The following is a 59,605-nucleotide window of genomic DNA, read 5'->3' on the forward strand; positions in this document are numbered from 1 at the left end:
CACTTTCAGCAAATGGATGATAAAAGTTGTGTTTATTTTTGTTTTTCTGAAATCTTTTGTTCTTCCTCAGAAGACTCAGGTGTGGTGTCCTGCTATCATGACTGTGGTGCGTTTGCACCCTCCTATATATTTTCCATCTTAAAATATAACTCCAGTTGAGAGACTCCGTAGGTCTCCTCTAACCTCCAGAGGACATCCTTTCCATTGACAATGAACATTTGTAAAGACATGAGACCAGGGGAAGACATGACCCAGAAGTAGGGGAAGTTTTTGAATGTATATAATGCTGCCCAAATGTTTGATTTTACAGCAACATCCAACTTGGCTCCTCAGGCCAAAGCAACCTGGCAGGGTCACCTGGTGCAGGACCTCAATGCAGCCTTCTGGGATGCAAGTGGAGGTTACCAAGAAGAGGTCAGCACCTTGGAGGATTTCAAGACCCATCTGGACAAAGTCACATGCAACATGGTCTGAACTCAGCCTTGACCCTTTGAGCAAGAGGTAGGACTGGAGACCTCTTGAGATCCCTTCCTGCCCAAGGGATTCCATGAGTCCACGCTGATTTTCAGTACACAGAAGCCACAGATGGGAGTTCAAATCCATGAGCAGCTCACTGGCTAACATCCTTCCTACATAATAAATTGCCAAGTGTTAGCCACTCAGAAGCCCTGCAATTGAGAGCTGGAAATGAATGAAGGTAAATAACCCAACACTGGAATTACAAAAAGCAAGATGAGACTGCTGTGGCTACTTCAAAGCAGGTACTTTGAAAACTTAATCAGGCTGAAGAGCTATGTAAAATAAGCTGGCCTCTGCCTCTGCTTATACAAAATATGCCTTCAGAGCCTCCCACTGAGATTCTGGCAGGAATTGTTCCTGGACATCATCTATTGAAAAAATGATTGATTTCTCTTTGACAGAACATCAGAGCATCTCTAGAATTTAAGTTTCCTTGTGCTTGGCAAGCACTTAAAATTATTAAGAAATAGAAATATCAGAATGCAAGTGTTTAGTACTCAGTTTTATGACTACATTGCCCAAATGACAGATATGTGCAAGATTAGAGACCTGTTAATACTAGCTATTTTTAAGCCTGGAAAAGCAATTTCTTTTTCTTGCTGCACTACTGTTCTCTGCCAAATTACCGTACAGAATGTTTCTAGATTCCAGGACTTCTCCAAAAAGATATTTTAATTCATAGTATTGCAGGCAGGAAAGTTACAAAAAATGTTAAACGTTACAGAGAAATGAGGAAAAGCCAGCATTGCCATTGTGGACCTCACGTGCTATATGGTCATTTCTGAACGTCAGAATTTAATCATTTTGACATGGTGACAAAATTGAACACTCAGGAATCATTCCTTCATTGCATTCCGTCTTGCAAACACCGTCTTGCAAACAGAAAGCTAAACCTAATAGGCTGCATGTATAATGGACCTTGCTTAAGTACACAGCATGTCACTACAACATGGTGCATTTATAAGACTCTGCCACTTTGTTCCAAAAATCTTAAGCAAATGCCTCTTCAAAGCAGAGTGGTTGATCACTTGTTCTATATTGTTTCATACATTCACCTGGGTAAACTCATGAGGTAAAACATTTAATGAGACTAGACTATTTCTCTTAAACAGTATATAAATAAAAAAATAAAAACAATCCAGGAAATGTGTTTCATTCCCAAATTAAGCATCACACCACTGCAGGTCTTTAATGACTCCAGTAAAGGTTGTAGAGAGTTATATTATGGAGTTTTTAAGCCTCACATATTTGTATGAACACATAAAGATTACACATCCATTTCTGACTGCGATAAGCTACCTCAATTGGTATATGTAAGGGGCTATTTAAATATTCGGTTTTTGTTTGGTTGGTTGGTTAGTTGGTTGGTTTTTGGTTTTTGGTTTTTGTTTTTGGTATGTGTGTGTTTGTGTGTTTTGTGTGTGGTGGTTTGTTTCCTTGTTTGTTCTGAGGGAAATTAAATTTCTGTTCTCTTTCAGACTTCATTTGCCAGGTCTCAGTTCCTGCTTTTCCTGTTCCTAAAACCATTTGCATCCAGCAGTCATCATTCAGGTAAACAGCTTTCTTGTGCCACTGCTGTTTTCTGCTCAACTGCTTGAAATTGCCTTGCTAGAGCCTCATGCCTCACACAGGGCATGGGGAGTCTCTTGTGAGGAGGATCTGGGAGTGCACGGTTACAAGGACTGAAGGACATTTTCTGTTTTGAGATATTGAAAAAAAAACACAAACAAAAACCAAACCAAACCAACCAAACAAACAAACAAAAATATTGGCAGCCATTTCCTGGGTATCAGTTTAGGCAAGCCTCCCAAAGTACCCCAGGGCTGTAAAGAGGCCGTAACCAGGCCAGACTCAGCCTTCAGACATCAGCTGCTGTGCATCAAGATTGGTGGAGAAAGGACTGGCCATGAAACAGCAGGCCAAGGGTACAAAAGGTAATATTGAAGGTTTTCTGCAAACCTTGCTGAGGCCTTTGACCACCTTGGAAAGGTGTCATTCAAAAAAAAGCAATGGTTTCAGCGTGTTTTCCTTCACAAGCCCTCATCAGCCCTGTCAGTCTATTGTAAATTAGGCTTCCTCAACTATTGGAAAAAAAAAAGCTATTCCTCCTCCACTGAAAACCTGCCAGAAGTCTGTTTCTCTATTTCACTTACTTAGTCCCAACACTATATTGCCCCAATCTTGATTTCTCCAAAGATTTAAACCCCATCAGCCCCTGCTGGGTTTTACCCCAGGCTTTGTCCAGCCTAACTCACAGGCCCTCCTCCTGGGCCAGTGCTTGGAGACCCTTCAAAATGTCTTGTATTCCTGATTTTTTTCCCACAAACCATACACTTGCTTCATCAGATGCTAGAGGGCAAAAAGCTGTCTTCCAGTAAACTTCTGATGTCTCAGCCTTACACAGTCACCATCACTGCTCACAGCAAAAGAAAATACGAATCTCCTCAAGCATGGAGGGTATGTCCTGGGAGGATTCAGCTTTGACACAGCTGTGTGTGTAGATTAGTTGGTTTCTCTGATGAGTACACGTTGTGGCAATTGAACAAACTTCTGGAGTTAACAGCGAGTTATGTGGAGTTATCTGCGTTTCTGGAGGTTTATTTAAGAAAGCACTTGTTGACCCTGCTGCTGTTATCTCTATTGCCACATGGCCACTGCCATCATGTAACTGTCCTTTCATTACAACCAGGATTGTATTTTGAAAACACTGCTTTTCATTCTTTGTGCACTGATTACACACACAAAAGAACTCATCTCTGATAACCATTTCTTTAGCTATAAAAAGCACATCTACATAGTTTTAAAATGGAATGGGAGATGGAGCACATTTTCCCAGTATGGAAAATCCCATTAGGGTTTATTTAAATATTTCAAGCAATTTCAGAAGTTTATATAGAGTTGTACTTATAAGATAGAAAATTCATCCACAGCTTGGCAAGACACATAGTCCAAGAAGGTGTTTGTTTAAAGGCAGATGATCATGTTGCTGTAAATTTGTTGTTGGCAGCTGCAACACAAGAAGAAATTTCATCATAAATAACATCAAGGCTTCATGCTGTAGCAGAAATACTGCCACTATTTCAAGTAAAACCAGACAACATAAAAATCATACCTTATCATTTACTCATCAAGTCTGATTTATAGGGACTGCTGTACTTGGTGCCAGTCATTTTGATTGCATCCTGGTATTTCTTTATAGGATGCTAGCACTCTCCCAGTTTGGGGCAACAAAAGCTTGGGGTGTAATATTTTTATTAGGCTTTCCCTCATTTATTAGGTAAAACATGGTATCAATTATTCGCTTCAAGCCACATTCTGTCATGAAGGGCTCCTTAACAGAAATATGTTTAAATAAATTAGCTATTAACTCTAACAGTACAGTGCACTACCTTTCCTTTCTATTTATCCACTTATTAGTTAGATGAGAAATATACAAAATAGAAATAGAATGAGTAACATTTTGTGATCTTACTTCTTTTCTTGGGTGAAAACTTCCAGGGATAATACAGTGTCTTGGAGGGTTGATACTGCCTCAATAGGAGATTTTAGGGACTGTAGTGGTTAGCAGAAAATAAATACTGCCAGACTGCAATCAATGTGTGGAGATCCTATTTTTCGCACCTCTTCTTTCAAGAAGGTGGAGTGCCCCTCTCTCTGTAAGCAAGGAGGATTTCAGCTCAGCTGGGTTTTCAGTAGTCTGAAACTTGTTCTTTCCATGTGCTTCTGAAGAAGAAATTATCGTGTATTTAGTTTGGTAAGGCTGAGACTATTAAACACAGAGCCTGCAGGAGATGGCATGTTTTGGAATTTCTAGAAAAGGACCATGGTTTGATTTGAATAGTTTTGCTGCTGATTGGTGGCACAAAATTTGGATAGCATCTGTTTTATTGCATCACCGTTACTGGACATCACGTGATATGATAAGACTGACCCACCCTGAAATGACTAATCGAGTGGGATGCTTGAAGAGGTTTTTTCTTTTTTCAACCCTCAATTAGGGAAACCACATTTTCCAGGGAAAAAACAGTAACTTTTAAGCATGTGTGAGTGCGTGTGCATGTTGTGGTGGTTTTTGTGTTTTTGTTTTGTTTCGTTTTCTTTTTGTTTTTAACAAAGAAGGCTCTCCTGCCCACGAAAGAATTTGGTCAGAGAGGCTCTTTTTTCAAAAAACCTGTACTGAATCAACATGAATCATCTAATTTTAACCAGCATCTTTATTGTTTGATGCAAAAAGTAAGACTTACTCTCTAGGCGAGGCAAAAATGAACTTCCTGGCTCATGTAGCTTATCGCCCCATTTGTCGTGAGCTATACAGCCACGTTACTTCCCTCCTTTTCAGCTATGCCTACTGAAATTGCAGCTACACCATTTCCCAAGAATATGCTTGGTGCGTCAGCTAACATTTAAATATTAAAAATGGAGAGTGGCTTTGCAAACTTATGCCAAAATGGAAAGGTGTAAGGAAACCGCAGTCTGGAACACGAGAACTTGACGTTCCTCATGCTGAGGCCCCTCTGCATCTTTCAGCACTGAGGCCATGGGTGGTTTCTAGAAATAATATTGTGTTTGTAGCTGTGCACTGCTAGAAAATGGTTTTCAGACCTACCTGTTTATGATAAATTCCTGAGCAGTAAGCAACTGACTTTTTCTCTTTTCCTGCTGAAACTGGCATGCTCAGTACCTCAGTAAAGGCAATTTCATGTTTTGTCCCTCTGTCTCTTTGCAGGATATATGTCTATTGACCTTGGTAGGACAACTATAATGTGCAGCAGATTGAGTGTGGGACACCCATACACCCATAATTCATCTGAGATATTCAGATGTGTTTAGATCCCTTCCGCCATTTTTAAAGAGTTTTAGGGTAAAAGGCACCATATACTACAGTTTAAGTGGGGGTCATCCTTCCCCTGTCTGCTTTCCTCTTAAAGAAAAATGAAAAGAGTCCTTCTTGTCACCAGAGTGCAATAATGACTATCCTTCCAGTCTGGTCATGTAGGCTAAGTAGAGCCTTTGGCAGAACAGGCAAATGGTTGCTGACCCAGGTCTTGAACTGCCGAGTCTGGGGGAGATGACTGTGTACCAGACTACAGAAAACTCTCAGTCTTCCACAGAAATTGAGAGGTCAGATATCAGATGTGACAAGATCCATGGTGCCTGGCCATATCCACAAATAAGTGCTTGGCTTTAAAAATCACCTTCATATGAAGTGTGTGTGGAGTGGTTTTTCTTCTTTGTGGTCTCCAGCAAGGTTTGAATCTATCAAAAACTTATGAGGGGTCCTTCATTTGCAGCTTGTGTCTGCTGTCACTGTAAGAATGTTTCTCCATAACAGTTTTCTACCTCTCCTAGTACCTTCAAGACTTCTATTTCATAATCTGTGAAAAGGAGGCATATTTTAGTAGTAATGTGATGACATGCTCTGCACTAACAGCCTGCTCAGCCTTGCTCTGAGTGAACCTCTTGGGATGACAGTGCAGTTTGCTGGGATCCAGTATTTTTCACTGAACAAAGGAAAGAAATGCTCCGTATCCAGCTCAAATTTATCTATAAATGCCATCTAGCTGTGTTTTTCAGGAAGTGCCTCACAGATATGACAACAGTCATCTCTTGGACAACTCCAGGGAGAAACATCCTTTCTACAATTTCCTAACCTGGTTTGTGTAACCTTACTTGACACTAGCAGGGTGGGACAATGTATTTTCTGCAGACCACTTATGATGTCCAAGTTTCTTGAAAAGAGTAGGAAAGACATCCCATCCTTCTCAACACCTGTTCCTCCAAGTGCCCCTACAGAAGGTGGCTGTGGCTAGAGCTGCTGCCACCACCTCTAGGGGTGCCAAAATCCACACAAGCTCCCTCAGGCAAATCCTCTGTAAAAATTAAAACAACTTGAAATTCAAGAGAGCAGCTAGGAAAGCACAGCTAAGGCCTCCAGAGCTTATATTCCCGTCAGGTACATGCTCCAAAATAGTGGAGAGGCGTTGTGGTTTGTAGCTTGTAGTCAACTGGTGGATTTAAAGTGCCTTCAGGGCCCCCGCAGGCTGTCAAAAGAAAACAAATGGTTGCTGTGTGGCTGCAGCCTGGGGAATCCCTTGGGCCGCTGGTCACGGTCCTCACGCCCTGAGCTTCAAACCCCTAGTAACAAAACAAAACACTGTGACGAACTTCATCAGACGTCAACGTCCAGCCCAGAGAGCTAAAGGGGGACGTGTCCTATAAAACTGTCCTAATACTTTACAGGAAGGATCCCAGCCTGCTGTAAAGGTAACAGTCCATCCGCAAAAAACACTCGTATTTAAGGGAGTTTTCCTGCTTACTACAACAGCTCCTTTTGGATCCACACAGTCTGGGCTGACTGGGAGCAGAGCAAGTATTGGTCTCCTGTCACTGCCTCCCACTTCAGCTGCACCTTCTTTTCAAGGTCTTCAGAAGCAACTGGTTTTGCATCAAGTTGGGGATTTCGAGAAAGCAGCCACAAATAAGCCCCAAGCCTTAACTGATTTAATAAAAAGGACTGACCTCTAAGAAAATGGTGAAAGACCATACCCACAACCTGTAGAAAAAGCCCAGGGCATTTGGCGATATCTTTGCCCTCCCATCTTCTCTTTTCTCCCTAGAAACCATGATGTAGCTGTGAACGTAGCTGGAAGGTGATAAAGAATATAAGGAGTGCTATGTAACTCCTCTTCTTGCTGCCTAAACCTCAGAAATGGTCTGGAGAAACTCTGGAGGATGAGTCAAGGTTTAAGGACAGCTCAGAGACCTTGCCATGCCTTAGCACCCCACCTCGATGGGCTGAGCAGGCAAACACCTGCTTCCAGGGCTACCCAGAGGACATGTGGCTGCTGTCCTCTCCCTGTGCTCCTGCTGACACTGGCACTCTTCAGGTCTCAGGGGGCTCACAGGGAGTCATCTAGTCTGCGCCCTCAGGGACTCTTTGGTCCTTGCTCAGACAGAAGTTACCCATCCCTTCTTGGGGCAGGACAATAAGGGTTGCACCTTAGCAGCTGCTCACGAATTCATCATCTATCTCTTTTGGCCTTCCTATACTTTAGGGCACCAAAGTAGATTTAAAAAAAAAAAGGAAAAAAAGGTTTGAAAAACTACTTCTTTATGCTCTTGTCAAAATCTGACACCCATTTGGATATACTAATAGTGTTTTTATGCTGGCTTTTCAGTTTGAGCTTTACCACAAATTTCCTATGGCTGTAAAGGCAAATACTACCATGTAATTACCATGGTTTTCATTGTTCAGTGACATTAACTAGCTGGTTATGGTGGTTTTTATACCCTGGTTCATAGCCACATGCTAACGTTCACTCTTAAATTTGGTCCCTGAGTCAGATCCACAGTTATGTTTTATCGTGGTAGACTGATGTTTCCTCTTGCTGTTCTATACCTTACCAGCTCTGTGCTTGCTGGCAGTTACTGTATGCATACAAAAAAAAAAAAACACAAAACAAAGCAAAAGAAAAGAAAACCAAAACCATAGAGCAAAACTTAGGATAAGCACAGAGGAAACTCAGCATGAATATTGGTGAATGACTGATTTAACAGAGGTATGTGACTTGATCATGTATGTTATTACATGAGCTTTTAAGGTGTTGGACAGAGTACAACAGATGACTATTTGGCAGTGAGAACCATGGGAGTCCAGTGGGACAGTTTGTTAAATATCCACACATTTATTTCCTAGCAGAGTTGGTCTGGCCATGAAGCTGGAAGTGGAGCTCCATAACTGTCTCCTCAGAGGAGGGAACAGCTGGTGGTGATGGACAAAGGGGAAGGCAAAACCTTCCTTGTGTCCCTGAGCATCTATGCATCAGTCTGTGCGTTACTGTATTCAGAGGAGATAGAGATTGGATTAATTTTTCTATCATTCATTGGATATAACTGACATTTGCATTTAAGGAATAGGAAATTAATACATTCTTGAGAGGAAACTTACAGAAGTATTGATCAATATAATATCCCATGCTAATGAAAATTTTTAATTCATTCACAAACCAATGGACAAATTAAATGCACATAGCAAATAAAAACAGTGGAATATGATTTAAAATGCCCCTTGGAAAGACATGGCTACAGCTTTCTCAGTTTTTAGTGAAAAACCTGAAAGAAGTTTGACATCAGAGCAAGCAAATTTCACATGGTTGTACTGGCCATAACAACACCCTTGATGCATATTCATTTGGAGCATGATGGATGTCCATAAGCAGCAGCAAATACAAATCTTGAACTGAGAGGCAGAGACTTTCTGAAGAGTCTCAGACAGTAACAAATCCTTTTCTAGAAGGGGAGTTTTACTGTGAGCTGGAGGGAAAAGAGGGTGCAGCAACAGAAAGGAGAAGGCTGCAGACTCATATTCATAAACAGTCCCTGCTCAGAAACACTTTAGATCCAGTTTGTCCATTATATCGAGACAGTACTGCTGATGGGAAATGCTTTGCAATATAGCATTAGCTATGCTTCTCTTTGAAAGGTTTTTGGGAAGTATTTTTTTTTTTTCATAGAGAGCACTGATATTAGAGACGGTCATACTAGTGAGCCACGTAACACAAGTGGCTCTGCCACAATGCCCTGTTTGCCTCCTGAACTGAAACCTGCTCCTTCAACAAGGCTGGAAGCCAGAATTTCACAGACTGAAATATTAAAGTGCTATCAGGATTTGTCAAGGGTCTTCAAAACACCCCTTCATATATTCTGGGCTAAGACAGATCCTGTCTCATCCTCCCAACTTTGACGTAGCGTCATATGATGATTCATACTAACTAGAATAAAAATGCCAGGTAATATATGACTACAGAATGAGTGAACTCTCCTCTTTCCTCCTCATCCCTGATCTTTCTTCTCTCCTGGGTCCAAGAGGTTAGCTGATTAGAGATCTGTAGCATCAAGAATGGCAACTTCTACTCCAAAAAGTTAAAAAATTTACAGAGGACAATGTAAGTCAGCAACTCTTGTTCTATTTCTGACTCATCATTTGCAATGAACAGTAACTCAGCGTCAGGGTCATGCAGCTCCTTTTATCCCTAAATCTATTTAAACTCAAACATTGGAAGTCTTGCCCTCCACCTAAATGTTTTTATATGGAGATACCACCTAAATGTGAAGGTGGCACCTATGAGGTCCAGTGTGAGGAGTACTGAAATATTAATAAATAATAATAATAATAAATATAAACACAAGAGGGTATTGCAAGCATCAAAGGCACCTGTGATCAACCTCTGATGTTTTTAAGCTTTGTTTACTGCCAAAGCATTATGTAGCACTAGAAAGCTGTGTAGTCTAACTTTGACTTGGATCCAACAGGTGGAAGAGTTATTAAAAGAAAGGCTGCAGGGCCAGGAGGTTTCATTTTCTTGTACAAACATCAGGGTACATTGGAGCATGTGGTGTTGATGATACTGTGGGGACACAGCACAAACTACTTGGGCCATTAAAAACCCACATCCTAGACTATGCCACATGGCAGCACAGAAGAAAAACCAAGCATTTCTTGCTAACACAAATCAATTAAATTATTTTTATCTTCTACGAAAACAAAAAAAAAAAACACAGCTAAAAGGCAGCCACAGTGGTCACTAAGACAATAAGCATTTCTAAGATTAGACTTGAAATTCTCTAAACACATGCATCCTCTCCCCTCCTCCCAAAAGGAAAATCATAGTAACCATTAGGGTGTCTGTGTTTATGACTAAAGCCCATAAAACAAAGATTTGTATTAAAGGCTAAGGATTTTACTTTTCATTCTGCTGTGTGAATATAGCTTTTTTTGCTCTTCTTTGCTCACAGTAACATGATCTATGTGGCCATTTTCTATAACGCCATATTTAGCAGTGAGTTAATAGATCCTCTGATTTCCCTTTACCCATGTTGTTTTCACCAAGCAAAGCAGGTTGGGGTGTGAAGTTTCCTACAGCCTTTTCACCTGTTGTTGGCTTCATGGGAGCAATTCCTGTAGCTCAGACAGTTGCCCAAGGTGTGCATTGCTCTTCCCTTTCCTCTGCTTTTACCATGAAGTGGGTTTTTCTTCAGACTTTTATTTAAGAATATTGTGCAAGAAAAGAAAGGTGGAATAATAAAGCCATGTATATCCCAGGTATGCTTTATTTTCTTGGGAAGCAAGTCAATATGTGTGTCTGCATATAGATGTGCAAACATATATAAATGTCTGTATATGTGTGTCTCAGGATCTTGCATATGGACAACAGGACCGAAATGTTATAACAGGAGACTGGGAAAATATTCTTTCATAACCTTTGAGGATGCTTGAAAGCAACCCTGAGGTTTTGGGGAGGAGGGCGGGGGAATTGTAAAGCACTGTGCAGGCTGCCTCAGTGAAAATATCCACTAAAGGCACCATCATAATAGTTATTAATGAAAAAAAACTTCTTGAAAATGTAATGCATGGTTATCATTTGAATCCCAGGAACAACGTAAGGAAAACAGCACTTCAGATAGTGTATCAATGTGCTTTGGAAGTTCTTCCTAATATAATAAACAGTGAATTTTCTTGCCCTCTTCTTAATTAACATGAAATGATATGAGCTGTTATTTTTATTTTCTGAAATTGTGTGACAACTTTTCCAAAAATATGTAATTGTTGTTGTAAATTATGCAAAAGTAAATATATCTGTATACATTCTTAAGCTGTTTGCATCTAGCACCACCAGGTAATTTTTGGAACTGCTGGCTTAAGCAGCCTTGCAGTGGCTTGGCTGATGACCTGGGGCAAGAGAGCCCAGGATGGCTGGCAGCTACCTCCACGCCAGCCCTGCCTGGCTCGTGCAGAAGCCTTCAGAGATCTGATGCACCAGGACTGGCAGATGGCCCTACACACATCTAATTCATGTCCCTTGTTACCACCTTTTGGGGTATTTCAGTTAAAAACCACTGAGTTCCTAAAGGTGGGGAAACTTGGACATTTATAACCCTGTGGGGAAGACCATGGGCAACTCCACCATGCATGACATGCCCAAAATGAATGACCATCCATCCTAATTTGAGGCTATAGCCTTAGAGTAGCAAAATGTTGGAGAAAGGGTTTCTTTTTTTTTTTTCTTTTTTAAGAAAGGAAAAGATTCCTCTTAGAAAATCTTCATTTTTTATGTGGCAAGGACTCTGTGTGGATCCTGCATGTCACTGCACCCTCTGTAAAGAAATCCCTACCTACAATTAAAAAGGAGTATTTTACAAACATATGTCCTCCAGAATTGGGTGTGATGACAGGGCAGGACGTAGCCTGCTGGAGGACAGCTGCTGGCCAGGTCAGGCATCCCCAAGAGCTTTTTGGTGGAGAGTGCATGCTACGAGGCATTATTGTTGGGACATTTCTTGGTGCTGCTCAGGTGGCTTTGGAATTGCTTGTGTTTTGCTTCCCATTCTCCTTTCTTTGTTTCCATGTTGCTTGCCATTAATGCAGCCCTGCACTGTCACACTGGAGCCTTGTTCACCAGCCGAGATAAGAGCTGGAGGAGCTGGGAAAAGAGAGCACCTTCAGTGACCTCCCTCCATGTAGGTTGGGTATGCATCTCAACAAGAAGAGGAATATTTTTTCTCCATTTTCTGTCAGTTCCCATAACCACCAGAAAGAAACCCAAGCTTAAGTCCACCTCCATCCATGCATTATGCTGTTTGGTCTTTTCGCTTCTGGTGGTTACGGGCTACAAATCCTCCTAATTTTTCTATTCTTCCTCTTTGGTTGTCCATTCCTTTAGTTACTAGTGGTGGTATGCTTCGAATCTGAGTCTCATACTTGGCATCACTAATGCTTTGCAATGACCACACTTATTTTTCCAAATAACGGGGTTTTAGTTGTTATGAGAACACTTTGAATAAAGGAAGTGCCTTCTGGCAGCAAAGAAAAGATGGCAAATTCACCTCATGACATAAACACTATACACTATGCCACTGATTAGAAGACTACACAAGCAAGCTCTTGAACGCACTATTAAAACTCCCTGTCAGCAAGCCTGCTTTGTTAAACTGTTGGCTTTGATATTTAATTTCATGGAATCTGACCAATAAATTCCTTAGCAAATGATGGTCAAAAATCACAAAGCCCAATAGCCAGTCCTCTAAGCATGCAATATGAAGTTACATAATACAGATTTTTTTTCTTAAGTTAATAATAATTAATCAGTTACTTTAATGTCTTTATTTTTTCAGGCTTTTTATTTTTGCTTTGCTTTTCTACTGAATTTTACTTCATTCTGTTTCAAGCCCTTTCTATTTATGCCAAGATACAGTATAAAATCCTGGCATGACTATTCATATTGCTGACTTAAGGGGAAGTGGAGCTGCCTATTTTAATTAAAACAAGTTATCCTGTGGTCTGGGGTAACAATTATTTCTGAAGACTAGCAATTTCACAGCTTTTATCTACCACTTGCTTAAAATTTAATGATGACTCTGCCGTCTGTCTTCCCACCCATCTTTCAACATCCTCCTCTCCCAGTGAGTCATTTCAGAAAATCCCCCTGCAATTTTCTGGTGAACTGATATATGTCTACCTGAGGGAGCAGCTCCATGGGCTACTGCTGTCTGTCAGGCAAACATAGTGCATATTTTAGGGGTCAATTGCACAAGTTTGAAGCTATAAACCCATTAAAGAACTTTATTATTTCTACTTTTCATTATATAAAAAGCTCTTTTGTACAGGTTTTAACGTAATATTAGAATGATTCCACTGTGATCTTGTAACGCTAAACAATCCTTTTTTCACAAATCCCATTGTATTGTATTAAAAAAAATCATTACATACCACTTAACAAGAAAATGGCTAAGTAATTCTTAGTAACATCTAATGTCTTTAATTTTATATAACTAAGAAATATTAATGCATTTAATGCTTGAGTATTTTTAATATGCTGAGGAATGAATTATAGTGGACACTCCATTGTATATACAGGCCATACCAACCATTTGAATATATAGCCTTCCCTTGTGACCAAACATCCTCTCAGAAATATTTTTCAGCCACAAGTAATATAGTTTCAAACCCCACTTTGACCACTAGAAGACAAATGCATTTATTTTATGCATAATCATTGTAACAGGACATTTTGTCCACGCTGTGACATTTTGTTCTGGTTCCTCCACAGCAAATGATGGGGCAAAGCACAGTTAATGTAGAAAGGGTTAAATCTTATGAGGGGCTGGATAATTAGACTTCATGGAAGTTACAAACATATGGTCCAGATATGTAACCCCAAGCCCCTTATTTAGAAACCTAAAGGAAAAACACTGATCTCACTGCAACATTTCCCATGTTTATAGTCACTGACTTTATCACAGGTTTACATAGATTTGTGCATTACATTCTCCTGAATTAAACAATTTGAGGTTCTTGAATATATGCTTTAAAAAAAAAAAATGTATTTAAAATATACAAAACTGATGAAGTCCTTTTCAGCCAGGACAAAATCTCAAAAGAGTACCAACAGGTTTTAGGTATGACAGTAGCCCTTGCCCTGTGGGTTTCTTCAACAGAGAAAACTCAGTTTCCTTACAAAAAACACTAAGATATAAGACATTCACAAAAGCGTGCAAATTGTGGAAACAGCAGACACCTTCAGCACTCTTAGTTTGGAAGGCTGCAGAAAGCAAAATGTGGAGAACTGGCTTAAAAACTTTAAAACAGTGAAAGGCAGAATTTAGAAGCAAAAGTGAAACTCCACATCAGAATTCATATCTAGCATATATGAGTCCTGCCAACATTTATTTAGGCATCAGAAGCACAGAAGACCCTGAAAAAAAAAAAAAAAAAGATACGATTTGATCAACTCCTGCCAAATGGATGGATGCCAGGAGAACTTCTTAAAGACAACCATGCTGAACTGAGTTGTTCCTAAAGACTAGTCAGACGTGGCTGCTAGAAATAAGTAATTCAGATTCTTCAGTCCCAGAGAAGATGTAAAAAGAAGAATATGACTTGGAAGAACTGAAGTCCTTCTTATTCATCCCCAACCCGCAGAGTCAAAATAAACTTCATGGTCATGGGCTTGCTCCATTTAGTCGATGATGGTCCATTCAAACCAAATGCACCAAACCTTTACCAGACTCATTGAGCTGTAGGTGTAATTTCCATCCTGGAGATCAGTGCATCACTCAAAGGTTTGCAAACAAGCAATAGCAAATAATCTGACAAGCATCATTTCAATAAATATTATCCTTCAGAGCAGATAAACATCATTTTATTTTCAGTTACTTAAATAAGTATCTGAAATAGTCTTGGGTCTTAAAGAACAGCCAAATTTCCTGTAAATAAGTAATGTTCAATTTCCCAACAGGTTCTTTCTGAACACAAATACATTAACATACCCTGCTAAATGTATTTGCCTATTGATCAAAAAATAAAAATAAAGCAAGTGCTGCATTCAGTAACAATCACTTGGTGTACATCTGATGTAAAATATGCACTGCTCATGGGTTTGCGCTTTTTCTTCTGGCATGGTTCAGCTGTGCCTGCAAGTAGGTCTTCCAGGATGGAAACAAACAAAAACAACAAACAAAAACAAACAAAACCCATTGCTTTTAGAGTGTTATTGCAATGATGATTTTATTCTTTGCTTCAGGCTCTTACAAGACTTTTGTGATTATGGTGGTTGTTGTAGAGGAAACCAAGCTGCTACAAGTCTGAACAGTCCAGCTGGCTTCCCTGAATGTCGCTTCTTTCTGGTGGCCACAGCTGTTGCTGCACCAGTCGTACTTCATTTACTTTCAGGGCAGGGCACAATAATGCTGCAGTATGCAAGTGTCTGTGGACAGCCATCAGGTGCTGTTTTGGTCATTTGACTTTGTGTGCATCAAAACTGGTTAGCATTTCTTTTCCTACTAAGCAGGCTCACAGAAGGTATCATACACAATATTTCCTTGTAGTCTTCCAGGCTATTTCCCTTCTGAGGCTCATCTGAACAAATCAAACAGCAAAATGCTGGCAAAGGTGCGGGCTGGAAGAGCCTCAGAACTAAGCCTTTTGGTGCAATGGGAGGGATCAGCAACATGGGGAACAATAACTCTTTCAAATCACTATCAAAACCATTTTTGCTGTTGCAATGAGCATTGAGTTACCTTTGCATCCTTCTACTAACACCTCTAAAAGCCACTATTTGGTGTCTGTCAAACCCTACATGTGACTGTGGGCCCATCAACTGTCCTCTTAGCCTGTCACTGAGCTCTGCATGGTCACTATCCCATTGCTACCCACAGCCACTTGGTCACCACCTTTCTCACATGTAGGTTCATGTTCTCTGCTTGTCCCCCACCCATCCAGGCTTGTGCTATAGCACATCTCCAGCTTGGGCAACAGGCAACATTAAGGACTGTCAATACAACAGCTTTGTATGTGGAGGGGAGGTTTGGTTTCCAGCCTTCTTTTCCAGACAGTTCCATCTTTGCAATCATAGTCACATTTTTAAAAAATTTTTTTGTCAAACCCTTTGCTACCCAGAGATTTCACCATGTTCCTAAATTCTACCCACTACCCTGACAGATGTTCCAGAAGGACAAGTAAATAAGGATTAGTTAACCAATAAGGCTAACTAGCATAAACATAGTGAATTCATTCTACCTCTTTTTCAAGTAGGCCTTTTATCTTGGCTTTACCATGACCTGGACAAACCACTAGCAAGTTCCCAGGCTGGCATAAAAAGAAGAAAGACCTTCTACATTCTTCAGGAAAAGCAGTTTTATCACTATCAGTTTTGGCTATGAGCAGCTCCAACGAAGAACACTTTATTAAAAATACGCTGTGTGTTTCATTTCTTCAGAGAGACCGGTAGCAGCATCTGTAGTCCTCATCTGTCCCACAGGGCTTCTCTCACAATCAGAGATGTCTGCATTTCTTCTCAGCCCACACAGGAGCAAAGTAAGCTCTCCTTTTCTTTCACTTCCCTCCCAGCCTGATATTTACTCACAGATCAATGGGGTGGAGTGAACCCAGCAGCCCAAGAGCCATTTGCTGGGCCTCGCATGCTCTGTGGGCATGACACATCGCCCTCCAACCTACGTGATGCTGCACTTAATGCTGTGATTAATGTGACTGGCCAAAGACAAGAGTTGCTGACATTTCTTTGGTAATTAATGTAATGGTAACATTTTGCCCTAGAGTGGTGACAGTGTAACTACCTGTAGTTGTGCTTAACTTTACTTTCCAATGTTTTTTTAGTTTTCCTGTGGGTGATGATGCTTGTGTAAGCATAACATAAATGCAGCTGGAAGCCCATCTGCCCTTTGAACTCCCCACTTCCCAGAAGGTCTGTCTTATTATTTCTGCTCAAGGATACACAAAGTTGGCTGTACGCCTAGATTTGCATCTGGTGTCTAAAAAGAAAAATAGCAATTTGCTTCAACACTATATTTGGAGATGACAGAGGACAAGAAGAAGTTGATGCTGAGAAACAACCATTGTCATGGAATTGAACAGCTAAACACATCCCACCCATAGCCTGAAGATGTCAGTCCTGGGCCTAAGAGCAGAGGCCAGGGAACACAATTTTTCCTTGTATGTACATTCTTGCAAAAGCAAACTTTGTTAAACTAGAATGGGATTTTTTTCAAGATCCAGCCAACTTCCACTTATATTTTACATTTACCTTGTTAGTAGAAGTCCTTCAGACAGGTGAAACAATATTCATCCTCTGTAGCCTAAGAAGGATTTGTGCCAACCTGCCACTCCTACTCTGAAAATTTCTTGAGAGTGTGGAGATACTCTCCTGGCACCACAGCTCTGCAGGAGCTTCAGCATCCATGGGAACAATCAGGTTCTTTAAAGTTCTTCAAGGCATTAGGCATACCCAGAATGAAAAAAATTGTCTCTCTCTTCAGAAGTGCTCACATGCCCTTCCACTTCCCCTCTTCTGTGACGGAAACTTAGCAATTGCTTCTTGATAGCACACAAACAAACACAAAATATTATAATTTTTCCAGAGCTGTCAGCTGTGCATCTCCACTTTTGACTCCTTCACCACTCAGTCACACGATTGGTTTCCTGTTGTTGAGGCTATAGCACTTAAGAGACTGTATTAACCCTCAGCCTGCTCTACAGTTTTTGTCAGACTGTGTGTCTCAGATGAGATGTCTCAGACTCCTACTGCCTAACCCATGACTTGGAGCCCTAGCCCTCCTTCCAGACACCAGCCCAGCATCTGTACTAACAGGAGCACCCCTGTGGCACACTGCTCAAGGCTGTCCTGACACAGGCTGATGAAGGAGTCATCTTCTTGTCTAGACCTCCTTTGCGGGCACCCACAGAAAGCTTTCTGAAAGCACCAGCCCTCTAATTGTGAGCCCCCACCAAGGTGGTATGGTACATTCTGATTTCTTCACTTTTTCCACATCACTGCCTAAATTGTTTTAATGAATTCGGGGGTTCTGGATCACCAATGATGCCCACCAAGCTTTATCTCTAGATGAGATATTTTCATTTGGGAATGTGGTCCTTTAATAGACATGTGCTGCATCTATATTATTTGCAACACCAACTTGCCCTTTTTACTGAAAACATTTTATTAACGTATTTTTAAGCCTTTCTAATCAAACTCAATCTAGTTGTCATTCATATGCTAGAAATTATTCCCAAGGCTGTCTTGACTAGGGATAGTTCAGCTATAGCAACTATGGAGAAAATTGTGGTTTTATTTAACTGGAGACTAAAGCTCTGTCAAATTTCAGAGGTAGATTGCCATCATGAGACTTCACTGACCATTGTGGGGTAACACGCGTTTGAGAAGTTGCCATAACTTAAAAAAAAATAATAATAAAAAAATAAAAAACTATCTGATAAATGCAGTCATTGCCTTGGAAAGGTGTCCTTAGTCTTCAGCCAAAATATGCAAATATTTGCATGACTGTCACTTACACTTTAGTATTATAAGCACTTCTATCCAGAAAAGAGCAGCTGAAGGAAAGGTCTGGTGTGCCTTATCTCTCATACAACCAAGTCAGCATGAGGAGAGCATGTCCTTAACTGGGCCACAATGGAAGACTTATGCATTGAGAGTGTTTTACGTAGTGTCAGCATGTTGGCTAGCTAATAACTAACCTGTAATAACTATCCTGTTCTCCCCACAGGATGTGCAGCCTCCTAATTTTTGTGGGATAAATGATGAGCTTTCTGAGGATGGGTATTTCTGTGGATTGGATTCTGTTTTGCTGAAGTATGCCCGTGTGAAGAAAAACTCAGTCCTTTCCCAGGCTTGAGATTTGCATTGAACAGGAAGACAATGTTCACTCTTCTGAGGCTAATGACCAAGCGAATTTTCCTTCCCTCAGGCTGTTATTTACCCAAGACTATCAGACTTCGGTCACTCTCAGTCCTAGCGCTTCTTTGGATGCCTCTTTAGGGGAATCAATGTTCATATCACTTCAAACATAGCTTTATAGGGGGAATGCATATTTCAAATATTATCTGTATATTGTGACCACAATATATGGTGAATGTAGCTCTATTAATACACCCTAAAGTAAGCAACAGAAAGAACAGATGGAAAAGATTTTTAAAGCCTTCATAAGAAATCCCAAGTAATTTCCAGAAACTATGTCAAAGTTAGCATAACAATAATTGCACCCACAGTTGTTCCTTCTAGAAAGATTTGATATTGTAGGTATGGGACTTCATAGCCTTGTATTGCATTTCTACAGCTTTTAAAGTCTCATTTAGAGTTTGGAAAGTGAAGCTATTGGAAACTTGGCTTTTCTCTCCTAGCTGAGGGCCAACCAAAACACTGGATATGTCTTGTCAGATGTAAATGATAGGATACTATGTTGTGATGTGTGTATTTTAGAGACCAAATCCCTGTTTGTAGAGGTTTTATGTTGACATGGGAATCATGCGCCACTTCATCAGTAATTTCATTCTCAAACCAGTGTAATTATAATAAAATACAATAGAGTAGAACCAAGCCACAACTGAAGCATCAGCTTTCTATCCTGTCCCATCACTTGTGAATGAGATGTGAAAAGTTCAGGCTTACCGTAACTCTGCACTAGTGCCCAATACACAGGATTTCGTTCAGTAAAAACAAATATTTTCAAGTCCTTGTTGCTTTTCTTTTTAGGTTGTAAGCAGAACAGTCTAAAAAAACACTGCCATAATTCTATCAACACATGGCCAGCTTAGCTTAGTCTGCTTTGATAGTGGATACCACTAATACACTAATAGAAGACGATTTTCTGACTTGGCCATTTCTTCTAAAGCTTCCTCTCCTGATTTTTTTTCCTTTTTTCTTTTTGTATGGCACCTGTCTGATGAAAAATGCTAAGGTGAATTCCTCTTTATTAAGGTACCTATTAAATAGAACATTTTCTTAAAGATTTCCATTTACCCATACTATCATTTTTTTCTCTCTCTCTCTTTTTTTCTTTTTTTTTTCTTTTTTTTTTCTTTTTTGTTATCTGTACATCTGGCAACGTTGCAATCCTTAAACAGTCACCCAGCTGAATTTATTAACTTTGTGATATTAGGGTACAGGTAACAGATTTTGCTATGATGCTGTAATGCTTTCATTTTTAATATCAGAGTGATCCCAAGAATAATCTCTGGGAGATCTGCACACAGGTCAAAGAGCAGCAAGGTATGGATGAACTAACTGACTTTGAGGAATTGGTTTAGTATTCCGCTGTTGTAGTAGCAACAGCCCTTGGAGACTCATCCTGTTTTCTGTTCTTTGCACCTCACCTGCGCTCTCACAGTCACTGTTCTCTTCTTCCACATGTGTTGCCTCACACCTAACGCAGTCTGATTCCCCTTCAAAAAGTAACAGCATTGCTGTGGTCATGCCGAGTGAGCTGTTCTCAGTGACTTTCAAAATTAGCTAACATAATTCAAAATGCAAGGGTACTAGTTCACACTTCACCACAGGTTCAAGAAACTAAAGTACTTCTCTAATTAGCCCTAAATGTATTATAAGTTCTGTCTTGAAAAACTGGAAAAGGTCCTGGTTACACTTACGGCCTAGATTACAAGGACATTAAGCCCTGTTTTAGTGTTTGTTACTGTTTGCCTCATTTGACGTCTCTTTCTAAAAGCAAACACTACCTTTAACCAGAGTAGAACTGCTCTCATTCCTTGTACAATGCAAAATTAATAATAATAATAATTCCAGGCTTAGATCCCAAAAGCTGGGAGGGAAACCAACCCTGGTCCTTCTTCACAGAAGCTCAGGCAGCTAATACTTTCAAAATAAACATTTGTTTAAGAAAGACTTTTTCCCTTGGAAGGCGAAATCTTCCCTTTGAAGGCTGTGCCCTAGTGCTTGGGACACAACCCCATGCTTCTTACTGCAGCCATGGGAGCACTTTGCCACCTTCTGAATGGGACCACGTGTGTACAGATGTGTATGAAAGCATTTACCAACAGAGGTGTACGTATGTCTCTGCACCTCTCTGGTCACAGATGAGCTCAGCTGTTACAGCACTGCTTTCCTCATCATGATAGTATAGAAATCGATTTCTGCTTTCCATACCTGAAATGAGTCATCTCACGTTCCTGAGCAGATGTTTCTGCAAGGCATTTCCCCAGGACATTTTCTTTTTCCTTGACTTGCTTCTGCCTCTGCCACCCACGAACACAAGCCCAACAAGGTGGGTCATTTCCCAGGGCTATTCCTGCATTGTTCCTGGGCTTGGAGAACAGAGTTCCTCTTGCTCGATAACCCTGGGGTTTGAGGATGCTGGGTGGAGGGAAGGCAGGAGAAGAGAAACATTGCATAAGATAATGGAAATGTGAGAGTTAGAGGTAGTAACTGGGCTGTAGACTATTTCAGACCACCTTTGAAACTTGTTTTGGACAACATGAACCTTTATGTTTGTCTTCTGAAAATGTATCTTATATATCTCTGGCATGCTTGCCTTGCTCCTTTAGCTCTGAAAATGCCACAGGGCATGAGCCACAAAGGAAATCTGATTCTAGGCCTCCTTTACTCTAATCTCTGTTAAAGTAGATACATGCTGCACCTGATGTAGTGTTTTATGGGTTTTTTTTGTTTTTTTTTTTGTCTCAAAAACTGAGGTAGTATATTGGTATTTTAATAAGTATAAATTACCTGTATAGTATCAATACTATTACCACAATAGCATTAGAAAGTGTCATACTACGTTATGGATTTTTTACCCGCTGTAGGTGAAGGGACTGAGAACAGGGCTTGCAAAAAAGGAGGCCCACAAGAACTGAACAAAAAGGGAGAGAAGGCAACAGGTCTTTCACTCTGAAGAGACAATGTAAACACAGCTAATCAGGATTTGCACTTAATTCAATAATTCAAATAACAATAATTCAAATAACAATAATTCAAATGACAAATTCAAATGACAAATTCAATAATTCAAATGACAGGTCCTAAATCACTGCCTGAGCTGTCTCTATACACTCAGCAGTTAAGAATATAAAAATAAAAAAATATTATAGAATCATAGAATGGTTTGGGTTGGAAGGGACTTTAAAGACCATATAATTCCAACCCCCTTGCCATGGACAGGGACATCTCCCACTAGATTAGCCCCATCCAGCCTGGCCTTGAACACCTCCAGGGATGGGGCATCCACAGCTTCTCTGGGCAACCTGTTCCACTGCCTCACCACCCCCATAATAAAGAATACCCTCCTCACATCTAATCTAAATCTACCCTCTTTTAATTTAAAGCCGTTACTCCTTGTCCTATCACTACACTCCCTAACAAAGAGTCCCTTCCCACCATTTCTGTAGGCCCCCTTTAGGTACTGGAAAGCCACTATGAGGTCTCCCTGGAGCCTTCTCTTCTCCAGGCTGAATGATCCCTGCTCCCTCAGCCTGTCTTCACAGGAAAGGTGCTCCAGCCCTTGATCATCTTTGTGGCCCTCCTTTGGACTCGTTCCAATACATCCATGTCCTTCTTGTGCTGGGGGCCCCAGAGCTGAACGCAGCGCTCCAGGTGGGGTCTCAGGAAGGCAGAGAAGAGAGGGAGGATCACCTCCCTCCACCTTCTGGCCATGCTTCTTTTGATGTAGCCCAGGATTCAGTTCACTTTCTGGGCTGCAAGTACATGTTGCCAGCTCATGTTGAGCTTCTCATCAACAAATACCCCCAGGTCCTTCTCCTCAGGCTGCTCTCAATCCATTCTCTGCCCAGCCTGTATTTGGCTTGGGATTGCCATGACCCAGGTGCAGGACCTTGCACTTGGCCTTGTTGAACCTCATGAGGTTTCCATAGGCCCACCTTTCAAGCCTGTCCAGGTCCCTCTGGATGGCATCCCTTCCCTCCAGCGTGTCGAACTCACCACAAGGTGTTGTGCTCAAACGTGTTAATTTTGTCTGCACCTTTTAGGCTCAACAAGCCTTTAAATACTGTATCCCTGAAGAAGCTCCTAGGAGTGTTCCCTGCCAACACAGTGATTAACAAAACAGAGGTGTAGATGGTTTCCAGAACTTCCCAAGATCTGAAATTAGCATGGGATTAATGCCCTTCACATCCCTTCCCTGGCCAATGTATCTGCAGAATCCTGAAGGCTTGGTGGTAACACGTTCCCAGTGCCCAGCATGCTAGCAGACAGCAACTGCTGCCACATGAAGTCAGGTATCAGGTTTTGGCAGTCGCTGCTTACTGTGGGAAAGGCTCACGCTGCAAATGCCATTGTGCAGAAGCAGGTGCCAGATTTAAGCCGAATAATCCTCCATTAATTGCACGCAAGGTTCTCTCCCTTGTGAGCAATCAAAGGAGAACAAGACAATATTTCCCAGCACGCTAGCAACAATGCATAACTGTGAACGCACTTGGGAAATACGTTATAATTGCAGCACAGCCCTACTTGCAGCAAGAGGAAAGAAGTCAGCAGAGGCAGGAGGAAGGGATCTTTTCCATCATCTCTCACTCTGGGAGCCACGCACCCACCAGGTCTCCCCTGGCCTCCTCGTGTGCAGCAAGATGCAATGCTGCTGAGGTAGGAGGGTTACAAGGAAAAGTTTGATGAGGTGTTCCTGAGCACACAAGCCTTATGCAAATGAAGTCACAACCCTGGCATCAATGCCATTAGTTAATAAGGTACAAACTCAAATTCAAAGCCTGTCCCTTCAGGGGACATGGTTGTGTGGGCTCAGTGGCACGAGGTGATGATTCAAGAATTTTTCCTGTGTGCTGGAAATGCTATTCGCTGTGTTACCTAAATGATTTGCCAGTCAAAACATACCTCAAAATTCAAATTCAGCTCCCATGGAGTCAGTGACGGATGTGGCAGCCCACAACTGCTTGCACCACTCTGCTCTCAGCATGACAGAAGGGATTTCACACCATAACAAAAGATGGCTGTGGGTTTGCTTATCAAAGACTGGAAAAAAAAAAAAAAAAAAAGGATAATTTTCTTCCCCATTTCTGCAGTGCAGTTTAACACAGCATTAGAATGGCAGCCACTTTCCATTTTAATCAGATAGACGCAGCACACTGTTTTGCAGTGTGCTACATATTGTATAATAATACAATTAGCTTTATACATAAATATAATTAGCTTTAACATAAAATTTCTCAAACTGTCAACACTTTATGTTTACAGTCACTTCAAACTAAGTAGTTTCTCTTAGGAACTTTGTTGGTCAGCTTTAATAATTCTTAGTAAAAAATACAAATTGCTGCTAATAAGATTTTACTAAGCTTTTGAAATATTTCATTTTCTGAAGCTAAGGTTATATTTCTGAAGCTGATAACATTGATTACCTCTTCTTTAACTGGTATTCTTGCATTTTTATACTGTCTCTACAAATGGTTTTCTCTTGCCAGAACAAGATTATGCAAAATATATCACTATAAAAATCTGAAAGATTTTTAAAGTTGCAGTATCATTTGTCACAAATCACTGCTGAATGCAACTCAGCATAAAAGAGAAATAAATTTGCTCTCTGCTCTTATGTATGAAGCATCTTTCATGTGCATAAAAAAGATAACGCTCCCAACAGCTGCTGTGTTAGTTGCTTTATCCAAGCAACCTACACGGGTAGGACTTTGCATGACATGCGGTATGTTTCAGGCGTGCTGCTCGCTGCCTAACCGCGTCTCTCCCGAGGCAGAGCCGATGAGTGCGAGAGAGGAGCTGCCTCCATCCATCAGCCAGGAGCCGCGGGTGCAGAGCGCCGGCTCTCCAGGAGAGGGGGACGGCTGCACGTCCCAAAGCAGAGCTCCTGGCCGGTGGAGGAAAAGGAGGAGAAGGGAGCAGGGGACCCATCATCCCCTAGCCCTGGTCTCTGTTCTGCACTTGCCAGAAACCAGCAAAAAAGTTAGGTGGTGGGTCAGGGAGGTTTGCTACTGCAACAGACTTGGCTGTACCAGCACACGGTTAGAGACCACCAAGCTCCCGGCCATCTTACAAGACCCTCCCCTCCCTGTGCACCCCAAGCGCTGCTCCGGTACGCTTTATGTCCACCTCTAGCCAAAAGGGACTTTGCAGGGGACCCGCCGTCACCAGTCCTGAGCAGTAGCCTTAGAAAGAGAATCTCAGCTTGGAGTGTCTCATTTCACTGCATCCCATCGGAAATGAATCTGACACCTTGCATGAGGCCCTTATGTGTTATTTTAGAAAACAAGCCAAAACCATGCAGGAATTTCACATGAAACTGCAGTTGTGAGGATGGTGAAAGAGATGGAAAGGAGCATATGACATCGTTCAGCAAGGAGTAAGTTAAAAGAATAGAACATAAAAGCTTCATTAAATTTGGTCAGAGACAATTAAAAAGTGGATTCTGGAGTTTATTCTGCTGTTTTCCTGTGTTGTTTTGTAAGGCAGGACAGCAGATATTTTAAAATCTGATATCTGCTTATGTGGCCATATGCTTTAGCATGGAGGAAAAAAATAAAATACAAGATTTAGTCATTTGAATTTTCCAGGTTTCCTTGTCACCTGCTTAATTCTGCTTCTCTCCTTTATTTATTTGCATGATTTAGTACTTCTTTTCCACTTACCCAGAATCCCCCACAAACATTTTGTTCAGAAAAATATTTGTCACTCAGACAGGAACAACATGTTTCACATTACTGTTGTTCCCACTAGAATATTCTTAGAGCAAAATAGAGAGGAGAAAAAGGGAGGAAACAAGGGCCAGAGGGCCCTACTCACTCTGTTCAAGAACTAAAAAATGGACTGCAGCTATTTCAGCACTCCTTTCAAATGGTGTGAACAGCTTTTGTCAAAACACCCTTTTCAAGTAATCCCCTTGCTGAAACAACACCAGCATTTTCAGCCTTTCTAGAACTGACAGCACTTCAAATATCAATCATTTCCTTAACAGAGTTTTGAATTTTTACATTCAGAAAATGTTATACAAAATAATTTGGGGCCAAAATACTTTGATGCACATATGCAAACTATCCAGGAAATGGTTACTATCTTGTTAGTACCACGTTGTTAACACTACATTGTTAACCATGTCAGATTAAAAACAGGGGTGCATTGACTGTCTATGGAGGTGATGGCAGTCGTGCTGATAATACCATATCTGTAAATTTGTTTATTGAAGGTCGCAAGTGTACTTAACTCTGTTGGTCTGCTGTCTCAGGATTTGGAGGATTAGCATGATAAATTCTTGGGTAATGTCTAGTTTGGTGAAACACCTGTCTTGTTTACAGGACAGTTTCTGTACAGTAATCTGGTTATATTTCCTCTTTTAGCAGAATAAAATATACCAAAGGGTCATACTTAAAACCTCAGGCCTAGGATTAATATTTCTAGGTTTTAGTTTTTCTCATTTCTAGTTCTCATTTTTTCATGTAAATGTTTTAGTTTCAGTAAGGCTGGTCACAAGAATGAGAAACTTTATGTCTTCCTTTTTAAACATCATGCAACTGCCAAAGCTTTATTTGGTCCTACACACGAGTATGCATATTCATAAGATTAACATTACTAGATATATTTCTATGTATAAATGAATTTGTTTAGGTGGAATCAACGGTCAGTTAAATCCAGAAACACATAAAACCAGATAAAAGAGAACAAGCAGGTTCAGAATAGAATATATTGCAGTCTATGCACCAAAGCATAGCTGAAAATAGGGTAATTATTGAAGTGTACATGGATTGTATAAAGAAGCTTCCAGATAAAGACAGCAAGATAATTTTGGGTACAGATGAATGTTTAAAGCTTATTTCTGCTTATCATGAATTTCTAGGAAAAGAAATTGTAAGAACTTAAATGCTTGAAACTGCTCATTTTTAGTCTTGCTAAAAGCTTCCAGTCAGCAACTCTAACTGTGGGTGAAGAACTTTTAATAGGACAGGGGAATTTGATATGAAGGATAAAGGAAACAATCTGAAAAGTCACGTACAGAAACAGGGTCTCTGTAGATGGAACGGAGAGGAATTGGGGTGGGGGGGGAGAGAGAGAGAATAGAAAATAGTAATATGTGTTACAAAGATAAGGAAGAAGAAGTAGAAAAGACAAAGAGTTTGCAGAGAGAGAGAAAATGAGTGTGCATGGCCAAAAATGACAAATTGGCTGTGAAATTGCCCCTTACCATTCTGCCTGCTCAAAGCACTTTCCAAAAGCCAACAGAAATTCAAAGTGGTCTTTTGTCTGAAAGTAAAGAACAAGCATTTCTTTCTTCCTCCTAAGTGAATAAGCTCTTATCTTTAAGATGGGATTTGTCTCATTTTGATGATGGACAAGAGCTCAGAGAAGAGCATTGCTGTCACAGAGCTGACTAGCAAACTGCTGTGCATTTTGGTCAAATAAAGCTCCCATTAACATCAGAGAGTGGGGTTCGGGGTTTGTTTGCTTTCCAGGGATTTAGAGCACAGGGTTGCAAAGTTTGATTCATGAACATATTAGAAATTTGGGGACTTTTAACATTTGAGGCAACAAATTTGTGCAACAAACACATCTAATTTCATGGCGTGCCAAAAGGTGCCTACAAAAGTGGCATCAGCCTTTTAAATGAGGCACTGTTATGAAATATGCTGTACAGTACTGCTTAGTTACTGCACTGAATATTAAGCAGCAATTATTGCTTGCAGGAATCACATCGCATCATCTTGAACACAGATTTAGAAAAGAATGTGTTTTATATAAATGTCTGGCAAATGGTTGGACTTTGGCTCTCAGTTTTGCTTAGTCACTTTTCTTGCCACAGGGTGAGCTTACAGTTCCTACACTGGGAATTCATTCACTTAAATTGAACCACATCACGGAAGAAAGCATTAACATCATCTATAATATTGAAGTGTGATAGGTATGTTATCCTAACTCAGGTTATGTAACAATCCTAACTCTACATTCTCTACTAATACTAATTTCTTAGTCAAGATATTTTTTTCTTCCTGCCATATTGCAGAAGTATTTGATTGCCTCCCAAATAGATAATAAAGTTAGACTGCTATCTGATCACCAGGTGCAACTTATTTCACTTTTCTTGAAGGAGTAATAGACATTAGGAGCTTGCCAGCAAGAGAAACAGAGGTGTTCACTCAGAGCTAGCCAGGGATGTCTTTGGTCATGGGTTTGCAGCTTTAGGTTAGAGAATCAGTCATGCACAGGAAAAAAAGCCTTTCACCATGTCCTTAAATGCCTTTAAGCACATAAATTCCTTTAATTTCAAATGAGATTTGGGGGCTGTAGTGACTTTGCACATCTTCATGTCTCTCTTTAGAAGCTACATTGAATTACAGGATTATTTGAGGACATTCTGTTACATGAACTGACCAACACGTTTTGGCTGTTTACCACAGCATGAAAGAGCATGAAGGAACACTTAAGGACCTTACATCAAAGAGTGACTCATCTGACATCTATCTGCTTGATGTAATGAGGCACATTAGAGATAACTGTTGCAGTGCCCATCCTTCATGTTAGAACATTAGCTGGTGTGAGAACAATTAACTGATGCCCCAAAGCCAACACTGACAGCAAAGGGCAGTGTCACGCCTTATGTGTGAAACCTTGCCTTTAGACCTGATGATTGCCCAGGGTGAAGTATCACACTGAAATGTTGCAGGTTCATCACTGGCCTGAGAAGCTCTATAGCACAGCACAGTACCTGGTAAAGCCTTCTTACTCCCTTCCCAGTCACCCCTCCACTGTTACTGCAGACTGATGGATCCTCTTTCTAAGGGGCAGCATTAAGGACAGCTCAGGTTTATTTGCCTCTGTTTTGTGTCCTTCTTGCCCTACCCTTTATACAGCCTAAGGCTGAGGAATCCTGCTTGTATTTGAGAGATCTTTAGAAAGCAATTTACAATCAGTGTCTTTAATTAGATTTCACCTACTTTCTGTCAAGTAGGTGATGTCAAGCATCCATAGCACTTCTGAATATGAAATCCGAATTCCTTCATCCCTCAGAGAAGTACTGAACACTAATTGTCTTCCCACAGAAAGAATATAAAACTGACAATAAATATGTAAAGAATAACATGCAAATATTAACCTGTCCTGGTTGCTGGCTACTTACTCTGACAAGGAAACTATTACTGCCGTACACTTTTTACTGGGGGAGCAGACCTAAGGACTGAAAATGGGAACTTAAATAGAAGCAGAGGAAAACTAAAGGAGGAAGGTTTTAGGATGTAAGTGATGAGTCCTGACCTCGTGCTTCTCTCTCCATTTCTATTGCTCCAGAAGATTGCAGACACTCCTTCCTTAATGCCCAGTAATAAGCAAACGTGAACACAATCCAAGGTGACAATTTAAGTGGAATGTTGTCTGAGACATAGGTACAACCTGATTTACACCTCTGTAAGGAGGGGCAGGCACTTCATTATCTGCATACATGCATGCCTCTATTAGTAAAGCACTATTAAGAAACTGCATAGTTATTTACATGATCTAATGTTGTCTGTCCCTCCCTGCATTGAGATCCCCCAAAGGCTAGGAAAATACCTCTGCACAACCTGGAAAAAACTAGCCATTAGCCTATACTCAGCTCATTTGCTCCAAATCTGCACTGCTATATGTCCTCTCTCTGGACAGCACTGCAATCACAAGATTGATCAGTTATATCTATTCATAAACAAAGACTTTCAAAGCCAACTTCTACATAATTTAATCTCTCGAAGTTTACCAGAGTGGTTACTGAATGTAAAACCATAAATCTCTCAAGTTCTTATCCAGGAGCAGAAGTTGATTATAAGCTCCCAAAATGTCGATGTCATTTAGCTCACTAACATGATCTGAAATTAAGGCGCACAGGAATACTGTGTGAGATGCAAAAGAAGGTATTTTGGTTCTCAGAATGTCAGCAGATCTGAAAACAGCCTTGGCATATTGTGTTAAGCACTTCAATAACTAAGTATTTTTAGAAAAGCTTAGTAAAGCCTTCTCAAAAAAAAAAAAAAAAAAAAAACACTTTATTGGATTTCCTTGAATAATTTGAGAAGTGATGTCTTTGACTCCATGCAGTAGGAACTGAGAGAGTTCTTCACTCATCAGGACCCGCCCCCGTGGACCCTGAAGAGCAGGAAAAGCCAGCCAAGATTCTCTAAGGAAGTATTGTGACAAAGCTAGCAGAAGAGAGGAGATAGGCCACCCAGAAGCAGGCAGAGACACCAACATTAATCTCACAGGTCTTCAGACATCAACTTAATACAGAGATTCCCCCCCACCATCTTCTGATCAAAGATACCCTTTTCCCCTCCCTTCCTGCCTTCTATATTTGCCTCATGCCTTTCTCTGAAAGCCAACCACCTCTCTCCTCAGCCCTCCACCTCTCTATAATTTAATCTCTCCCAGATATCACTAGTACTCTAGAAGAGCTTTCAACATGACTATGGAGAGCATGTCAGCAAGAAACTTGAGGTCAGAGACAAGTTGTACTACATGATATGAATAGCTTAAAGAAGCTTTCTCTATTAAATTTGGTGAGACTTTACATTACTTTTACATTTTCCGGTTTCTTCTTTTTTTTTTTTTCTGTTTTTCTCATGCTACATCTATCATAACTACACAATAGAATAGCCAGTCTGTGGCTATAATCTGGTGTCCTCCTACATAGTCCTTTCCTTGCTGCCAGAATGCCTTTTGCCCATTACCCGGGTAGATGACTGGTTCTGTGAACATAGGCATATATGAGGCCCGAGTCTCATCTGGTTATAATTATTACATTTCTTTATTTTATACCAATTTATTCCCTTAGAAAATTTGGTCAGATGTGTGCAGGAATATTGTGAGTTCTTCTTTATTTGTGATGTTAATGGTTACACACAACCTGCACAGGCTTTAGTTAGCTGAAAGCTATGCTTTATTTATTTGGTTTGGTTATATTTTCAAGATGTAGCACTGGTCTTTTTTCTAGTTTGATAACCACTCATGAGGCCCAATTAACAGTGTCTTTCATGTGTTTTCATAAATTGTGCTACTGATCTGTTCAGCTAAATGTCAACCACACTTTATTTAAATGTGCTTTTATTTTAGTGTATGCAATGACTGAGGGCTGCTGGTTTTGCTTTTATAACGTGTTAAACAACTTGCATCAAAATGCTTTGGAGACCTGTAATTCAAATACAGACTACTACTGAGATTCAGAAGCCTTTCTCTTTGCATTTGCATGAAAAGTAATGATAATTCATAAATATAACTACCTGCCTGAAAGCCTGAAGTGATCCTCAGTACAATAACTGAAATAAAAACTACAGGAAGATAATCAAAGTAAACTCACATTGATAAAAGAAACATAGAAGTGCACAACTTGATTGCATGTTTACAGACTTTGATTAAGAAAAAACGATGAACATCACAAAGTTCATGTAAAATTTTCCTCCAAGCTAAATTAATTCCTCTCCCTTTTTGTCAACGATAAGCAGTAGTGAACAGGCTGTTTTGTTGCAAGCTCCAAGTTTGTGGAACAAGGGTGAAGTGGTTCACCTCAGCTACCATCCACCATGATTTTTTTTTAATTAGTTTTATTTTTTATTGTAAGTGCTTAGGGTACTTGCTTTCAACTCTGTTCCAACTCTGGGTTGAACACTGCAGCCCTCATACTGCTGCAGGTGCTGTGTATGGATCACCCTGAAGATGTGTGGTGTCTTGCTGAGCAAGGGAGAGGTGAGCAGGGTGACGACAATGAGGAAAGCCTGTTTTTCCCTTTTTGGCAAATGGATAGTTGCACATATGTACTGCACTGCAGATTTTCACTCTACATTTCTTTTCAGAAATTTTATTGCAGACAAACCCTACATTTATATGCATTTGACAAGCTTTGGGCTTCAAGAAGGATGGAGACTATGTCACCCCAAATGAGGAGGTAGTTTTCTTAACTGCCTCGTGGGTTGAGTTTCTGTCATTTTCACAAGAACTCCAGTTCTGCCTTTTTTTTTTTTTTTTTCCTCATCTGTGTAAATATAAGGACTCTGCTATAACAAGACACATGAGCTTAAGCAGAATTTAGGCCAATGACAGATAATCTGCTTTACTGTGTGTTTTGATTGCTTCATTAAACTTTAGGGGTGTTCACCTGTAAATAAAGCTCTCTCTGAAATGCACAAGCTAAAGCAAGATCATAGGCAATTTGTTATCTTGAAATATAGTACTTCTTCTAATAACAACGTGGGTAAGCTAGTGTCTCAATGCAGTTTTTGACTCCTACATGTATCATTGTATGTTGACACCTAATTGCCTAAAGACTGCAGAGATACATGACTCTTAGGCGATGAGGAATTAGCACAGAAATCCTGCTATAAATGCAGAGCCTGTAACGTAGAATCAGCATGAATATTAGCTCTTACAGGGTGACTATCAGCTCCTGCAGTGGGGAGTCTGAAATGCTAAGGCCAGCTTTGGTTTTATATTGTTATTTCCAGCAGAACTGAGCAACGGGCAATGTTCTCTATGGAGGAAAACCTCACCTGGAGTACTGCACAAGAGAGATGAAATAAACGTGGTACTGATGAGGAAAAAGGCTTCTTGGAGGGTGGAAGCTGCCTCAAGCAGTGGGACAAGCAACACCGCTACGAACAAGGCTGAATAATTCATGGAGAGTTATGGCTTTACATTTTTTTGGTAGAGTTCTCTTATGTTGAGGATACGCACTGGGGAACTGATAGGATGGGAGGGGATGGCCTCAGGTTATGCCGGGGGGGTCGGGTGGGAAGTGAGGAGACATTTCTGCTCAGAAAGCGGTCAGGTGTTGGAAGGGGTTGCCCAGGGAGGTGGTGGCATCACCGTCCCTGGGGGTGTTCAAGGAAAAGTTGGACATGGTGCTTAGGGATATGGTTACTGGGTGACAGTGGTGGTAGAGGGCCGGTTGGACCAAGTGATGTTGGAAGCCTCTTCCAACCACCACGACACCGCTGCCCCCAGAAACCGAAACAGCCTCCCCCGCTTCCCCTCAGACTCTCCCCGGAAGGGGCGGAGCGCCCGCGGGCTCAGCCCCGCCCCCCAGCCCCTGAGCCCGCCCCCTCGCGCAAACCCCGCCCCACACGCACCTCCCGCGCCCCCCGCGCACTGACCCCGCCCCCTGCGCACCGCCCCCGCTTCTCCCGGCCGGGCCGGGCCTGCGGCGACGGGTGCCTGCGGCCGGGTCCCTGCGCGGGGCCGGAGCGAGGCGGGCGGGGTAGGAGCAGCAAAGCGCCGGGGGCCGGGGGGGCAGCGCGCGGCGGCTGTTGGTGCCAACGGGCAACGGCTGGGCGGGGGGGAAGGGGGAGGAGGAGGAGGAAGATGGAGGAGAAGAAGAAGGTGGTGGTGGTGGTGGTGGTGGTGGTGCAGCAGCAGCAGCAGCAGCAGCAGCAGCAGCAGCAGCAGGGCGCGGCTTTCTTCCTTTATTATATATGTATATTTACATTTCCACTTTTTTTTTTTTTTCCCCTTCCCGATGGCCGGGAGGGGCTAAGAGAGGTAACAGGGCGTTCTGGTACCCGTGTGTGCCCCCTGCCTTCCGCGCCGTGGTGTGGGACTGTGAGGGGCGCTAATCGCCGATCTCTTCTGGAAGCCCCACGGCTTTGTCAGCCCTGCGCTGCCTGGGGTCTCGTTTCCAGCTACGGTTCGGTAGGGTTGGGAGTGTTTTAGCAGGTTTGTCATCGGCTTTGCAGTTTTAAGTAGGCCAGATGCAGCGTGACTTCTCTTTTTTTGCTCACCTGTTACTTTTTTAGGTAGGGGTTCATCGGCAGACACCTTGGATAAAACCAGTGGCCTGTCTTAAGAATCTTTATAATAACTCACGTATATTTCTGTCCATCTGTTTGTTTATTTCAGGGTGGATGTTCTGTATAGACTTGGTGTTTGGAGAAAGAAATATTCGACCTTTTTAATGATACTGAAATTTGTGGCTGGCTTAACTCTTAGATGAATTAGGCTTTCTTTCTGGTGCATTTAGACAAGAATGCGTTCTAATTTTCTTGAATTCTCAAAGAATTGTTTAGCTACAACCATTTCAAAACAAACTCTGCAGTTATTTTAGGCTTTGATATGCTTGAAAGAATGTATTTAGGTTTTACCATTTGAAACCTCATTGGGTCATCATAGTTAAATGTACGTTTTAATAGCGTCATTTACTGAAATATTTTATAGGCCCAAATATTTATTGAAATATTTTATAGGCCCACTTGAGGCAGGCTCCCCAGATTTCTCATAAGCAAGATTAATGGATTTCATCCAAAAATCAAGTCAACAAGCGAAATGTTATCAGTGCTTTTGCAGAAGAGTCTGGTGAAGTAATGATAAATCACACTTATGGCAGCAGCAGACTGTGATTTCAAATGGTTAGCCAGCACCATCCAACAGCTTAATGCTTAAAGGTTTACAGGTGTGTTGCTTGTCAAATATTCTGATTTTACTATCAGATAAAAATCTGTTTTTAATTTGAAATTCTTAGCGATCACATTAAAAGACAACTTTTTAGTCCTACCTCTCAGCCTCACTGGGTTAAATTCAGTTACGTATGAGATTAGAAATAAAGGTTGGAAAAAAAGATCTTAGTAAATAACCAAGTGAGTATCTTATAATGATATTGGGCTTCACATATTAAGATTAGCTATTCAGTCATCAACCAAAGTCCTGAAACCATGTCACCTCAGATATCAGGAGTTAATTTCTGTCTAGCACTGAGAGAAAAACTAGACAAATTATGCAGAAGTTTGCTGGGAGAAATATTCTATGCTGAAGGCCCGGGTGTAGATCTCTGCTAGAGTTTGCTGCAGCTTGGACTAGGTAATATTTTCTTCCAGTGTCATTTAAGCATTTTAAGGAGAAAAATTGAGGTAACATAAAATGTGATGCTTCCTTTTGCTTTGAAGTGTGTTCATGAGCTATAAAATCAGAGTTAAAACTGAAAAATCTTACAAAATTTTTTTTATTTTAACAGGGTTATTAGGTTCTTAAAATACTGTGTTTCTTAAGAGTTCTGAGGAATTTCCAGGGATCAAATTCGCATGGAGAAAACTTTCGCACCATTTTGTTGAATAGCTCTTGAGAGGGTGAAGGAATCCTGGCGGTTTCTCACTAGTATATAAAATGCCTGAGCTTTTCTTGTTCCAGTAGTACCTGGATTGCAGCCCTGGGGCATATGTTTGTTGTTCAGTTAGGACACTTATTAATATTTGCTTGTCTTCTCTATGTAATAAACCAGTATTGTGTTCGATATTCCAGTAAACCTCAGTAAGATGTTTGGCCTCTCTAAAGATTTGTTTTATATTTATAGAGAAATGCTGACAAGATAAATTATATCTGGTATTGATACTCAGAAGTGGGTTTGTTTGGCCTACAGTTGTTATGACTGGTAAACTGAACGTATTATAAACTTGTTGCTTGTTATTTAGTGCTTAATGTGGTAAAGTGTGCAGTGAAATCTTTATTCTTGAGAGCTGATGTTGGGTGGGCTACAACGTCAGCTTCAGAGAGCAGGAGAATGTAGAGAAGAAAAGTTAAGACAAGATGTGGTGGAGGTTAATTGTCTTTGCTCTATCCTTGTACTACTTTCCTTTTAGGTCAATTTCCCCCCCCCCCTCCTCCCTCTCTCCTTTTCCAAGAAATCAGATGCTTTTTTTTTTTTTTTGAGTTTTCTGTTGCCAACAGCTATTGTATGTTACTGGCATATGGTATGTATATAGTACCTTTGTATATTTTATATATATGTAATTAATATAACTGTGAGCTGATTGCATTTAACATACAGTGACATAGTTTCATGTCTTTGGTAAAACTAGTCCAAAACATCTAAACCAAAAAAGAGGTGATTTTTTTTTCTTTAAAGGAAAGCAACAACTTAGCTTTGCTAATTAGTTAATTAAATAAGTGAATACTATAAACCGAAATGTATTGGTTTTAAGTAGAATACATCATCGATTCTATAACTAAAGTGCTTTTTCGTTGTATATTCTGAGGACTTAACTCTAACAGGGATAAAATGCATGCAGGTCAGGTCTGTAGTTTGAAGCAGTTAAATGTCCTGAGTGAAGATGAGATCTGAGCCACAACTTCAGCATATGTTACAGTGCATCTTCCCTACATGTCAGATTTTTCTATTTTTCTTAAAATAGAATAGAGTTGTCAATTTAAGGACACTCTTGATTAAACAAAAGCTGAACTCCAGACATTTCGACTTCTGGCAAGTATGTTTCAAGTGTTTCATGAATTCAGCATGGAGTATATTTTCAGATTTGCTTTGGTTTAACTCTGAGGAACTGTTCCTTCATGTGACATTTCCTATGTCTTGTTTGAGCATGCTCTTATAGAGGCAGAAAGTATTCTTGATCATTTTGGAAGTAAAATGCTTGGGATGTACTGTTAGGAAGGAACCTGGAGGTAAATGTGGCAACGGGGATAAAAGCAAGGCATCACCAATACCAAATTTACAGGCTGTTTGCAATTTTTTCAGCTCTTGTAGAGCAAGAATTGAAGTGGTAGTGCAGGACAGTGCTTACTAGCAGGGCTTCTTCAGCTGCAGGGGAAAAATTAGTCCATGGTTGGAGCACTTTGATTTGACTTTCTGGATCAGTTAGACTCACTTCTGGGACAGGGTCAGATGACTTTGCTGTTCCCTCAGATGTCCTCGTGACCCCATATTTTGGCTTACTTTTTTTGTCCCCATTTCTCCTTTTAGCTTGTAAACTGTCCTGCACTCTTCTGCACTTTTGTCCAATGTTCTGAGAAAAGTACTGCTCAGTACGACTGTGGGATGTGTGTGGCTGCACTGTTAGTTTTGTTAGGTCGCCATTAGAGCATAAGAAATTGGGAAGCATTTTTCAACTAAAACAACGAGTGATTTTTGTTGTTCTCAAACAGAAGTTATCTCAATATTTTTCAAGTACAGTTCTTACTTGAGTAAATAGCATGACTTTAGAATTAAGCTGTGTAGTCATACACAAAAAATAACATTAATAGAAAATAACTTAAAACCCATGTGAAAGAAAATATGAAGTTGGCAAAAGAAAATAATATGCATCTGCTAGCTAAAGGACGCATTTGTTTTTCCATTAATTTTCTAAATAAGACGTGCTTAATCGCTCTTCTTACTTTGTCTTTTTTTCTGACATCTAATTACCTGCTTGGTAACGTATCTTTCCAAATCTTGGCAATAAGTTATTTCAAGGTTCATCAGTATGAAACCAGATTGGCATTATAAGTACAAGAATAATTTGTATGCTGTACAGGCTGCACTCAGATTGTGCTTTTTCATTTTGTACTTTGAATGAGAAACTTCCTTATGACTTGGGTAGGTAAGAGCTTCTACTCAGGGTCACGCAGAGCCACTCTAGTTCTTAATGCTCAGACACAGCCAAGCCCATCTTAAGGGGTTTTCCTGTATGCTGAAAAGTTCTGTCCTGCCCCTCCAACTGGAAGATGTCCCAGTTTCTAAATGTATCGCATATTTGCAACTTGTGATTCCTGCTGTGTTGCTTCATTGGGCATCCAGGGTAATGCCAAAAAGTTATATGCAGTATCTTGTACTTATATTTGGGAATTTTGTGAGCATGCAGCATTTGGAATTTTTCAGTCTTATGTTAGTTAAAGTGTTTAGCCTAGGTAGAATAGGTAGAATGCAACAGTATCTAAAAGCTTTTTTTTTTTTTTCCTTCACTAAGGAACTGGATAGGATAGAGGATAGATTACAACATAAAGTATATCCGTAAGTGTAAGTACACGAAATCTCTGTTGGAGTAGGAGAACATTGCAGTAGTTGTTGTGGAGCTGATTTAGCCTATCCTACAGAGAAGGGAGGTGTGTATTCCTGGTCTATAGATAGAATACTGTCCTTGGACTGAACAGTTCCTAGAATTGGCATCTATGATCCTATCTTTTTAGCATTAGACTTCAGGTAGTTTTTGGTACGTTTATATTGGTCCGTACTGATCATTTTCACTTTTTAGAGCCTGGGTTTCTTGGTGCACTGTGCAGCCATGCATTTTAAGTCTTGCTTCACCTTCAACACAACCCACATAATGTCGATTTGAAGCAATTGCTTTTAATTCTGTAAATGATGGTTATGCCTTTGGACCTTTTGATGATATCATGTGACCTGAATGTTAACTAGAATGTCACATGTCAATGAAAATGGCATGTGTTTTTTATTTCAGTCTCCATTCTGAATGTTAACCATTGTTTTTTTAGCTTATATTTGGTTATTTTGTAGTTCTCTATTACTAAGTGGATTTTAGTTTTGAATAGACATGTCCAGTATTATGGTGTACCCACTTACATAGCGTAACAATTTCTGCCTTCCTCCCTATTTTAAAACCAGAACTTGTAAAAACAAGTGTGTATTTCTGTGAACTTTATTCTTTAAATGGAATAAGAAATCTGTGGAGAAAGGAAGAAAAATAGTCTTAATTCTCAAATGTGCTGTGAAGTAATTAATAGCAAAACAGATGATGCTGTGATTTTTCACACTGACCCAGATGAAGTATTTTTTTCATCTGTCTCACAGTTCAGATGCTGTGTCTTGGATCTATCATGTCAAGGAGTAAGCAGTCTTATAAACTAAGTGATAAATCACTTGGGCGACTTCTCATCACTCTAAAGGCTACTACTGTATCAAGGGCAGATGTCTTCAGGTTGTCACTTAAACCCTTTGGAAATAAGTATCTTTGGAAATCAGAGTTATGCCAGTAAGATCACCCAACAAGTGTTAGCTAATTTTCTGAAACTGAAAGTCCAGGAAAGGCTGGAATCACCATAAAATAGCTGCAATTTAATTTTTGCTGTGTTAAATCTATGTTTTCTCTTTTTATGGCTTCCTTTTATGCTTGGATTTTGTCTAACTAATACATGCAGCTACACGTGAGGCTTAAAGCAGTGGCTGATGGAGCCAAACTCGTCTCAGGAGCCATAACAAGGGGCAACATCAACAAACTGTGCCTCAGGAGGCTTGGGATGAACCATAGAAAAACTTTTGGAAAATGGAAATATCTCCTGATGCAGTTCCATCTTGCAAATTTGGGGTTTAGCTAAATGAGAACAGATATTATAAAGCCCTGGAATTTCAATTCCACAAGACTTTAGCTAGAGAGTTGGTGTGGTACTGGCAAATATTACCCAGAAAAACATAAAATTTTTCAAGTCTCAGTTAAACAGAGCCTCAACTGACCACGTGTTGATGGTAGTCCAACACTAGTCCTACTAGAGGTCCCTTGCAACCAGCATTTCTGTGATTCTGTGGCTACACAAGTGTTGTTTTTTTTTCCATTCTCTCCATTTTCTGTAGCTATGCATCTGCTTCATTTCAGCCAGGCTTTATACAAGTTTGTCTTTTTATTCTGCTTATGTTATTCAAGTCAACGTGAAGGAGGCGATATACTGCTGTTGACCAGTCTCTAGAGAAGTCTTGTGGTATTGAAATACTACCTGTTCTTCTTTAGCTAAACCTCAGATTTCCTGGAGGGAACTGCATCTGGAGATATTTCCTTTCTCCAAATTTTGTGCTTCAAAGATCAGGATGTAATATCTATTAACTGAATCAATTTTAAAATTAAGTTGGCGTTTTTCACTAAAGGTGTATACTATTTATTTTTTAAATATTTTTTCATGTATAGTAAGGAATGTGTACCAGGGACATTACTTCAGACTAACTGAGACATATTTTCAAAGATACTGAAACCTTAAAATGCTTCTAGGGCAGTGATGTGTTACAGATAAAGACAGAATGAGCGCAGCTTGAAAAGGTTCCAAGTGCTCATTCAGAAAAGGGGAAATGGCTACCAGGAGGTCCCTAGCAATGTGTCTGCTACAAGCCCACTTCACAAAAATGAGTTCTTTCACTTTAATACAAAGTAGAGGGAGAGCCTGTCAGCAGGATGGGTTTGGTTTGTTTCTAGCAGAGAATGGTGTAAAAAAGTGTCCAGGTAAGTTTTGGAAGCACTCTCTGTCTCTTTGGGATTTTATTTTATTTTATTTTTGAATTTTTTAGTTGTCATTACCTGTTCTTCAGAGCGGTTGCTTTATCTGGGGTGGCTCTTAACTGGGTTGATGTTGGAGCTCCCAGAAGACAGCTTCAGAGATTTCTGCTGATACTCCTAGAGGGTAAAACAGGTTTATCCATATATTCTTCGTTTATTAGCCTTTTTATATTGCGTTATGGGAATGCATTCTTTACAATTAATTGCTTATTCTGTCTGAGGTGTTGGCTAAAGTAACATTTCTCCACGCACAGAAAAAGAATAATGTTGGAGATGTTTGTGATGGTAGGAGAGCAAATGGGGATGACAATTAAGTCTCAGGCCCTGAGGTCCCTTATTCCTTCTGGAGTATGTATTTAGAGAACTCAAGCCTGGCATAGTTCGCTGTGCCAAATCATTGAATCCTGGAGTGCCCCAGTGGGGCCATTCATTGCCTATGGTGGATGCTGCCCGCATGGGGCCTGGGGTTGGACCTTTGGAAAGATCCCCAGAGTCTGGTTCCTTTGGAAAGCTGCTGACTCGGGACTTGCTGGCTTCAAGACCATTTACTGCAGGTAACAGGTTGGCTGTTTGCTGATACTTCATCATTGTTTGAGGTTACACAAATGTGTGTTACAATTACCCAAGATTGTCTTGAGGTGTCACTTAAAGATAAATGCTTTAGTGTTATGATTATAATGCTGGTTACTGTATTAAGGTCTGGTCTTGTAAGGAATTTTGTTTTTAATATGTTACATATTGTGTTCCTAGAGACAAACAGGGAGTGTAGGTAGTAACATGAGGTTTGATAAGGAGTTGGAGAGGTAAAGAACTAGTATGTTTTTTTTATTGGTATATGAGAAAACTTGTTGGCAAAGAAGTACTTTTTTGTTTGTTTATGAATGAATATTACTACTGTTGCAGTCTCAGCTTTTTCATCAAGAAAGGGAAAAACTTTAATTTACTAATGAAAACCCCGTAGTTTTTGTGCTGCTTTGGCATCCTGACCATTGTGTTGGCCATGTCATCCTGTTTTACTCATTGAAGAGAAATAATTATTTTCATTTTTTTTAACCTTCACAGAAAAGCTATTAATGATGGGAGTTCTTGGGAGTATTCAGTGTTGTCAGAGACATAGATAGAAAATACTATAATTTTTTATAGGTTTCAACAGCAGTCATAACACAATATTGCTTGATGTGCGTAGTTACTTCTATGCTAACATAGTTTTTCCTATAGTTTCTCTGATATTTTTAGCTACTATTTCTTTTCCTAAAATCACTTACACATGATACTTTCACTTTCAGTTCTGATGAGCTGCTAATAGCCCTTTGAGTAAGCTATTTTCTAATTTTTTCACTTTCAATTCTGGTATCTCAGTTAAGTTCTGCTGTGTGGTTTTTTTTTACTTGTAAAGAAAAAAGGTAACAAATTATGTTGTTGCTTATGCGTAATAAATTAGTATAGTAAGCATAAAAATAAATTAAAACAAGGATGGTAGAATGGAAGAATAAGGATAGTATAGCGGTAAAAAAAAAGAGAAGTGCCATCCTGATCTTGCATCTCTAAGATGCATGCAAAACTAACAGATGTATAACATGTGCCATCTGCTTATGTTAAAGGGAAAATAATGGTATTAATTGTAAATGTAGCCTTAAAATTAAGGGGTAGTTCTCATCATGCATTATGAAAATGTTCATTAGACTTGAGGGCAGTGAAGGAGTGCAGTTCTTAGCAGTTAACCTGGCTTATTTTAACAAAAACCTTTACTTTTCACTCATACTAGTTAATACTATTAATCAAGTAAAATCTTCAGTTCTCCAGGATAAATTTGGGTATTCAGTTATCTATTTGGAAGCTTGAGTTACTGCCATAACTGTGAAGTGTTTAAAAAAAAGTATTTTAAATCTTGGCTACTTTTCAGGGGGGAAAAAAAAAAACAAAAAAAAACTTGTTTGTAACTTTTAATGTGTCTGTATAAAAAATTGACTTAGCTAAATTTTTACTTTAGCAGTAGGAGTTGAGTGAAAGTGAATGTGGTTAAGAAGCCAAAAACAAAAAACCCTTTTTCTTCACACAGAGTCAGAAGGCATGAGGAGAAAGTATATCACAAATTTACTAATGTGAATTCTTATCTCAGGAAAAAATATTTCCCTGTGAAAAGTTTCGACCTTTCAGTAAGCTTACAATAAGAGGATTGTGAGTCTGGTGTCACAGGAAATTCGTGGCAATGAGTATTGTTTCTGTTCAGGGGGAGAGAGGACAGAACAGACGGCAGAACTTTCTGCAGAGTTTTTACTTGGTTTCAAAATCTTGTTCCTTTCTGTAAAGGAGCAACACAAGCCCTTGGGTACAGAGCACGGGCTTTACTGGAGGCTGTTATGAGAGAACCTGGTTTCCTCTTGCCTTTGCTGTGTTCCTATACTGAAATGTTCCTTGCGTAGAGTGGCTAAATGAAATGTTTTGTTTTAGTAGGCAGGTGTTTTAGAAAATATGTGGCTATTATCAAGCTAACTGATATATGTGACTTGTAGAAGAAGGTTTAGTGGCTGGTATTTGAAACACAGGTATAGAAGTAGTTGCAAGGTATTTTCTGGCTGAAAATGTTCAGCAGTACAGTATAGCTGTGGAGAAGCAGGTTCATCCGTGATTCTTACTGTGAAAGAATTCTGCGTTTGTGTTCTTAACATAAAGCTTCCTGCTGCTTTCAGTACTTCATCATAAAAGTGTTTTGCACAGAAATGTGTTGCAAGTTTGTCTAACTTCCAAGTTTGTTCACTTGCCTAAGTGTTTATAATTTCTAATTTGGGGGTGACTCGGAGGGGAGGGAGCTGTGTTCCAGAGCTGAGGCTGGTTCTGACTGGGGAGAGTCATTGCAGTAACTCTCACACACAAAGCTGGGCAAACAGGAGAGGGAGTTGAGGACAGTGAAGATGCTCTGTGCTAAATCTGCTTGGAACCATCCCTTCAGCCATCCCTCTTGTGTCTGCCTTTTCCTCACCAGTGATGTGTTTGCACTGGAGATTCCCTTCCCCACCTTTTCTTTTCCCACATCTCCGTGTATCCTTGGGTTTGTCTAGTGCTGTGTTACAAATCATGTCTGCTTTTCTTCTTGTGCCATGCCTGTTTTCTTGCCTAGTGGAGTTGAAACACTGTTTTTCACTTGGGATGGAAGAGTGGGAAGCGTTTCTGTTTCCATTTTGTGGTTTACTGAAAGACAGCCCACACAGGAGGAGACAAAGTTGTGTTCTTGAATTTCAAGAAGTTACTATCCCAGAGTCACAGAAGCTCGACTGATGTGATTTGTTTTGCGGGATGTATAGCTTAATCTTCTGAGTGTTTTGCATAAAATTAACATTTCTGTGCATTTCCTTGAAACTTGAGACCTTCGTCAGCTCCTTCTAGGAGCTTCATTTGGGGAAAAAAAAAAAAATGTTCTAATTGAGTATATCAGTATATTCCAGTTTTATAAGAAATTGAACCTGAGAATCTTTTTAAAAGGCCTTATAGACAGTAGAGACACAGCAGCTGAATTCATCTGTAGAACAGATAGCTGTATACTTGCTTTACAGAATATTTACTACAGTGTTCAGGGTTTTTAATGGACTTTTAACCTTTTGGTAATGCCAGTTTGGGATGTGCTGAGAGCACATCCTACGAGGATTCCTCCCTCTCCTGTGAGGAAAGGCTGAGGACACTTGGTTGTCTAGCCAGAAGAGGAGGCCAGGAGGCAACCTCCTTGCTCTTTTCCCATTGCTTCCCAAGGAGGGGAAGTGCAGAGGGAAGTGCCAGTCTCTTGACCTTGTCACCAATGCCAGGACATGTGGGAATGGCACAAAGCTGTGTAGAACTTCCTTTAAGTTGGGTTACTTTTGAGTGTTTAAATCAGAAACCTTAAAGATGTACATCATGCTTTCTATTTATGCCTGTTTGATACAGCAACATAGAGAATGGAGTCTTCCACATCTGGACAGTGCTCTCTTACTCCCACCTGTCTATATGAAAATTTATTTCCCTTGTTTCACAAACCTTAGCGAATGAAGAGGGCATAGGTGTATCTTTTTTTTTAAAACATTTTTTAGAATCTACTTACCAAATAGTCCTAGTTGTCAGTTTATGGCGAAACAAACTGACTTGGTAAACAGAAATTGCGTAGTGGATTTTTGGTGCTTTGGTGACTAATATAGATACCTTTGTTTACTTAGAAATTCTTCCTATATGGATCATCCTTCAAGTGATGGTGAGCCTGGAAGAAGACTACTCTAAGCAAACCCAGGATGAATAGGGTGCCAAATGATGCAGAAAATGCTCACAGTAGCAGTGTGGAATCCTGTCCATCCTTGCGAGATGTCCACTCTATCAACCCAGCACAGCTGATGGCAAGGATTGAGTCCTACGATGGAAGAGAGAAGAAAGGCATATCAGATGTCAGAAGGACTTTCTGTTTGTTTGTTACATTTGATCTCTTATTCATAACCTTGCTGTGGATAATAGAATTAAATGTGAGTTGTCTTTTCAGTACCCCTAGACTTTATTTGCTTCAGGAGTGGTTAACAAGCTTTCTATCCCAACTGTCATTGAAACTAAGGCAGTTTCTCATTTTTAATGTTTTGTGAACTTGATATCTACTTTTATCATTAGAATACATAGTTTTTATTCATATAATTAAACCTTTTGATGTTCCTCTAGTCTATGAACAATGCTGAGGAAACCACTGGAAGTCCAGTGAACTTCTCAGGCAGCAAGTAAACAGAAGTATTACTATATTTGTTTGAATTTGGCAAGTAGAGTGAATTTTATCAGTATTAAGAGTTTTCATTCTCCTGAGTAGCTCAGTGACTGAAGTGTTAAAAAGACTTAAATGGCAAAAACCTTTCTTTTGTAGTGCTGTATTTTCTGAGAAACTTAGTATAATGTACGTTGTTTGTGGTAGGGTATATTGAAACAACATGAACTCCCACAGTTGCTACCTTTTATCTGCAGCATTTGTAATTTGGAAGACAAGGTAGTTCTTAAGAAATTTCTGGAAAGAGGTAGGGCAGAAGGTTTGGTACTGTTTGATCACTAGCATTCTAGTTTTGGAGCTGAGTTTTAAGCTGTAACCTAAAAATTAATTTATGAAAGGGCACAAATGAAAAAATGGGAGGAATCCCTTTTCTAGATAATAAAGTTCTTGGGTTAACATTTTTTTTGTCATCATTCTGTTACAAGATAAATAACCTTGGTTATTGATCTGACATTATGAAGTTTTAGGAATCATCTGTCCTAATAGTTTGATATACTGAAAAATCTATTTCCTGATTTAATTTGAGAAAGCAACCTTTGCCTGCCTGAATGCTGTAATTTTGTGACTTCGACTTCCGTTATCTCCTTAGGTGGAAAGACTGTTGTATCTGGTGCGTTACGTCAGCTGGCTCAAAAGAAAACATAGAATTCTGATACTTCATTTTGGCTAGTTTTAGTATCTGGTTTTGTAATTCTTATTGGGGATTCAGAATACAGAATTTCATATTATTTCTCTCAGTGTATTTAAGACTATAGAAAATGCCGTAAACTCTTGGTGTTTTATTTTGAATGCTGCAGCATTAAGGATCTCAAGATCCCAGCAGTTAGCAGTTCTCTTTGTGAAAAGCCTTTCTTTAGGGGGAACTTATGAACCCTAAGCCTTGTAGTGTCAGATGTCAGCAAGAATGAAGAATGATGTATTGCTTTCATAAATCATAATATTCAGAGCTATCTGGGATCTTGACACAGTTTTTTTTTGTGCTGTTTTTTAAACTGAGTTTTGTTTGTTGGGAAGCTAAATAGCATTGTGTTAGGATTGTCCTCCACTGATATGTAACTAATAGGACTTCAGAATTGCTGCCAGAGTTCCTGTATGTATGGTTTTCCTATTGTCCCTGTTATCCAATGTGCTTAAGCAAAACCTTTTTTTTTTTTTTTTTTAAGTACTTCAGGGAGTAGCTTCCTTGGTAGTTTGAGCAAACCCTGTATCAAGGCTGTCATGGTTCTCTGTTCATCCTTGTGTTAATGTGGTGCTCATGCAACCATACGTTGAACAGTTTGCTGAATTGTCTCAGAACTCAGTCATCAGCCAGTGCTGATGTCTTGTGTTCTTTTATTCTGTGGTGTGTTTTGTTTTATTCTGTGGGAGAGGGCTGAGACAGCATGTCTGCAACTGGAGAAAAAGAAAAGACTAGGCAGTCCCTATTTAAATTGACCTCAAGTGCCATGCAACAGCATTCTGTGTGTTACTTTGCATGTATCTTCCCTTCCATTTCCTCCTAAGTGCTTTCCAAAGGCGTATGAGTCTACATACAGTTTCCATCACTCTAGAATCTTCCTTCTTTATTGTGGAAATAAATGACCATACCTGGTGCAGTTGAGTAAACGATGGGAAGCTATATTTAAAAAGCTGTCTGGTAGTTATAGAGGGGAGGGGGATAAGGAGAAAAAAAAAAAAAGAATAAATTTGGAGTTGGCTTGTATAGTCACAGGGAAAAAAAAATCTAAAATATCTGGCAATGTAGTTGGAAAAAGAATGTGAAAGTATCTATGCTGTACTGCTTTGAGATGGTGAGCATATATTGGGATGCTTTAGTGTACCTCCTTTCTTTGAAAGAATAACAGAAATCAAACTTAAGATTAGATCTTTTTGTTGATGTTATTTTCCACTGCTCTTTATGTAACTATTTCATGCAGTCCTTAATTATCTGATTTAGTATTAAAATCAAACAGCTTTTGGAATAGGATATGAACATTACGGTTCTTTGCTCCCAACTAAGACACTCTTGTTTTCTGACCCAATGCATCCTAAATTATTCTCTTAGTAACCCATTTTGGATAGGAAAGTGATGAGTGCTTCCATGTGAAAGAAACATGGTGGCTAAGGAAGATGTAATTATGAATCTCCTCAAGCAAATGAAAGAATTAAGACCGGGTCTTAAACCATTCTCTCACAAATAACTAATGATCACAGCTTCTGTGCTCTTTACAGTGTATTTCTTTGGTTTTGCTCAGTTCTCTGGAAACAAATAGCATATATGCTGTGAAGAAAAAGGTCTGGAGTGTTAATTCAGTTCTTTGAATTCAAGTGCTGAAGCATCAGAGAAGAGATTTTTAGTATTTCGTATTTGCTAGAATGTGACTAATGAGCTAATTTATTGGTGCCTTCCTGGTCAGCTGTTTAGATTCTTCTGAGACATAAAATTCTTAGTAAATTTTTGTAGAAGTTGTATTTAATCTCTCTTTCCCTCAGCAACTCGTTTGCTTTTATTACAGGACGGTCTGAAATGTAGCTTGCGTAGGTCAGGTTATTAACAGTGATAATCCTAAATGTTTTGATTTTGTAAAGCATTCTCATTGTTTTTCGTTATTATAATCTTGAAAATTATGTTCTTAGCATAGATCTCCTCTGTTTAGTTTCATGATTGTACATCCATCAGAAACTATTAATTTACACTTCATATTTGTGTGTTTTCTGGCTTCAGTACCTTCTGTTCTAAAGCTGTGTGTGGTGTTGTTCCCTTGTAGGTGAAGGGAGGTATTGAAACTACATTAGAGAAAGAAGTTCTACAATATGACTACTCTTCTTCGTATTTTGATATATTTGTAAGTATCCTTAAAAAAAGGGAGGGGGGAGAGGGTGAGAAAAGCAAATTTAGAGTTTTCCCAGTTTCTTCCTTCCACAGTTGTTCCCTAGTTTGAGTCCTGTGAAAGGGTTGATCTCTTCTTGATAATTAAAACCAGAAGGGCTTGTGCCAAATTTCACCTGTGTTGGGGTTGCTTGGTCCTTCTTTGGCAGCAAGTTTTCATGGAGCCTGTTGATAAAGATGCTTTGGCATGCTTCTGCTTTGGGGAGGAGGGAGAAGTGAAAAATTCAGTCATGTGAGACTAATCTAACATAAAGATAATTCATTAAGAGGTGAAGACCAGTAGTCCTTCAGCTGTAAAATCATTTTGTTTAAACTGACATTTTTGTCCTTTCACATAAATAAGTTTGAAGTGAGGAGAGAGACTTGTTACCAGGTTGGCCTGTATAAGTCAGGTTTCTTTCAGACTTCTCTGTTTTAACTCAGGGTTTTAACATTGTACTAAAAACCGGTGACATGAAGTATGGTGTTCTCCTTTCCTATGTAGTTTCTTAGGTGCATGGAAGGAGGTCTTCTGCCTCAGTAAGTTTTTCTCTCTTTCAGCAAGGTTGTAGCTCTGTAGTTGCAAAGTGGTTTGCACTGCATAGACCAAGTTACTGATCTCTAAGTGAAAGTTATCTCTTTATGGTTCTCGTAAAGGGCCCCATTCCTTTTGTGTGATTGTTAACTCTACCAGATCTTGTTTGCCTGGTAGAGATAAATTGTTTTAGTTACTTAATACTGATCACTATATCTAGAATGTCTCTTTGAAACTGTTTTCTGATGCAGAAGCAAGTTTTTTACTGTTCACCATGTCAAATGGAATGAGATACTGGATACAAAAATGTCATAAGCTAGCAAACTATACTGCTTCTCTTTTTCTCTCATCATTATTTTGCTGGCTGCTTTCCGTGATGTTTACTTTACTGTAGAAATGAAAAAAAAAATGTTATCTGTAAATCTCGATTCTCCGAAGATTATTTTGCCCTGTAGTTGAACCAAGGGTTAAAAACTTATAATGAGAAATAACAGATTTCTATTCCCCAGGAAAGGACTGGGTCATTGAATTCTGCAAAATAAGTTGTGGATTAATACAGGATTTATTCTGTTTCTGCTACAAATGTCTGAAACATATTTGCATAATATTAAATGGATTCATTGTAACTCTGGCAATATCTGTCCCTGACCTTTCTTCATTTTTTAGTGTTTGTTTTCACATTTTTAAAATTGGATGCAATCTAATATTAAAGAATAAACAGGGAAACTGAAGGTTAGGATCAGTAATCTCATCTGTCTGCTATTGATTTCATTTTTTCTGGCTGAGAAATTGCATAATTTATCTTCACCTTAAAAATATTTGTAACTGCTTGCTTCTGCAGGCATCTCCATAAAGAATAATTAATCATTGCAATATTGATATTTCAGTAAATATCTAAACAATAAGTAAGTAGAAAATTGTTTTTAAAAAATTCTCATCTTCCCATTGCATTTTTTAAATCTTCACAGTTCTTAATGATATTATTGGCACAGTAGTGCACTGGTAAGATTAGTGAGAAGCACAGTGACATTCAAGGTATTTGCTGAATTAACTGCATCCAGATTTAACTGACTAGATTCCAGTCAGGTAAAATGATCATAAACATGTTTTGTGTAGCTTTCTTATGTTTCCAACTTATATTTGTGGATTTGCACATGCTTTTATATTTGAATCTATGTAGGCATGTGAGTAGCATCAGCTGTGTGCTTTAAAAATGGGAAATTATATTCCTTTTCTGTTTTAATAAGCAAAACCACCTCCAAATTTGTTTCTCAATAGCAGAACTTGGATTGCCCTGTTATAATTTATTTTGTGAGCAGTTGTGTTTTCAGTCAGCTGAGAATCTTGTGGTTCTTCTGTGTTCCTAAATTAACCAACAAATATTTTTTTCCTTTCTCTATAGCTACTGGCAGTCTTTCGATTTAAGGTGTTAATACTTGCATATGCAATGTGCAGACTGCGCCATTGGTGGGCGATAGCTGTGAGTAGTAGCCAAGCATAATGGAGTTTTAACTAAAATGGATCAAACGCATTTTTAGATGCCTCTTAGCGTTTGTATGTTAAGAAACATCTTGATTCTGTATATAAAAATTCATTTTACAGTAACAGACTAAACACGTATGGAAGATTTTAAGCCTAAAGACAAGAATTTAATAGTATAGTGAGTGTGTTCCTCATTAGATATCATGTTAACACAAATTGAAAACTAACTGAATCCAGCATGAATGACTGGTCATAACCATTTTGATATGTCTGACTTACTGCTTGAAATATATTTGAACCGGAAGTATTGAACTGTATTTCAAAAAGAACTGACATTTATTGTACCAGAAATCCATCAGTCTTAGACTTTTTTCCCTTACACTGTAGTAGGTCCATGTGGAATGTATTCATGTATAACCTTCTTCAAGTGAGTAGCATGCAGTTTCTTTAGTAATCTGAGATTGTCATGATATTTTTGAAATTGTGGTATTAGAATGATACAAATAACAGTTACTGGTGCTCTGATTGTGATTTTTTTTTAATTAAGTGCACATATCTAAAAATCCTTTGCCCTTAGTTGTGTAGCTTTAGAGTATTTTTTCCAGTGACATCCTCCAACTTGATACAGTTGGTTGTGAGGTGATGAGGGCAAAACTGTCATGGTGGTAAGCAATGGATATAGCAATAGCTTCAGTGAAGGTTTTGAAGAAGCTGGTAGTCTTTAAAATCCTGCTCGTGCTTAGGAGAATCTGGTTAGGTTCTGCTATTATTTAAAGAATTGCTGCACCCAAGCACATTAATAGAGTTTGAAGGCTTGCCTAAATGAATAATACTTGTCTACTGTTGTGGGTTTTTTTTTGTTTGTTTTTTTTTTTTTTGCAGGTACATGTTCGTCACCTGCTATTTTTCAGTCATGTCAGGGAACATCACGTCTTCAAAGTGATTTCATTTTTTCATAATATCAGAACATGAATTAAAATATTAGTTCAAGTTCCCTCACGCAAATATATATTTGAAATGGATCTTTTGATTTGGATGATAGTGAAAAAAGCATTTGGAGAGATTGCTGTTCACTTTTTCCCAAATAGTTGGATTTAGTGTTCTTTTTTTTTTTTTTAAGGGAGTTGATGAATAAAATACTGTATCTTCATTATAGAGTAAGGTCACAATTTATACAATGCATCATCTGTGTAGCATCTAAACTGCCTGTCTGCTATATAGAGGTCAGATATATATTTGGAGTCGTCTGTATTAAAAAGACTATCCATATTAATGAGGCTATTTTAATAACACTTTGTTAATTATATTATACTTGATAAGTTTTTTTAATTTATAATTTTGCTGTTAGTAAATTATTTAAAGCTGCAACTGATATAATGGCAGAAATGTGAAGTAAATCCAATTACTAGTCTTAACTTTTCTTACCCTGTCTCTTTCAGTTTACAACAGCAGTGACCAGTGCCTTTTTATTAGCAAAAGTAATTATTTCACAGGTATATATTCTAATCAAATGTTTGCTTTACTTTGCTGGTTTTTGAAAGCAAATTTCTTCAGGTAAATTTCTATAATGTTGCTTGGTTTTGTTTCCTTCAAGCTGTTCTCACAGGGTGCTTTTGGCTATGTGCTGCCCATAATATCCTTCATACTTGCCTGGATTGAAACCTGGTTCTTGGACTTTAAAGTGTTACCACAAGAAGCTGAAGAAGAAAACAGTAAGCTTTTGTTGTTTCTCCATCAGTTACTGAAGTTGGCAACATTTAGTTCCATATTGTCTGGCAGAAGAATGCTTCTTTCAGTTTCTCAAAAAATTTGAAGAGCTGTGGAAAAATTAAATCATGGCATTTTTTTCCTTTTCTGTAAAGGAAAATGTGTCTTCAAAGAAGTAGGGGTTTTATTAACTTAGTGAGGCAAAGTTACAAGGGACAGACCAGTAATTTGATGAATACTTTAAGAGCATATCTAATTCTGTATGTTTAAGACATGAAAATTTAACTGGCTTGGGCTTGTAAAATTTTGTTTTCTGAGTAATGCATAGAATAGTTGTTGGCCCCTCTTCTGCGGAGGGTAGGCACAATAATTAACTCTGTGTCACTGACTCTTCCTTTGAGATGGAAAAGGGAAAGCGAAGAAGTATTGTGGAGAGTCTGCTTCATGCACAGAACGAGACCAGAGCAAGTATGAATTCAAGACGGGGCAGCAGGTCATCTGACACTGAATGTATTCAACTAAATGGAGGAAACCCACTGGTTTACTTGAAAGAGAACATTTCTTGGTTGGTGAGGAAAAGAAAGCATAGATTTCTGCCTCAAATGCTTTGTTAGTTTCAACAGTAGGCAAGTAATTGTATAGCAAACCTCTTCCTTGTACATAACTATCCAAAATACAGTCTGAAATGCCACTGGAAGGATGTTTGCCTGTTAGGTAAAACCAAAAACTTTACACAGGCATGGATGCTGTCGTTCCTTAGTTCACTGAAATGCAGTCTTTCTACTTCAGTCCCTTTCCTCCTCTTTTCTACCACTCCAAGGTAGAAATCGGTTGAATGAGTACATTCAGTTTTGCCTAGAGAAAGGGAATCTTAGGATATTGTTTATTTGTGTTTTTAATTTTTTTTGAGGGGGTGAGGAAATACAGCTACATTACACTTAAATAAGAAATCTAACCACCTCAGAGACTTTTGCATGTTTTATACTAAGTATTCATAAACAAAGAAAATATGACACATGTAAATACTTGATGATATTCATAATTGTGTGGGAAATCAGTGATATTTTCTTTCTTCATTGTTACTAAGCTTCAAATAGATGGTATTTACTTAGACATGTGTTGTATTTGAACTTTGTTTTTTAAAAAAAGACAGGGTTTCACTGGAAAATTCAGGTTTTAGGGAATTAAGTCAGACGTGATAGGCAGCATAGGCAGATTGTGGTGGATGGTGGTATTTATATAGGGCCTTATTTGCTATTAAGTTAGTCTGAGGCAGGTAAGGAAGCAAGATTTTAATAGTTTTTGCTTTTTAACCAGGTACTTTTCTCAGCTGTCTTCTCTGGGGATGGAAATTGAAATTTTGCCATCTTACTTTCATGGTTTTTTTTAAAAAGAAAAAAAGAAAACAGCAAACCTAATGCAACAGTGTTCACAATTCGGAGATATTATGTCTGTGCCTTTTAAAGGAAAAAAAAAAAACAGTCTTTCCATTGATAAAGATTTCCAGTTCTAAAAATTACCTTCTGTGAGCAGGGTTTAAAGCTAAAATCCTCCCAGAATGTCTTCCATTGTCTTGTGACTTGTTATTAAGTATGGAGACTGTTCTCCCTGTTTTGGACAGAATAGAAATACAAGTTAAAGAAGTATCTCCTTTGGGGACTTCCAACTGGTTAGTAAGATAAATTGATATGTAAAAATAGTTGCTTGACTTTAAAAATAAATAACTCTTTCCAACAGAACTGCTTGCTATCTCAGATAACTCTCCTGATTCAGTTAAACATCAAACTTTTTTTTTCGAATCAGTCTTTACATGACTGAGAGTAAACAATAGAAGTTCAATAGCTTTATGTTGGTCTAAAATGCTATCTTTGCCCTGTTACTTATCAGAAGACCTGTTGATGGCAGTAAGGATGAGAGGAATTCCATTCTTTCCCAATCCCTTTTTTGTCCTGTATTATACACACCAGAATAACCCCGGGATCCATTGTATTTTCCTGATTTGGGGTGAAATTGAGCCAAAGGAGTTGGAGTTACTAGGTGCATTGAGACAAATAAGTGGAACCAAGCTGTAAATTAGGAACTTTATTTGGTTATGCATAGCAGCTCACTGAGCATTAAAAAAATATATTTCAGAATTTTACTTAGCCAGTGAATATTGATGAATTTACATAATGCATCCTAATCATGCAGTTGCACACAGTGGAAAGAAGGATTCCTTAACTTGTGTACAGTACCCACGTTTTCCTGTAGTGTATTTATAGAAGTAACTTACTAGGAATGGTAATAGAATACATCAGTCTTTAAGGTGCTTGATCTTGATCAAGTCTTGATCGTTAAGATGCTGTCTAATAACATTTGGATTTTTTTCTTCCTTTTAGGGTTTTTGATAGCGCAAGATGCCTCTGAACGAGCAGCTCTTCTTCACCCAGGAGTCCTCTCTGATGGGCAGTTCTATTCTCCTCCTGAATCTGTAGCAGGTAGTTATGTCTGTATAATGAATGGTTGTTCTTATTGGCATTAAACTTCCGCATATTCCCTCCTCCCCCCACCCGTCTTTTGGAGTGTAAGGGGGTGGAGGATGAAAGGGGAATTTTTTTTTTTTAAATGGAAAGTGTACTTTACAATCCTAAAATAAAGCTTCCTAGTAAATCAGTTTAGTAATGACCTATCAGATGAATTACAATATAGGTAGTTGGTGGGTCTTCTGACGTGCCCCAGAGTCGTTACAAAAAAGATAGTCTGAAATAAAATGGCACATCAACTGAATGGAGGTGATTATTGTTTATTTCTGATAGCAGTAGTGTTTATTCAGCAATGCATTATTTAATCCAGCCTAAACTTGGAGTTTTACAATATCGTAGGGCAGACAATGAACCTTAAACTGCTCCAAAGCCAACTGAAACTTCAATTGGAGGCGCTCTTCCTTTTTTAAAACAAAAAGCCCCCTCTGCTTAAAAAAGCTAGCCATGGGTATATTAAACTGAGGGCAAGCATTAATAATATCCTGAGTATGTGTATAGTGCATGCTGTTCCAGCTGAGGTATGAGTTGAGTAAGCCAAAAAATAAATTGAAATACTTCAAGATTTAAGAAAGTGTTTACAGGCATTTCAAGGAAATGAGTAATTCCTTTGAATTAAGTGGACCCAGTGTGAACCCCAGGATTCCATGTCAGTCTTCTTACCCTAAAATGTAATTTCTTTTTTGGTAAAGCTCTGCTGTACTATGCAATATATTTAAAATACAAATATCCACTGATAGCTACAGAGACTTCTGCCAATCTTGCATGATAGAGATACAAATGTTGGCGATACCTCTCAGTTTAGTGGCAGCCTCCATAGTTGCTGAATGTCTTGGCATTATAAAGGACTTAGAGCTCCATCTAGGGATGAGAAAGCATTAAGACAACATTGAATATAACGCAGTGCTGTACCAGCATACTAAATAAATCAAGAACCATTTCAGTGATTCCACATAAACTTGCAATCTTTTCCGCATGGAAATTGTTAAATCCTTATCAGTAGCATGATCACAGGGAGTAACGTGGCTTGAAAATAATAACTAATGATTCAAACGTAAAATGTATTTTAGTTAAAGCTGTGAGTATATCCTGAGGATTATTGGTGGAAGCATTATACTAGCTCAGTCTGAGAGCTTTTTGACAATAGAATGTACAGTGTGAGAGGAAGTAAAAGTGGAGTTAACATATTTTTCTTGGCAGTTTGGCTGGGTCAGTGTTGCATGTGCAAACAGCTATTATGCATCAGACTGCATGTGGTGACTACAGGCATAGGACTATGCCTTTGCTTTCAGCTTATCTAATGCCCACTTGGTCACCTGGGTTTCAGTAACAGCTCATGTGCCTTCTCTTGGGCTGCCTTAAACTGCCAAGTGAAATTGTGTTGGTTTAAATACCCTTTATGGGTACAAGAAGCAAAGGAAATAGTCAAATGAATACATTTGAACTAAAACACAGATTTTGGTAGTCAGAAAGTATTCTGAAACAGATAGAGATGTACAGTAAAAATAAATCAAAAGTATTTTCTTCAAAATTCTGTGTTTTTTTTATGTAAGACAAACTTTCGATTGTTTAGGAAAAATGTTTAGACAATTTATTCTGTGTATTGATTGGAAAAGTATTTAGAGGTAAACTATTCCTCATGATCATGCAGGCTAAATAAACCCTTCTACTTGCACAGTGATACATCTAAAAACAGATCTTTGCTGTCAGGAGGTGATGTTTACAACAGGCTCTGTAAGAGTTTGCAGAGTATGTTTCCGCTTGGTTGTATGGGTTGACCCTTCATCTTCAACATAACACTTCGTTGCCAAGTAATCATTCCAGATGTAGCATGTGGAAAGTCAGCCTGAAAACAGCTACTCCTTTGAACTGCCTGAGACATGCATGTTCAATGCACAGAGTGAGAATTTCCTCTATCGTCCCAGATGGGGTTGACTGCCACCTCAGCTGTGGACAGAGACATCTGCAGTCTGGACTGTAGCTCAAACTGCAGGTCAGCACTGCTCACTGCGCTTGCTTAGTACCTTCTTGCTCTCCCTGAAATGATTGATCTGTCAAATCACTCTCCAGCAAAGCCCTGCCATCTGCAGGGGCCATCTTTGTGCATGTGGTCTTGTGGTCAGCTAAATTTTCTTTTTGGAGCCCTCTAGCACTTTGTCACAGCAAAGAGCTGGGATCATGAAGGGGAGAGAAGACAACCAGTAAAGGAGGAAGCTTAGAGTGAGACATTCTCTTGCAAGAACACTAGTTACAGAAATTATTAATTTTGTAAAGCAGAGTTTTTTGGTGTTTCAAACATGTCTTCCAGAGCTGTCTTTTGAAGGGCAGGAAACACCAAGTGAGAAAAATCTGCTTCCCAGTGAGCTCCTATTTAGGAGTTGATTGTCCTGATTGTGTTGTAGAGAAAACTTGAAGCACATGCTAACCAAATCCCTTGACAAGGGTAGGTATTTCAGGAATGATCCCACTGCTGGTTTTGGGGTTCAGTAACTGGAGCGGAGGAAGCCTTCAAGGTGAAACATATTTGAAAACAAGATAAGCAATCTAAAATTAAATATTTTTGAGAAATAGTTACTTTGAATTACCTTTTGATGAGCCATCACTAGTTGTTCTCTCAACTGAATTAATAACGTTCCTTTCTTCCTGTTCAGGATCTGATGAAGACTCTGAAGAAAAACAAGACAGTGAAAAACCAGTTGTATAGCAAATATGGAAAAGCAGGTAAGTTCCTCTGCATAGAACCAGAATAATCTTGAAGATATTTATTTCTTCTTAGCTCCTTCCCAAATAATTTGAATGGTGAGCTAATTCTTAGGAGTTCATCTTTGAGGCTGTTCTGCCTTTGACTTCTGAGTTAACGCCCAGTCCCAGGGGGCCGAGGTACCTGTTCCAACATACAGTGAAAAAGGGATGAAAGGTTTTTTGGAATGAAACTCCTCCAACATTTCTTCTCTTGCTTCCTGGAAGGAAAGTGATGGACTGGAGGTGTAAAAGGTCCGTGTTTGGAAGGGAGGAGAGAAATTTCTCTGGAGATGAGAATGCGGGAGGTGTAGGAAGTGTTTAGGTCTAGGACAAATACATGAATCTAGAAGATTGCATGGACAGAATGACTTCTGATATTTCCCTTCCGCAGTCTGTTACAAATACAAGAGGGTTGCATAATACCAGCCGTGTCTTAAGATTTGTGTAGTGCACTTTGGCTAAATGAGAGATGATTTCTCTATTTTAGAAATTAATTTTCTTTCAGAATTATTTTGACGTATGCTTTCATTTCGCCACAAATGGCAATGCTCAAGCTAGAGAAGATATTAAATATTCTTGAGCAGCTGAAGCTTCTGATTTGAAATTGTCTAGTGCCCATTTGGAGTAGCAGGCAGCTTCTTCTTTTGAGCCTCCCTGTCTTCAGTAACTGTTGTCTTGACTCATCTTAATCTTGATTTGTGTCATCTGTTACAGAAAGAAAATCCCCGAAAAAAGTTGATGGGATTTGGAAGCTGTGGCAGTGGAGTCTGTAGTTGATTTGCTGGTGGAGCTGCTGAAGAATTTATTCCTTAGAAAGCAAAGGGAATGGTTCCTATGTACTGTAATACCTCACAAAGATGTACCTTGTGACATATGTATATTAGATTGCCTCCCGGGTGGTATGAAAATATTTGTCCATGATGTATTATTCAGTGATTCCTGAAGTTGATCTTCTAATGACTAGGTAATTACTGGAAAGTGTTGTCTTTGTGTACCTAATAAAGAGACTGGTAATATAATGAAGTAAAACTTCTCTATGGTGGAAGTATATTTAACAATTGGGACTCACTAGGTGAAATTATTTTATGTTTTTGAGAATTTGTCATTAGTCTTATGTTTACTTTTTTTAACTCTGTGCATTTTCTTTTTTAATGGATATGTTCACTTTCTAAAATAAAAATGTGAAACGCAGGTAATGCGCTGATATTTTTTCGCTTTATCAGCAGATAAATCAGCACATACCAGTTCTTTCATTCTTGAGGGCTAATGGGGATTCTGGGTTGCATAGTTTTTGTACAGAATGTGTTCACAGTGCTGTTTTGGCTGCCTGTAGGGATGCAGTATTAGTGCTTAGCAGAACAGCATTTATTTGACAGTTGCATATGTGGTATCAAAAGGACACAAGGAGCTTTTTGAAATAATTTAGGTCCTGCTCCTGTCCGGTGGTGGGTGTTATGCCAGTTCAAGGAGGAAACTGGAAGCCGGTTGAGCCTTTGCAAACTGTAGAAAAGGGAAGCTTTAATCAATTGTTGCATATAGGTGTGTAGGTATAAAATGTGTTTTTTTCAAATACAAATTTTAAGTGTTAACCAATCAAATTTTTTGTTGATCAAAAAAATTTTCAGTAACACCTAGTTTCTTCCAAAAGGGGATTGTAAGTTTTGTCACTTTCTTTGTAAAGCCATTAGTTTTTATGATACCATGAGCATACAGATAGCAATCTGCACAGCAAATAGTAGGTACCACCGTGTTCCTCTCATGTTAATGCAGATGTATGCACTTCACTGCTCTGTAATACTTCTGTAGCTACATTTAAGCACCTTATTTGAGAATATCTTCACACCTATCTTATTTCACTTCAGGTTGCTACCAAGCTTTAACAATTAAAAACATCACCTTTTTTCTCCAAATAATGGTTCTGCAAACGTGTATGACTAAAAATGACGTATCCCATCTTCCTTTACATGGAAGAAGATCATTATGTCTTGAAGGCAGTAGGTAGTTAAATCGGCTTCAGTGTGCTGTTTCTAAAATTCTCCAGTGTGACTGTTGAGTTGCTCCTAACTTTTTCATTCTATTGGTTGCGTGACTGAGAGCATTCAAGATCTGTTTCAAAGGATACAGGTAAGAATAACTCATTAGAAGAAACAACCAGAAGTTGGAACTTCAAAGTGTTGGAATGTTCCTAATCAAATATTAAACTCAAAGAGAAAAATGCATCTGGGCTAGCTAGCAGTTCCATTGTTATAAATAACCTTTATCTAGAGGTGTGACTTCTTTAACACCTTCCTCAATTTGCAGTATGGAATTCATCTTGAAATCCAAGAAATGTAACCTTATTCTCAGTGCATGCTTCCCCCTGCAGTTTAAGATGCAGTTTAATACTTGGGGAAAAATTAGAAAAGGTGGATGGGTTAAAAATACCAGCTGTGAAGTAAAACAAGCCATATGCAGCAGTGATGGATTTTTTTTTTGGGGGGGGGGGGTATTTTTCTTATATCAGACACGTGAATAACTACGTAGCAATCTCAAGGTAAGGATTTTGCAAAGCTTTCCCTAAGCCAGCATATTTTTTTCCTGTGGTACATAGTTGAGGTTCCCAGTCTGTATGTTGAATTGAGATGTTCTATTTTTACACATGGATAGTAGTTTGCCAAGGAAATGACTCCCTCTGGCACATCTGCTAGTTTTGGTTGCTGCCATGAGAAGTTTTATCTCCTGGAAACCTAAACTGCATCAGTTATGGTATGTAAAAGTTAAAATACTTGATCTGAAATCATTTTGTTCATAAACTTATCCCTCCCAAACCTACCTGCATCTCTCGCCAGATCCACAAAATCTCAATTGTTCCATCCTGCTTTTCCAAGGATGTTTTCTCCTCAGCCAACCCCAAAGATGTCATTTTGTACCAGCTGTTCCTAGAAAATGTTACTTGCTTTTGTTTGTAGCACAAATGAAATTATTCAGGGACAGTACGATACTGGCTGTCATGGTAGATTTCTCAAAAGTTGACATTTTTGTTGATGTGAGATGTGCTCAGAAAAACAATGAGCTAATAAGCAAAATAAAGAGTTGAGTGTGGTGTGCATTTTAACTAAACTAATGTATGTCAGGCCTGGAGATGTGTTTTCCTATAATTGTTCTGTTTTTCTGCAAGTTGTGGGTAACTGAGATGATCTGAACAATTAAAAAAGCAGGCAAGAAAGATCGCACTGACCTT

The 59,605-nt window shown here is 39.2% G+C and overlaps 1 protein-coding gene across 4 annotated transcripts; it reads left to right on the plus strand.

Moving 5' to 3' along the window:
- The first annotated feature begins 32,856 nt into the window (after positions 1–32,856).
- Positions 32,857–56,364, plus strand: STARD3NL (STARD3 N-terminal like). 4 transcript variants are annotated; one of them, XM_080577944.1, is made up of 8 exons: positions 32,857–33,012; positions 43,972–44,268; positions 47,300–47,377; positions 49,338–49,415; positions 50,857–50,910; positions 51,012–51,129; positions 53,503–53,601; positions 56,295–56,364. In XM_080577944.1, the coding sequence occupies exons 2-8, from the start codon at positions 44,044–44,046 to the stop codon at positions 56,345–56,347; spliced, it is 705 nt and encodes a 234-aa protein (XP_080434070.1). In that variant the 5' UTR covers positions 32,857–33,012; positions 43,972–44,043; the 3' UTR covers positions 56,348–56,364. The 4 variants fall into 4 exon arrangements, with proteins under 4 accessions (XP_080434070.1, XP_080434072.1, XP_080434073.1 ...); XM_080577945.1 differs by lacking the exon at positions 32,857–33,012 and adding an exon at positions 33,325–33,467; XM_080577946.1 differs by lacking the exon at positions 49,338–49,415.
- The last annotated feature ends 3,241 nt before the right edge of the window (positions 56,365–59,605 follow it).

This window comes from Anser brachyrhynchus, assembly GCF_964034855.1.
Source record: "Anser brachyrhynchus genome assembly, chromosome: 2".
Lineage (NCBI taxonomy): Eukaryota > Metazoa > Chordata > Aves > Anseriformes > Anatidae > Anser > Anser brachyrhynchus.

Excerpts from the sequence above, each read along its gene's own strand:
- STARD3NL (XM_080577944.1), top strand. The coding sequence starts at position 44,044 with ATGAATAGGGTGCCAAATGATGCAGAAAATGCTCACAGTAGCAGTGTG. Across the intron at positions 44,269-47,299 it reads TGTGGATAATAGAATTAAAT|GTGAAGGGAGGTATTGAAAC; the intron begins GTGAGTTGTCTT and ends GTTCCCTTGTAG. Across the intron at positions 47,378-49,337 it reads CTTCGTATTTTGATATATTT|CTACTGGCAGTCTTTCGATT; the intron begins GTAAGTATCCTT and ends CTTTCTCTATAG.